Source organism: Saccostrea echinata, unplaced genomic scaffold, assembly GCF_033153115.1.
Source record: "Saccostrea echinata isolate AGI-Se365-2 ecotype Australia unplaced genomic scaffold, CSIRO_AGI_Sech_v1 ptg000143l, whole genome shotgun sequence".
Taxonomy (NCBI): domain Eukaryota; kingdom Metazoa; phylum Mollusca; class Bivalvia; order Ostreida; family Ostreidae; genus Saccostrea; species Saccostrea echinata.
In genome coordinates, this window is record NW_026889892.1 from 204,096 (window position 1) to 276,184 (window position 72,089).

The 72,089-nt window shown below is 33.4% G+C and overlaps 2 long non-coding RNA genes across 3 annotated transcripts; both read right to left on the bottom strand.

Moving 5' to 3' along the window:
- Positions 1–11,480: 11,480 nt before the first annotated feature.
- Positions 11,481–23,660, bottom strand: LOC133177429 (uncharacterized). 2 transcript variants are annotated; one of them, XR_009719684.1, is made up of 4 exons: positions 23,407–23,660; positions 22,800–22,873; positions 17,589–17,984; positions 11,481–12,083 (listed from the first exon to the last, which is right to left on the bottom strand). It is a non-coding gene; the product is annotated as an uncharacterized LOC133177429 (long non-coding RNA). The 2 variants fall into 2 exon arrangements; XR_009719685.1 differs by lacking the exons at positions 22,800–22,873; positions 23,407–23,660 and adding an exon at positions 20,526–20,623.
- Positions 23,661–41,968: 18,308 nt separating this feature from the next.
- Positions 41,969–43,795, bottom strand: LOC133177431 (uncharacterized). Its single transcript, XR_009719686.1, has 3 exons — positions 43,720–43,795; positions 43,348–43,495; positions 41,969–43,063 (listed from the first exon to the last, which is right to left on the bottom strand). It is a non-coding gene; the product is annotated as an uncharacterized LOC133177431 (long non-coding RNA).
- Positions 43,796–72,089: the final 28,294 nt, after the last annotated feature.

Here is a 72,089-nt window from a genome sequence, read left to right on the forward strand (position 1 = left end):
GGGAACACCCCCTCCTCCCCCCCCCCCCCCGAGATTTTCAGTTTTGGGAAAGAAAATTAAGATGTTTAGCTTGTCAACAAGTATCTCAGATGGAATTTTTGTTTACTGATGACCTACCCTCCCCACTCCCTTGAAAAAAAAATCGCGGAACTGCCTGAGCCCAGTAAAAAGTTGTTAACGTTCAAAAGACGAAAAAGATTCCGGTTGATTTCGTAAATATACTTGACTTTTGATGAAACGGGCCCCTAATCAGTAATGGTGTTTCCACTTTCAATTAAATATCATAATGATTGGTTTTTAAAAAAAAAAAACTTTTTAGAAATACTTACATACGTAGTTTCAAGAGAAATGAGCATTATAAATTACAAGTAAAAGACCATATAGCAGTATTCTGTTTTCTGTAGAATGTTTTTGAAACTGGTTATAACCTAGAAGATTTAAAATGGGCCAAGAGAGACCTGTAGCGGCACATATTTTTGCCTTTGAATATATTGTCGCTGGCGACATTATATTAAGAATTGAGCTTTGGCACATATTGTCGCCCACCGGTACAAATTGTCGCCCAGGGATAAAATATACCTGCACACACTGTCGCCGGCGACAAAGTGTGCAGACCCTTGTGACACATATTGCCGTCCTGAACATCAGAGTTTGCATGATGATAATCGCTGATTGCAATTAAAATTATTTTTACTACTTATCAATTAATTGAAAATTCATTGCACACAACGTAGCCTGCTGCGTCATTGTGCAAAATTGTAACTGCTCACGATGTCACTCGTTCAGCAGAAGAAAAATAAGGCATAACTATTATATCAGCACATTATGTCAACGACAATATGTGCCAATGAACGACACTATATGTCACTTTAAAGGATGAACCTTCATAACATTGCGATTTCGCCCGCTTACATTAGATAATAGCTCTAAGCATGGGCTTCTCCATTACGGCTTTGTAGATCATTGTTTTATTTGAATAAGACGGGGCTTAAATTAGTGTATGTTAGAGATGATCTAAGTTTTATTAACGAAATTCAGGTCATAACCTTAAATTCATTTGCAACTTATTGTGTCAAAACCCTGTATTGCAAATGTTTTTTTTTTTCACATGCAACAGTATCTTGTTCGGTCCTAGTGAATCAGCAAAACATATGGTGGAACTCTTTATCAGACTCATTCAATGTTCACCTAGAAGCTGAACTACATGTATTCGGTCTACCAGAAGATGAACATACTTCTTGGACGACCAACACTTATCCTGTCTGAAGGGAAGGAGATTGAGTTTGAAAAATTCAGTGCTCAAATGTTGTCACATCCAGTGCACTCTACAACAAGCTGCAAGCAAGAATTTGTCAACGAAGAGTCCAACCCCCTTGTCTGGCTAACCTTTACTATAAAATCGTGTTCTATAATAAGTGTTATTTTCTGCTTGTTGCATTTTTTGGTATTTTTTCTTTCGTATTTTAATTATTTAAGGGAGCCGACTGGGGTTTATTGTGTGAAAACTACTATAGAGAAACTCTTTAATTTTATTCCATATGTACCTTACATTGACTTAAGTATATATGCCAAGTTTAGTGAAAATCTACTGTCTGGTAATTTTGTAGGGACCATCTCAAAATACAGGTACATTTACTATAGGATTATACATGTATAGGGAAATACCATTTTTTCGCACTTCGGAGCAAATTATACAAATGCTACTATAGACTTTTTGCCAAATTATATTATTTGATGGATAATACTATATTGTACATTTTATGCAAGAAACACAAAATTCTACCTTCTGGTTTTCAGAGGGAACATCTCAAAATGCATGATATATTCCTGTTTTTCTGGAGTACAACAAAACATGACCTGTAGATACCACAGATTTACATAAAAAATGATAAAAATGATTGTGAAATTCTCAATTTACTATGCTTAAAATTTCAAGAGCATCTATTTTATAAGTAAATATGCCTTATTTTACCATGCTGCGCGAAGTATTGCGCAATGAAAACCCCAGTCGGCCCCCTTAAAACGCAGAGGGAGGGGGGGGGGGTGTGTCTCTCTCTTTATAGCGTGATTAATTTATAATTTATTATGGTGCAATTGCCTTGCTAAAAAATCTCTGTTACAGAGAGAATCAAAGATGAATGAAACGAGTTATATTTGAAATGATAAATTTACTGGAAATTTTAAATTAAAATGTACACATTATGAATATAGAATGGAATCTGTAAAAAAAAAAAAAATGTTCTTGGGGAACTGAAATCTTGCTGACTTCGCCTCGGGAAATAGGCTTGCTCTTAGGAGTACATGTATATCTTAATACTATTGTCGTCTTAAATGATTGATTAAAGGGAACATTAAGTATATTCGAATATGATAATGAAAATATCCGCAAATGCTTTTGTTCAACCTCCTCTTTTTCAAGAAGTGTGATTGCACTGGTCTGTAAAATTATTTCAAAGTCCTTGCAAGTAATCTATACTTCTATTTTAATGATGTGCACTGTTTACGCCTCAAAAACACGTGGAATTTATGGAAATGCTGTTTATAATCTTGTAAGTCGTGCCTCAGCGTGTGGACGCTACGTCCGTCCTGCAAAATGTAGGTTTTAGACTTGTAAGACAAACCTTACCGTGTGTACCGGTGTAAAGACGAATAATGACCCCAATAGAATAATGACCGGGGGTCATTTTTCGACGTCGGTCATTATTCGACGTCGAAAAATGACCCCCGGTCATTATTCGACGTCGAAAAATGACCCTTTTGCCCGTAGAAAAAGTGTCATCACCCTAAAAAAATGCATACCCCACATGAAGAAAAAAGGACCCCCGTGGAATAATGACCCCTTGTGAATTAAAGCGGATTAAAGTTGAAACTTTTAGGGGACAAAATAAAAAAAATAAATCAAGAGACCTGTTGGCCAAAATGCTCACTTGAGCTTCAGTGGGAATAAGTCGACGATATATTGATCTCATTACATTATACAATCATTGCTGTTTTTAAGGTCAATTCAATGATTCAGAATCTAGTGGAGTTAAAGATTTATCGAGTCCAAAAGGCGAGGAGAGCATTGTTTTTTGATGGTGGAAAATCACTGATCGTCCTGACAGAAAAAAGCAGCAATAATTGTTTTATTATATGATTCAACGATTAAATTATTACAAACTGATTAAGCAGACATGTCAAGTTTCTTGTTTACATTTGCTCAAGTCCTAACCAAACACAGTGAAAGAATAGGAGTTAACATAACCATAACCAGTATTATTTTTGCATTTGAAATCTAGTTTTGGTGCAATGTATAAAAATAAATGTCAGGAATGGCATCGAAAGGGGAAATAGCGCAATATAAGAGGCAAAGAATACTTTTAGTTAAAAATATCTTTGATGAACCCCTCAAAAAGTTTATTGATGTACGTGGGATTTTCTTTTACTATACTGTATCAAAAAGTTTGGGGCATGCATGCAGGACAACCAGACTTGCAATGACTATTTTCAAGCGAAAAAAAAATACATTCATGGAAATGGAAGGGGGGGGGGGGTGGACACCCCATCCCTGATTCTATGTGCCTGAATGTTAGGTTCATCTTGTTCACTCAAGTAGGAAAGATTTTTTAACTATACTGTATGAGAAATAGGGGGTGGTTACAAGACTTTCAATGAACATTTTCAAATTAGAAATAGCTAAAATTTACATTCAGAAATGGAGGAACAGTACCTCTCTCTTCTCCGATTCTTTGTGCTTGAATATTATGTTCACTTGAGTAGAATTCAGATGCAGGTGAAATAACTTTTCAGAACTGTTTTCATTCTATTTTTAGTTCAATGTAGGAAAAATAAATCCTTATACATGTATTCACCTTGAAGGTCAATAAAATAGTCTGTCTTTAATTATAAATAAAAAACATTAATCTACTTCAATATACACTGTATTGAAAATGTTTCCATATTGATTTGACAAATGTATCACTGTTTTAAAGTGGATTAAAAAATATTCCTCTTGCATGTATGTATCCTATTCTCAGACGACCATGTTAACAGACTTGAATGTACATTATACTGGGATTCTCCTGTATTACTTCTATATACTTGAAAAGAAATTCCAATAGAGTAGACCACTGTTTATAAATAAAATTGAATGCACATTATAAGATTGTACATATTTCAGACATGCAGAAATTTTATGTCCTTCTTATGTTTGTCACGTCTGCTTCATATTTGGACGTTCTACTGATAATAGACGATAAAGACCAACTAACAACTAAATTGTCTGACAAACGGGATGACTTCCGCCTTTTCTATTGTAAATTTTTCTTATTTATGAAGTAATATTCTGCATTCATTCGCATATAATGTTTACGTCTACCAACTTATTCGATACCCAGGAGCACGATTAATTTTTAAATCGAGGCAGGCTACTGACAGATACATGTAAGTTGATGTTACAGGGGTTTCAACAACCTCGTTTAAAGTCACCATTTCGTAGATTCAATGGTCGTATCAATGACCCTGTCAACAAATATAACCTATAATTGGATCAATTGTTTTCATACTAAATTCGACAACGGAAAGTCCCGTTTACCTGATTTATTCATAGCGCTCACGGCGGGTGTGACGGGACAACAGGAGATGCTTACTCTTTTTGGGCACCTGATCCCACCTCTGCAATTTTTGGGAGTCCTTTTTTATGCCTTGTTAACAAAATTATACTGCTTGTGGATATTTTAAAATCATCACTGTTCGTTATCTTCACCATTTTTTCATTAGGAAATAATTATATATATCCACAGTATGTCGTTCGCACGAGCTATTACGTAATTTTCGATACATTCTACCTCATTTGCACGACTTTTTATGTCATTCAAAATATACATATATATTACATTGCATAACTTTCCGTATTTATTTCTGGAACCTTATCTCATTTTTTCCCTTCATTTTTTAAAAAAAGTTGATCCTACTCAAAAGAATGCTGATTACTTTGGGAGACATGTTTACCAACGAAAAGTCAGAAATTCCCGCTTGTCTGTTATTTAGCTAGCTATAAATGTTTATAATCAGTCAAATATCCAAATATGAAACAAATTGACGACAGTCATAAAGGGAAATTACGTTAAGAGTTATAACCAATAGTAGCCATTTTGCGATTTTCAGTTTGTGTTGAGAACACAATAACCTTAAAAGATAGAAATATGCAGGTAAATGTAATGCGGTTTTATTGTATTATAATTGCGCGTTCGTCCAGTGTTGGCCAAAAAGGACATAAAGAAGAATATCAAACATTGAGGTTCAAACCTCGGCATCAATCACCCGTTATAATTTTTGTATCATGCACTCTGTTGGAAAGGGGGTCATTTTTCAACGGAGGTCAATTTTTTTATAGGACGCACACATAAAATAATGACCCCTAGGTCTCTTTTTCTACAAAACATTAATTTTTTCTACGGCTGGGGGGTCATTTTTTGTCGTTGAAATATGACCCCCTGGTCATTATTCTATGGGGGTCATTATTCGTCTTTACACCGGCCCTAACATCGACTGCTACCGACACACGTTCCTGGGATAATTTTTTTTTAAAGAAGACAAATTTGGAGTAATATTAAATTCAAATCCGTAAATAATAACTCCAATCTTTAATTAAAAAGTTTTAAAACTAAAGTTGTTACAAATAAAAACATATCAAAGGGAGGTTGTATTGAAATAGGTCGGCCAAATGGCTGAGGGTGGAGTGGGGGGATGTATATCGAGTCGTATGTTTTGGAGGGTGCGTATCATTACCGCTACATTTTCAAAATTTTCATCACTGCTGCATACTCATTACCACTACAAAAAAGATAACATTACCGCTACATTACCTCTACATTGCCTCGTTCATTAGCCAGCGGTTTTTTATGTACATATTGATTAAAAGTACAACAAACACGTGTATAAGACCTTTTTTTCTGCTCACCACGAGGGAAGTGAATATTAGACTTTGAGCAGATTTTTTTCACTTTTTTATATAAAATCTATTTTATGTAATAAAACATTTTAGAAAATATTAAAACAGAGAAATTGTTCACGGATAAAACACGCGGTCTTCACAGAATTGATAGATCTTTGAAGGCCATTTGCTTGACGTAGGCCTACTGCTGTCTGGAAATCTCGTCATTTTCTTTGAATTTCGTTGATGAAAGGTATTAAATATACATGTATCGAAAATTATTAAAATCAAACAGCAATTCACATAACTTGTCGTGTTGACGTGCTACACGCACTTTTGAAGAACTTCTTGAGACTATTGTTAACAGATACAGTACACTCCGGATACAAAGTAAAACAGGTGCCAGGGACGAACAATTTTGATCCGTCATTATACCGCATAAACGAAAAAAGTGACATCTTTGATTTTAGTATCCATGGACATCATATTATATAAACACTGCATGTATATAGTTATATAAATGTTACCCTCTACTACATGAAGTATTTATTATATCATTCTATATTATATTATTCTGAATGTTTTATACAAATACAAATAAAGATGAAGCGCTCGCGCATAGATTGTGTGTGTGTGTGTGGGGGGGGGGGGGGGGGGAGGGGGTGATATCATCCGTCCTCAAGCAATGTTGATTGTTGTTAAATTCTATCTGGAAGGCGCAGTTTCATCATTCAGAGGATAACGGTGTTTTTTAACAAATGTTTCTCGACGAATCAAATTCCAGTAATTTACATGAAAGTATAATACACCAAAGTAACGATGTTGTATTTCAGGGCCCTCAGATACTCACTCTTGCTAAAATCTATAGTAATTATATAGGACAACGCTACTGGACTAACAAGCTCACTTCATAAGGCCACAGTAAATTAATGCTTTGTTTTACGTCTCCGGGCGAGCATTTTTTTCCTGAATATTAAGATCCAGTAAAACTGAAAACAGAACTTCCCAGAAATACAAATAAATTGAGAAGTAATACTTCCTTTAAAGAGAAGTGACTGATGCTATCAAAACAAAGGATGCATTAATTAGTTTTAAGCTCTACTTTTCGATTTTATGTGATAGAAAGATCTTATGCAATGGTAGTGTCCGTCATTTGTAAGTCTGGACTTTCCACTGTCTGATCTACTTGTATTTTTTCAAATTGCTTCTCCTCTTACAGTTTTGCCCGATTTAAATAAAACTTGGAATACAAGTAGAGTACGCTAAGATACACTCAGTTCTTTGTTTCACTTTTTTATTTCAGTTAATGGTGTTGCCATGGTCACAAAAAAAAAAAAGAATTCCTCTGAAGTTCAAAAATGCAATACGATTGTGATACATATATTATAGGTATAACACCATGATTGCCTGACGTCACGTGCATCAGGCAGTATAAGGATTAATATTTCAGGGATCCGAAACTAAGCGATCATTCTTAATGAACTAGATTTTGTGCAAGCTGATTTACATTGGAATTTGTTACCTGCATTTAAACAAATACAGTTTGCAGGAGAAAGAATCATATACCTGATGCAAAATAATGATGTGTTTAAACCCTTCAGTTTTTTGCATGCACATGTTTATTCTTTGCGTTTCTTTGTACGGACATGTCCGTATAACATTTTTTCTGCGTTTCTAAACTACTGGATCAGTCCGTTTGCCTTCTTCGAAAGTGGTGACACAATCATTTCGCGCCAAAAGTCACGTAAATTATCTTCGCACCTTTTTCTTGGGTTGTTCTATTGAATGGGTGTGATAACTTCTATGGAAATAAGTAAATTATAAATGTTCATTCTTTTAACACGATTCTTAAGCTCCAGATTTTTTATTAACAGTAAATTTTATCTCATTTTTTAAGAGAACACATTGTATATGGACAGGCAACACTAAAGCAAAGGATTTGCTGATTATTCTTACTATTTATCCTATAAGTGGACTAGTCTAATCATAAACAAACTCCCTCCACCTAGTAATGGGACATCCCTTCTTGATTCAGTCTGTTTTCCACCTAGCCTTTCTTTTCAGTATATCATTTATTTATAATGTACGTTACAAGGTTAGGTTTTTAAGAAAGCTTAGAAAGTCAGCGAGTAGCATATTATTTCATGCTTTGTGATGAACAAGGATTTCCTTTTAATACAGTGACAAGAGTGTAGGTCAGTGCCCTTAGAGGAATGGGCTTCACTCCACGACATCATGATCTGCACTGGTTTTCATTTCATAAAAAACAGGTTATTATAATTATGAGAAAGCCTAGGTCCTGAAATCGGTTGAAAAGAAAAACTTAACAATTTCAAAATTGTATATAAAGATGTATTTTAAACTCAATTATTATAATACATGTACACGTATATGGTAAGACCATCACCGCCTGAGTTTTGTCCGGGGGGGGGGGGGGGGGGGGTGTTAGTATCTTGTTTTGTGCTAGCTATAAAGTGTACAGGTCATTTAGTTTGATTTCTAGAGCAGCATTGAAGCATTTTTGTCTCAAGCACTTCAAGACAACTTTCCCAGTTAAAACTGTTCATAATTTACTTCATCGTCGAGTGTACATGAGGCGCGCTCTCTAGTAAGAGAGTACATGTAATATGAATTTCTTAAGAATCATCTATTTTTCTCAGAATTATCAGTGGCGGATCCAGGAATTTCATAACGAGAGGGCGCAGTAGAAGGCAGGGGGTCTGGGGGCTGTATTGAAACCCCAGTGAGTCCAGGGCAAAGCCCTGATGGGGGTTCGGGGGCGAAGCTCCCGGAAGCTGACGAATTCTTACAAATAAGAGGTGTTTTTTCCTTGATTTTAGCATAATGAACACATAAGTTCTACATACAAAAAATTCAAACGGGGGTGGGGGGCGCACGCCAGGCGCGCCGGTGCTGGATCCGCCTTTGATTATAATCTACGCTAATAAATGACCAAATAGTGGCATGTCTTAGATATTCGTTAATCTGTTGTATTTGGTTATGACATTTGAGAAAGTCAATTGTACATCTTGTGTAATGAAGTATCGCAACTATGTCACTCCTTGATGACGGAAAAATCTTGCATATACGTTCCATAGATATTGATTGATTAGTCAGGCAAGCTTTTTGAAAAGCTATTACTTGTACACATTAAAATTGCACTACTCAACGTTGTAGTGGTTATCTACATCGATAAAATTTCTTAGATACCACTGGGTTATGATCTTGATGAATGCATTCTATAGAACACATTGTCAAAGAGGAAGGACAACAATTTAATACCCAGTCTTCAGATAATGCGTTCATTCGTTGAACTTTATGCTTTTTTTTTTTTTGAGGGGGGGGGGGGGGGGCACTGAAACTCGTGCTTAATTATCATTTTTTTTTTAAATTTTCATTTTGAATAAATAATTAATGAATTATTAATAGGGAATAAAATCAAGACACTTCAACTCCTGTAGCATGAAAATTGAATTTAGTGAAAAGAGGTTTTGTGGATTTATGAACTCCGCAATGTGCTCTCCACAGAAGAAAGAAATAATCAAGATAAATTGGTTTCTTAAGTATTTCCAAAATTTCTTTAATGGGGTGTGCTCCAAAGCCCTGATTCAATCACACCTGTATCCAACCTTATTAATAATATATTATTTTTCTTAACCCCTTCCATCAATATCATGCAAAGCGGGAATTATGAGAAAAGGGGAGGATTCTCATATAAGTACCCAAAACGTGGAGCGGGGGAGGGGGTGCATAACATTTTCACCGATTCTTTTGTTGAACGTAGGACGGTAGCAGGGAGAGTGTGGCTAATTTTGGTCAAAATTTGAGGCATGTTACCGGATATTGTTACCGGATATTGCATATGCAAACAATGAATTTTTTAAGCTTGGTTACAAGTTCTAAAAAACTTTTGACCGACACAATCAAACATACATATATATTTGATAAAATGAATACGAATTTACTTAATTAATTCATTTATGTAATGAGAATATTTTAGCACATTAATGAATACGGGCTAGGCTAGTGGACCAAATAATAAAATAATAAAATAGACTGAGATTTGAAATATAAATAGTGAATACAGCCTATCTCTTTACATATTTTCAAATTTGATTTAAAAAAAAAAAAGATGAAAAAGTGATTGCAAAATAAAAAACCACCTGACCAGAAGGCCCACTTTAATCTTAACAAATAATTTCATTAATAAGGCAACTAATTCTGAACAATATTTGCATATATAATATACTGTTACATAGACAGAGATGTGTGTCATGTACAACCAAGTACAAATTCAAATTACTTATTTAATAGGTAAAACCCCTTATAAAAACTTCAAAGGGAAAACTGGACCTTTATGACTATAGGCTTAATTCATCTTTTTCCATTAAAATCATTTATTATTTTAAAAAAATCAAACTCGCTGTGTTTCTTCAGAATAGGGTGTACTTTTATGTTCCTAAAATTATAAGAATGAAATCTAATACACTGAAGATGCCAAAGCCAAAATGCTTGCCTGAGTCATTTTGTGTCTATTGCTCTTAAAGAGATTATTTTTAAAGATTTTTCCCCTCCATATTCCCATGAAAAATGTTGACACCTATATACATGTAAAATTTAACCCCTAATTTTAGTCCTTTTCTAATCCAAATGTCCATAATTTAAACAAAATTAAATACTGACACATAGATACATGCAAAATGAAAACCCCACTTTTAGCCCTTTCCTAACCCCAATGTTTATAATTTGAAAAAACTAAATCTATATGATGTTGTAATGTTGGCATATGAATTTGCTTTATAAATGTCACCCTGCTAATTATCACTTATACATATTCTCAGGCAAAACTTTTAACCCCTCTGCAGCTCTATCCTCGCCTTATGGCCAATGAAAAAAACTTGAATCTATGCTCATTAAGAAAACTCTTGGATAACATTTGTCTTATATGATTAAGTTGTTCTTAATTGTTCTTAAGGTATTCAATGTATAATGACCATATTCTGTACCTAATAAATGAATGGTCCAGTGTTTTTAATCAAATTAGCATTTTGAAGATGTTATCAAATAAAAGTATACCACCAAAGGAATTTACAAAATTTTGATTATTGTCCAATTAATTGCACCTTGAATATTATATTGAAGTCTATGGGCAGCGCATGTTTTGTTTAGATATTCAAAAAGGTAATTTGAACCTCATACAAATCTCTTGTGAAAATATGCATAAACTCTCTCTTTATTGAAATATGAAATAAAATAAGTCATCTACCACAGATATATTGTCAAAATTTAAATTTTCTTCTTTGCATCAAGGGCAGATAACTCTTGAAAATGTTTACGGTGCAAAATGGTCATGCAGTTTCTAATATGTTATCAGTCATGTGAATTTGGTTCATTTTACTTTCATCATTAATATCTAGCAATACATATTTAACTAGTTTAAAATAATTCAAAATTGCTCAATATTCCTTCATTATACATTGAATACCTTAAAATAACAGATTTTTAATGACATTATCCCATTTTTCATATTTCTTCATTATCTCCCCTTGAAAAAAGATGCAGCACCTTTATTTGAATAAGCTTTATTCCTTTTAAGCAGAGATACATTGTACCAAATGTGGTTTACATTGACCAAATGTTAGAAAAAAAAGAAAATGTTAAAAGTTAATGGAGGACAAACAGTCAAAACATAAATGTTGCATTGTTGGATACCAGAAACTTCTTTTTATCAGAATTGTGCAATTGAGCCTTTGGATCAGGTGAGCTAAATTCCATATCCATGTTTAGCTATGGACCTCACTGTTTAAACAGGTGTGCTATATCTTCTTGAAGTAATGTACACCATATACAAATGTTATTTTTAAGGCAACTCACTTCAATTTATTAATACTGGTACAATTTAGAAGATCTGAATTCCACTGGCAACTGTCAAAGGCAATCTAGTCTCACTTATAGATGAATCAGAATGTTTTTAAATGTACTTTTAAAGCTTTAATTCAATTGTCACAGCAGAATTTGTTTAACTTCCAAGAAATATTTTTCGAACTGGCTGGCTCTCTCAGTTGGACATTCAAGCACTCAAAATGGCTGCATGATTATTTTTTCTGATGAACACTAGGAATTTTCTTTTGTCCTGGTTTTCTTCTTTAGCCCACCATCTTGCATGCATCTATATTGAAATTAAATTTAAATGATCATTTAATCATGCATGTTTAAAAAAAACACTTCAAATTATCAAATCCTTCCTGCATATATATATATATATATATATATATATATATATATATATATATAAAACAGTGTATTATTTGAATTTGGAATTATTCGCAAATGTACATGTAATCTGGTTCCCCTTAAAAATTAGAAAGGCTATAATTCTGTCAAAAATCAATAAAGTGGAATGAAATGCAAACTTGATCTGTAACTTAATTATCAAGGTACACACACATGTACTAAAAATCAGCTAAATACACATGTACACTGTATCTGCGGGTGTTTAGTATGCTGGCATATTTCTGCCCTCTACATGCAAGTTAAATTATGTTAACATGAAACATAATTATGTAGACATGCAATTTATCTATGTCAACATGCAAAATAATTATTTTAACATGCGAGATAAATATGTAGACATGCGACTTATTTATGTCAACATGCAAGATACATGTAATTATGTAGATATGCAACTTATTTATCTCAACATGCAAGATAATAATGTTAACATGCAGCTTATATTTTTCAACATGCGACTTATTTATGTCAACATGCGAGTTATATTTTACACGCAAGATGATTATGTTAACATGCAACTTATTTATGTCAACATGTGACTTATTCATGTCAACATGCAACTTATTTATGTCAACATGCGAGTTACATTTAAACAAGCAAAATAATTATGTCAACATATGCATGCAAGATAATAAGTTGCATGTCAACAAACATATCTCACATACTGACATAATAAATTAACCCGCATGTCAACATAATTATCTTGCATGTTGACATAAATAAGTTGCATGTTAACATTAATTATCTTGCATGTTGACATAAATAAGTCGCATGTCTACATAATTATCTTGCATGTTAACATAAATTAGTCGCATGTCAACATAATTCTGTTACATCTTGCTTGTATGATGTCATATAATGGCGTGCATAAGTAAAGTTTAAAATTAGATTCTCTTGAGAAGTTGGAAACTTGCAGGTAACATAATTATTTTGCATGTTGGCATAAATAAGTTGCATATCTACATAATTATGTTGCATGTAAACATAATTTATCTTGCATGTAGGGGGCAGAAATATGCCACCAATGCCCATAGTTTAGAAAAAAAATCCAGAAAACCAAGTGATAAAGACTGACAGACAGACTGAAAGACAGATAAAGGGGAAACCTGTAGTCCCCTTCGGTTTCACTGGTCAAGGGGACTAAAATAATTACATATGGTGTACAAATATTTTGGAGACTCTCTGGAACAGTAGTACATTCATTAATTTTAAAATGAACATCATGAAAATATTGATCTTAGTACATGTACATGATGTGTCATAATAGAACATGCTAACTAAATAAATTAAAAGGAAAATCCCACTTTTCAGAGCACGGTTTTAATAAAACAAAAAGTGTGGAAAACCAAATGGGACAGACTGACAGACAGTCAAGGAGAAAATCTATAGTTCTCTCCAGTTTAAACGACATGGGACTATTAAAATAAGAAGTTTACACCCCCTCAAATGTTAAACATATAAAAAGACCCTTCTTTTTTGGATTGAGATTTTTTTTTTTTTTTTTAAAGTGATATTCTTACATTTGGTGATCCAAACAGAATTATAAAATTTAAAACTAGATTTACATAAAATTTTAATGAATAATGAGTAGAGAAAACATTTTTTAAACATTAGAAATTTTAATCTATCCATTTTAGCTAAATCATCGTATTGACCGAAAAAACAGCAATAATTGTTTTATTATATGATTAAATGACACACACTCATTAAGCAATCCATGCCATCTTACTTGTTCACATCTATTGAAGTACTACCTGAACATAATGAGAGAAACAGGGTTAAAAAACAACCAGTTTTATCACATGTATTTTGGAATTTTTAATTCTAGTTTAGGGTCAATGTAGAGGAAATAAATGTCAGGCACATATATAGGATTGATTTTGAAAATGGGGGCATTAGAAGGGGAAAAAAATGACAACTTACCTGAAAACAAACTTTTGACTAGTGCCCCCCCCCCCCCCCAAAAAAAGGAAAAGAATTCTCCCAACTCAAAATTTTATTTAGTGGGATATAAAGATCCATAAACGAGGGGAGTGGGGCTTTCATTGAAATTTTTTATACTTAAAATTTAAAATAAAACTTTACATTCTCAAAAGGTGGGGAGAGAGCGGCAGTCCTCCTGCAACCCACCACTCCCACCCCTCACCAAAGAATCAATGTGCCTTTAATGTTATGTTCATATGAATGGAAGTCAGGTGCAAGTGAAATAACTTTCCAAAACTATTTGCATCAATTTGGAATTTCCCTATCTATTTTTGGTCAAATGTAGAATAAATAATTCCTTATATTGACCAGAAAGGTCACGTGCAGGTCAATATAACGTAGTATTTTTCTAACATTGTTGGATCTCAGCCAATCAGAGAGATGGGAATTATTCAATCATATAATAAATAAATATATATATATTACCGTATATACTCGCCTATAAGTTGGTTCGCATATAAGTCGGTTGTATTTTTTAAGCTTTTATTAGAGGGATTGACCATGTTGACCGTCTAAAATATCAGTCTTTTATAACTCGCCTATAAGTCGGACAAAGAGTTTTGGTCCAAATTACAACTCCCAAAAAACCGACTTATAGGCGAGTATATACGGTATATATACACTGTACTGTAGAAAGCCTGTCCACTGCTAGAATTCATTCACCATTTTTTAATAAATATGTTGTCAACTTACATGACTTAGTGTCTTCAACTTATCCCTCTTATCTATTCAGTTAAACTTACATAATTAACATGATTAACCATGTTATCTGACACATTTGCTTTCAACAGATTTTATCATAATCTAAAAATATCTCATGATTTTATTGCAATTATAAATTCATAAAATTTATATGTCCTTATTTGTCGCACATAGTCTCTTAATTAGGGGTGTTTGTTATACATGGACCAGTATATATGGAGATAACTTTCAACTGAAGTTGGTTACCAGTTAAAGGCAATCTTAATTATCTTTACTTTTTTGGTTGTCAATTTAAAAATCAGAAAAGAATTCAAGTCATCTTAATTTAAGTACGACTTCACTGTACTTTACAAAATGTAAACTTTTTTTTTTTGAGATATAGAATTTTGGATTACCATGATTACTGATTCTATAAACATGATAAATTATATTTATAAACAAACCTTATCATAATGATTGAAGAACACATTTATTCTTATTAATAACAATTTTACAGTGGAAACTTCAAGGAATTTTTTTTTAATATTCTATAGAACACGTAGAACAAAAGTAAAAAAAATTAAGTGATATGCATCAATATATATCATAAAACACAAGTCAAAATATTGTGACAGTCATGATTAAATTTTTTTGCATTTTGATACTCATCCCTACTTTTAATTAAATGAATATTTACTCTACACTTTGTGTAAGTTTTGAATGAAAAAGCATTTATGAGATTAGACTCAAAGCAAAGTTAGGGGGCTTATGAACAACAAAACAAGAGGCCCATGGGCAACAACACTCACCTATCAGTCACTTTGGCCCTGCTGTTCTGCCACAGATTTTTCCCCCAATATACATGTGTTCCTAATGGCTATGTAAAATTTTGATCGTCTTTTGTGGCCCAACCCTATATATAGGGGCCATCATTTAATAAAAAATGAATCTACGCTACCAGAGGATGCTTCTTACATTATTATGTTTCATCGTGGCTTTAATGTTCTTGAGAAGAATTAAGCATTTTAAAGATTTATCCAATGTAATCCCTATTGTGGCCCCACCCTACCCCCAGGGGCCATGATCTGAACAATTTAAAACCTACACTACCTAAGAAAGCTTTCACCTATTTTCATCTTTTCTAGTCCAGTATTTCTTGAGAAGAAGATATTTAAAATTTTTCCTATATATTTCAATGTAAAGTTTTGATTCCCTATTGTGGCCCTATCCTACCCCCAGGGGACATGTTTTGAACAATTTACAATCTACACTACCTCGATCAGGAAGCTTTCAACTAAATTTCATCTTTACTAGTCCAGTAGTCTTGAGAAGAAGAATTTTAAAGATGTTTTTCCTACAATATTTTCAATGTAAAACATCCATTCCCTATTGTGGCCCCACCCTACTCCCGGGGACCATGATCTGAACAATTTATAATCTAATCTTCCTTAAGAAGCATTTATATGAGTATCAGCGTTTCTGCCACAGTGGTTCTTGAGAAGAAGATATCTGAAGATTTTCCCTATATATTTTATTGTAAAATTTTCATCCCCTAATTTGTGGCCCCATCATGCCCTGTGGGGGCAAGATTTGAATAATTTACAATCTACACTACCTCAGGAAGCTTACATATAAGTTTCAGCTTTTCTGGCTCATTGCTTCTTGAAAGAATATGTTTCAATGGCCCCACCCTATTTTTGCATTTCTTGATTATCTCCCCTTGGAAGGAAACTTGGCCCTTCATTTTAAAATTTAGAATCCCCTTTACCCAGGAATGCTTTGTACCAACTTTGCTTAATATTGGCCCAGTGCTTCTTGAGAAGAAGTTGAAAACATGTGAAAAGTTTACAGATGGACGGACAGACACTGGACAATATGTGATCTAACTTGAACTTTCAGCTCAGGTGAGCTAAAACTGGAAAAAGGGTGGGAAGGGGGGTGTTAAGTCATACATGCACCTTGTCCATTAGCTTTCATGAAAATTAAAAATATATGTACATGTATTTTTAAAAAAATCAATGTGAGAAGCTACATCAGGGTTTGAAATTAACAGTCGCCCAATCGCAATTTGCGACTAATGTTCCATATGGGCGACTTAAAATTACGTTCAAGTTGCCCACATGGCGATTAGAAAATTTACGATAATAAATATTTGTTTTTCAATTTTGTCCGAATGTTTTGTTTTTTTCTCTTGAAAAATTTCATAATCAGTAAAGTGCTTTATGATTACCCGTAAGAAGTACTTATACATAAAGCATCTAAGTGATTGTGTCAGGCACAATGTGACATCGACGGGTCAATAAGCCCAAGAAACCAAAAGTTCTGTTGTTATTTGTGAATGAAAACGTGCCATGTGCTCTATATATGATATTGAATGATCATATCAATCTTCATAAACAGAAGAGTTCCACTTCAAATTTAGATAAGTCGTGCATAATGTTACAACGGATAGAAAAAAAAACACAAAACACATGATAAAAAAGAAAAGAAAAATGGGGTTATTGTTTTTATATTCAATAGAAGGTGTGATAATCTGTGGGTGAATAAATTTTGATGTGGGCCCCAGAATTGAGGTTCAGTAGCCCACATTGCTATCAAAGATTACAAGTTAGTTTAAAACCCTGTACATGTAAAAATTAGTTAAAATTAAATGGTAGTAATTAAAATTGCTAGGTCATTAACAATCAAGATAATTGATATAAATGTTTAATTCACTTACCAACAATGAGATCCAAGTTCAAAGAGCCATATTTCCAATGGTTGATTCTTTGTCATCAAAACTCCTAAAATCCGTCTTAGTCTTAACTCGCACATCTTCCTTAAATTTTTGAGAATCATGATTTTTGTTAATTTTGTCAGTTCAACAGTATTTCCTGACTTAATGGAAGTCTGAAAAAAGTCCTGAGGATAACACTCTACTATTCTTTTTTTTCACACTCCCATGGAATTTATTCTGATTTGTCATATTTGGTTTCTCACAATCCTTAAATCTTTCTATTGTGGCTATACATGCTTCCTTTAAACTTGGTTGATATCATGTGTTCTATGATCCACCACAAGCTGTAGAACAGACGTCCTTCTTCTTACAGGGTTTGTTGATAAGAAATGTTCATAACTAAAAAGATAAAGTGATTCCCATCTATTAGAATGTTGCAGACCTTTAATGAAATATCAAGATTACAAACAGTATTTAAGCTCAAAGGTGCATTGAAACATTACTAATTGTGAGCATTGCAAACATAGATCTCTAAAACATCAGAGGTGGGATGAGTTGTCATGGAGGAATAAGCATCCCCTGTCAACTAGTTACACCTACTGTGAGCTCCTTGTCATAATAGGGTGAAATGGATAAATCTGTAGACAATTCAGTATGAAAATAATGGCATAACAATTTCTGTATGAAAAACATCGATCAGTAAACATTTGACTTATCTGTACAGTAGACTGTATTTGTTAACAAGGTCATTGTATCAAACACAGAATTTGCAAAATGTTCAACCTGTATCATCAACTTATTTGCCAATAGCTTGCCTCATTTTAGTAATTGTTTGTACTAGGTACACATGCTCTTGTCCTTTGAATCAAATGGGAGTCATAAACTCCATATGAAGGTGATAATGCTACATAAGTAAGGGAAGTTAATAATAGAAAAATTAAAGTTATGTGTTTATCATAAAATTTAGTTGTTACTTTGCCATTAATGTCTTTGTCTAGTAAAATATTCAAATATGAAACAGATGTATATGCCTCTGTGGTGTCTTTAATTTTGAGTTCAAAGAGATAATTACATGTGAATGAAAAAAAAAATTAAATATAATGAATAGTGATCAATCTCAAAAAATGTATAAACATTACAAATCTGTGAAGTGCCTTGCAAAAACAAGGACCCCCTGGAAATCCCAGAGGTGGGATCAGGTGTCTAGGAGGAGTAAGCATCCTCTGTTGACCGGTCACACCTGAATAAGTTAATGTAGGAATAAAAATGAATAATTACTGTCCATTGATAAAGCATCATCAATATGTCATTATACATGATATATCTAATCATGTACCATTAGTATATATAGGACAGGAAATACAAAATATAGTTATTTATAAAACAGTGTACAGTGCTACCTCGGTATATTGCCAGCTTTTGTCCAAGGCAGATTTTGGCATTATAGCGAGGGTGGCAATATAACGAATTCTGCCATAAATTACAATTCAGTGGGTAATCAAAGCAAAATAAATAGTTTATGTAATTCATTTCAGTTACAGTCTGTTAATGTCATGCTTGTGCACATACGTATAAGGGAAGCTCTCGTTTCTTTTTGAAAAAGAAGTCATTATTTTTTTAGTTTACAATATTTTTACTGAAAAGAAACAAAATGTCAGAATATTGAACACCTGTCAATTCCCTGCTCTTTCGCCATGCTCTAAGAATTTAATAACCTGATAACAAAGATGTCAGTAGCCGTTATAGCCTCTCGGTATTAAAAAAGTTTTGAGAATTATTATTAATCTCATCTGAATCGAAAGTAGATTTTTTTCACCGTCTCAAGAATTTCTGAATCAGTTAAAAAGTTTGGTTGGTAAAGTGTCATGACGAATGGCAAGTCACGTGTCAGAATACGTCAACCTGTTGTAATAAACATGCATTCTTATGTTTGCTGGTACCTGTGTACTTCTCTTCCGATTCTGTTTTGATATTTATCAATCAACCCAATCTGTGCCCAACAATTTATGAAAAATTCAGGGGTAACAGAATCCTTAATATTTTCACGTGCGGAATTATAGTAGTCTAAAAATAGAGGTGGGATTTCCTTTTGATCGATAGAATGGCTTCTTAATCTAAGAGGACACAAATGAATATTTGCATTTATTATGGTTGGGGGCATTATCCATGATAAGCAATAATCGGCGATTTACAATCAAATAGATCGAACATTGATCAATCAATTTTTTTTTCTCGTAATCCAAATTTGTACGCTTTCTCTTGCCTGACGTTTCCATTACTGTGATGAAATAATTCTTCTTTCTTATAAAAACACGCCAAAGACATTGCTAATTTTGAGTTTTATTCACCAATTATTTTTAATTTAGCTGAATTCCTTGTCCAGCCCATTACGCTTCACCGCAACCACTGTCAAAGCACGGGTGTGTTGTCCAAATTACTGACCCGCTCTAGGTAATTGGCATTGTTCTCGAGGGTTTTCCTTATATAATTTGACCTTTTGTTTCCTAAAACCAGTGGCGGATGGCAATAAGCAGGGGTGGCAATATAACGGGTGTATTAACAAAAGGGGGAAATCCGTTCTTCGAGAATTCTTGGCAATAAGCGAGGGTGGCAATATAACGGAGGGCAATATACCAAGGTAGCACTGTATTTTCAACTTCAGCTAGGTCATCATATTAAAAAAAATCATATATTTCCAAACATTGAGGAGTTTCATTGTATTTAATCTTGTAAATAATGTATCTGACCAGCAACATATGGCATGTGGCTTAATTGTGCTATTACGCATGCATCAAAATTTATTTCTAATTATAGCTTTCCTTAGTGTGCACACGGCCTTAATGCAAAGAAATTTGATGCGCAGTAAATTAATTTGAATTAACTTATTTGCATTAAATTGTCCATGTGAATGTGGTTCAAATTTAATCTGTATTAACTTACGTTTAATTCGAATTAAACCCTCCTTGTGAAGACGACATTAAATGTACATATCTCATACTGTACACCCTCATCAAAACTTCACAACCAGATAATACATATTCTTGTCAGCTGTCAAAATCACATTCGCATGATTAAAATGAAAGTGAACGTGAAGTTGAATACCGATCCCGATTAGAATGAAGACAATTAAAGGACTGTTAAGGACCCTCTATACACTAAATCAAAAATGTTTTTAGTCCAAGATAAATAAATTGAACACTTTATTTGCATGTGTTATCTCACTCAAGTAAACAATGTGTAGAGATTTCTGTTCATCAATACTTTAATGTCTTTGAATATTTTTCTTAGGGTGTAAACATGCCACGTACCCTGTGTTGAACATGTTGAAATTCAAGAAAATGAAGTAGATCTGATAAGCTCATTATTTATACCTTTATACAATATGATTTTTTTATTCAATTGTTAAGAATGCTTGTATTAACTAAAATTCAGTAACAGACTGCTAGGATTTCAATTTATCAAATTTGATTTAGACCCCAGGGCGAATTAGTCTCTATCTCAATAAAAATACCATAAAATCAGAGCTCTTTGGTGTGCAGTATATACTAGAGTGTAATTGATTTGTATGAGAAAACTGAAAATAATCATGGAGGGTAAAAAATTGGGGGGGGGGGGGGGGGGTTTACAATCTTTCAGATTTCTTCTAATTCCATCAAAAAATATATACAGAGAGATTAATTTATGCAATCTAAGTAATTATAATACACAGATGATAACATTTCTTGCTCATTTGAAATTACATATACATTTGTAATATTCTTGGCACACCGACTTGTTCACTATCAACAAAATGTTTTCCTTTTAAATTAAATTTTAATAATCTGGTTAAGTGGTACATTCTAACAGATACTCTTTATCAACAAACTTCTCTTAACATAATTGATCACTCAGGTTTACAGCGCCTGCCAGTCAATCGATATCAAACATTAATTAATAGAGTCCGGCCTCTAAAAGATTATGAGGCCCCTTATATTTTTTGTTGTATTGTCAAAATGTCTTTTATTGTCTTTTTTACTATTTTTAATACACTTACAAACAACTTGTTCCTTAGACACTAAATAATGATTAAATAACTTGAGTTTGGTCTGAATTTACTGTGCTTTTCCAGTCACTGCACTTAAAAATACTATTTTTGCATCTACTGTAAGTTTTACTCGCATTAAGGTGTTGATTATATACATGTACTGTAGAAGGACAAATTTTCGTGGGCATAAAATTTTGTTATTTCTTATGTTATCTGAGAAGGTTTTGTAGGCATTAAATTTCATTGTTATGAATGTAACCCTACTCATTATATTGAAATGTAATATTTCATGTGGGATTAACAACGAACAAATGACAAAATAAAGGAATATTTCTGCTTTAAAAGCATAATATTGTGTGTATATATATACACTGTATAGCCCTGGCCTTGGGGAACTGGAATCTTGCTCCCTCCCTCAATGATATACTTTAACTGTATAATAACATAATTGTATTCTCTGCAGTTGGAAAATCTTTTCATTAATTTTTCTTTTTAAATCCCTCAATAAAAAAAAAAATCTCTTCATTTTGAATTTCAGTGGTTGCATTATACCCCAATAAATACATGTATAGTGTGTACCCCTCCTTCTTTGTTTTTTGGGTTTTTTTTCTGAAAATAGAAGTGTGCACACCATAAAAGAGAATTTATAGTAGTTCGTATTTGTCTAATATATTAACACATTACATATGGAATGCCCCGATGACAACAATGGCCAATGGTGTAGTATTAATTATCTGTCCTGTTTTTTATGGAAAATAGCTTAATAATGAAAATTATCAGTATGACTGTCAGTTGCAAACAACTTTTTTTTTTTTTAATCCCATTTAAATACTTTTATTTTACTTTTTAGCTGGACTACATGTATCATTGGTGAAGTTCTTTGTCTTTTAAACTGAACCTTTAATTTTTTTTTATACTGGCACAATTAGCTGATAACATACAGACTTAATTTTAAATTTATTGATCCTCCCAAATTGGGCCAACAGACTGTCATTAAGGTAAATAAATATGTAAAACACTGATTCATGACTGTAGTATATTGAAATAATGCAGGAAAACATGTACAGATCATGTTGATACACAAACACATCATCATGAACTCCGATCATCAGAACTTCAGGTAGTTTTGTTTTTTTTTCTGACATGTAGGTTTTCACTATTAAATGAATATTATATAATTGCATTCATACCATAAACTTCTCTCTGCTGTGTTCTGAGAATCCATGAACATTGATAATTTCTGATCCGAAACCAATGAATCTACCTGAAATGTATTATAATATTATGCAGTTTTAAAACATAAATTCCATGATAAATAAATAGGAAAATATATTCTTTAATTACTGTAACTTAGTAGAAGTCACATCATTTTCATGAATCATCACAGCTATATATACATATTCTCTCAAAACTGTCCCAATGCAATAATGAGTGCATAACAATAAAATGACAAGTATCAATCTTTAAATTCACATACTTTGAAAACTTTGTACATTAAAATTAGGGCATGGCACTGTCTAAATGCACAGCATGTCTTTGACATTAATATCAACTTATATAGCTGCACTATACCCTCAGGTTGCCAGGGCTAGAAGACCACGTTGAAGCAGGGACCTATACATGCTTAACAATTATATCTATGTCCCTTGGAGAAGTAAACAGCTAACCCCCCCCCCCCCCCCCCCCCGTCATCATTTAAATTATTTCTAATATTTACGCCTCAGTTGTACATGTGTTTTTTTAGTTGACAGCTTAATATGTACACAATATTAACAATGCTTTTAGCAGCCCACGTACCTATATATAACCCAGGCAGACTGAACGTTTCCCCGGCCCATAACACGTTGTGACCGACTCTACTTTCGTTTTTAATATGAAACCTTCGAACTTGACATGACACATAAACAAGACGCGAAACGCAAGAAAACATTTAAAATTTCTAACAATATATTTTGCTACACATTTCAAAAGATCAACGTTGATTCAATAAAAATCGAAATATTAGATGCACGTACATGCAGAAATAGTTTCTCTCCGCGAGTACAACATATGCCAATACGGAATGTGTTTACCTTCCCAGAGACATAGAAGATTTCTTTATGTTTTCACTAACATTAATAATAATAACTTTTAGTTTAATGGTTTTAACCATTTATACTGCAATCATGCAACGATGCACATTGTAAGAATACAGCATATACATGTATACATATCGTAGGAAAATTATTGAGTAAACAATAATGCCGTAGTGTCATAATGGACACATATCTTTACTCATTTATTCATAGGCCATATTTAATACATGTACATAAAATTAATTTATTTATTTACAGATTTTGTACTTACCTTTTACAAAGTTTACTTCGTCCTCATGTACATGACTAAGTGTGAAACGGGTACTGTATTATGATGTCATTTACGACGTCATTTGATGTAACGAGCATGCGCACTCGCAATGTGTGTAAGTCTCGCCGAGAAGAAAAAATGATGGATCGGTGGTCATCTTATACACACTCATTACACAGATCTCATGCATCCGGTCAAATTAACACTTCATTTTTTTGAAATGGGATGCATCCTAGGACATTTTCTAGTTGATTTATGACAAAATCCAACTGAACACCACCATTTCGTGTTCATTTGGATTTTTCCGTGTTCATTTAAACGTGTGCCGTCTAAAGCACGTGTCCAATTGACAGGGTTTACAAACACACACACACACACACACACACACACACAAAAACATCTCTCGAATGTTATCTTATTAAGTACTATATTCTTTATATACTTCTGTTGCGAAGGATTTTTCAACGCACTGAGAGCAATCGTGTTTAAGGGTTACTGTAATTGTGGGATTCTTAGGAGATGCAGAGTCAATCCGATAGTACGAACTTAGACAGAAATATATGTAGCCGATATTTTAGGCTGAAATAAAATAACAAGAGGCCCATGGGCCACATCGCTCACCTGAGTAGCTTTGGCCATGCTGTTCTTTACCAGATTCCCCCCCCCCCCATGTAATACCTATTGTGGCACCGCCCTACCCCCAGGGGTCATGATTTGAACAATTTAGAATCTACACTACCCAAGGATGCTTCCACATAAGTTTCAGCTTTTCTGGTCCAGTGGTTCTTGAGAACAAGATTTTTAAAGATTTTTCATATATATTTTAATGTAAAACTTGGATTCCCTATTGTGGCCCCGCCCTACCCCCAGGGGTCATGATTTGAATAATTTAGAATCTACACTACTTGAGGATGCTTCCATATAAGTTTCAGCTTTTGTGGCCCAGTGGTTCTTGAGAACAAGATTTTCAAAGATTTTTCTAATATATTTCAAAATAAAACTTGGATTCCCTATCTTGACCCCCCCCCTCCCCCCCGGGGGTCCTGATTTTAACAATGTAGAATCTACACTACCAAGGATGCTTCCATATAAGTTTCAGCTTTTCTGGCCTAGTGGTTCTTCAGAAGAAGATTTTTAAAGATTTTTCTTATATATATATCAATGTTAAACTTGGATTCCCTATTGTTGCCCCGCCCTACCCCTGGAGGTCATGATTTGAACAATTTAGAATCTTTACTACCCCAGGATGTTGCCACATGTTTCAGCTTTTCTGGCTCAGTGGTTCTTGAGGAAAAGATTTTTAAAGATATTTCCAATGTATTTCAATGCAAAACTTGGATTCCCTACTGTGGCCCCGCTCTACCCCCGGGTGTCATGATTTTAACAGTTTAGAATCTACACTACCCAAGGATGCTTCAATGTAAGTTTCAGCTTTACTAGCCCAGTGGTTCTTGAGAAGAAGATTTTTAAAGATTTTTCCTATATATTTCAATGTAAAAACTTGGATTCCCTACTGTGGCCCCACCCTACTCCCAGGGGTCATGATTTTAACAATTTAGAATCTACACTCTCCCAGGATGCTTCCATATAAGTTTCAACACATTTTTGGCCCTGTGGTTCTTGAGAAGAAGATTTTTTTATGACTCCCCCCTATTTTTGTCTTTTCGTCATTATCTCCCCTTGTAAGAGGACTTGGCCCTTTATTTTAACAATTTAAACTCCCCTTGACCTAAGAATACTTTGTACCAAGTTTGGCTAAAATTGGCCCAATGTGTTCTTGAGAAGAAGTTGAACATGTGAAAAGTTTACAGAGTTTACAAAGTTTACAGACGGACGGACGGACAGCTGGACAGACGGACGACGGACAACGGGTGATCAGAAAAGCTCACTTGAGCTTTCAGCTCAGGTGAGCTAAAAACGTTTTTTAACCCAGAGAGACCAGCGGGGGTACAATGTAAACAAACTGGAGTGGCATAACTTTCTCTCTTATAATGTAAAGTTGGGTATTTTATGTATGGAATTATTATTTTGCGGAAACATTGTTATCAAGTATACTGCATCTGGACTTACATGAAATTACTTGAAATTAATTGCGACTTGACAACTCGACAGAGTGTGAGGTGATTCCTTATTCGCTATGCACGAAAGGGTTGTGCTTGTGATATTTCTGACATTTTCTATTTTCAAATAAAATGCTATATCGTGACATTTTAATGTACAATGTGTAAAAAATAAAAAAATGAATTTAATACTTTATTTACTTCTATAGCTTTCATCTACTCTATTTCTGTCGCTCTGAACTCTCGGAAACCAAGACATATTGAAAATTGCATCAGAATCCTTTGTTCTTTTTTTTTTATTCCAGAAATCAATCCCGAATAAAAATATTTTTTATTCATGTACATAATAGTTTAAAGGAGAAATAATTACAGAAAAAAATTGCAAACTGAAATGTCAGTTTGAAAACGGACATGTGAAAATGTAAACCACCCTCTCCGTCACAAGAAAAAAATAAAGGCGATGTAAATTAGAAAAAAATGTCTTGGTTTACACTCAGCTGACAAACCTTATACGTTACCGCTGACCTTATTATATAACATACTTTCACATGTAAAAAAAAAAAAAAAAAAATTAAAAAAAGAAATATAAAGTTTGTCAAATTTTCGCACAGCATTTTCAGTTTAATACACGTAATTAAAAATAAATCTGGCTATATGTCGGAATTTATATTTATTTAAATCATTTTTTCTATTTCATTGGCTTTATTCACTGAGGTCTGCAGGTAAAAAATTTTTTATGCTACCTGGAATGAATACTTAAAGTCCAGTTTAATCTTTTATAAAAACAAAATGCTTAGACCTTGTATCTAAAGGGGGGAGGGGTAGTAACACCTTGAATGGACAGATTATTTTCAACATTTTCAAGGACATACATGCATTATTTCGAAAATCTGTCTTATATTTGCAGTCTAATATATACATTCATATACATTGCAAATAGAATTGTGATTGCCTTAACCGTTTTCTTGATTTAAACTTCCATTTATAATGCTTTTTTACACTTCTTCCGTTTATATTGCTTTTTTACACATTGATGAAAAATCAATATATAGAAAAAGAAAACAATTCCGCGCAGAGAAAAGAAACTAATAGTTTACACTAACTATGTGCACTTCTACCGATTACTTTTGAATGTATATCTTGCTACCGCATCAAACACCTAAAGGATCAATAATTTTTTTTATTCAAATATAATTGATCACAAATAAAATTAAACCGACTTATTTTTTCATTATTTGTTTGATAATTCAGTCAAGAAAAAAATTATGTTAATTTTTTTATATGAAGCAGCAATAACAAGAAAATAAAAAGAATGGTAAAAGAAATAAAAGCATGGGGATTTACAAAATTAAACTTATTCATTTACAAATGTTATAAATGAACATGTAAAATAATGATTGTATTCGATTAGGAAAAAAAGAACCTACTTTCTTATATATATATATATATATATATATATATATTGAAAAGCAATACATAAAGGCTCATATGCTGACTGCAACCAAAATATTTTTTTTTCATCCTTGTTATACAGTGTTTATTGATTTGTTCGATTCATTTCAAAAATATTGAACTATAAGGATATGGTATATGAAAATAAAATAATCAATAAAGAGACAAATAAAACAACATAAAAAAAATAGAAACTAGCTCATACAGAACATAATTTAAAAAACAAAGAGAAGAAGACTGGTACATGCAAAAACGAAAATACAGCTGTAAAAAGTTAATATTTATGACAGCTTTATCTTAAAAACAACTTGTTAAAAAAAATGCTTGCAAGTTGTATAAAAAAATGCTTGCTACACCGTCCTTTCATTTACATAAAATAAAGAGATTAATAAATAAAGTAATAAAAGACTTTATTACATACCCAATCATATACTAAAGCGTACAGGCTCCACCCACTTAATTTACATACCGTTCACCAAAGCGTACCATTCACAAAACGAAACGTGCACAAAACGAAACGTACCGTTCATAAAACGAACCGAACCGTTCACAAAACAAACCGTAACGTGCAAGAAGCGAAATATACCGAGAAAGAAACGAAACGAACCGTTCAAGTGGTGTAGTAGCACGTTTTAGGGTCTGTATTTTAATTAGAAATTTGCTATAAATTGCAATTAAGAGAAAGGCCAGTCACTCTGCCCAATTTCAAAGAGATATTATAATATATAATACATTCTTGATCAGAGATGAGCTGACAGAAATGATCAAGACAGCTTGCCTTCCTACAATAAACTAATTAATTAATTTTTAACTGGATGCATGTCCACTTATTATTCCTAAGGAATGAATGGATTAACAGTATCTGTCGTGTACTGCACTGACAAGTCTGCATTTTGAAGTACAATATAATTGCTTATTTATGTCCCTATTGTTGAAAATATATTTTTTTTCTAAAATTTGTCAAAAATATGTTTAAATGGGGAAAAAAAGTAATCTTGATGAAACATTTTTTTAAAACAAAGGTTACTGCATATAACTCTTACATTTGTATGGACTAATCTATGTTGACATTTTTTAATACTTGGTTGGTTTTTAAAAGTGTTAATGACTTGGTTTTAAGCTGCAATTCACATTTTTCTACGGATAAACCAACTGGCAATTTCTTGATCGTAAGTCTCAAGTCTACATGAACTCAAAATGACCAAGTCTATACAAAAAAAAAAAAAAAAAAAAAAAAATGTAAAATGACGAAAAATTACCCAATCAAGATGACAATATCAGGTACACATCTTTATATGGTGAATAATGAGTGTACAAATTGTCAGACAAATCCAGCAACGGTCTCCAAGAAAATGGAGAAAATAAAAATTACCAATCACAGTCTTGCAGTTTTTGAGTTTTTTCACTAAACATTCCCCTATAAATCTTTGATCCCTTATTGTGGCCCCATTTTACCCCCATAGCCATGTTGTGGACAACTTAGAATCTTCTCTATTTCAAGGAGCTTTCACATAAGTCATATCTTTTCTTGTTCAATGGTTCTTAAGACGATTTTTTAAAGATATTTTCCTATATATTCACATAAAGAAGATGGGTGAATAAGGCGTGCAGAATGCCTATAGCTTCAGATATTAATAAAATCATATTCAATTTGTGAATTAAGTATTATTTAAATGAAGTTCTCATTATTGAAATTTATGAAGTTATGATCAACAAAACTTTTCTGAGAAAAAAGATCTCGGAAAAAATTATTCTTTTATTAAAAAAATAAAATGGTATTCGTGGGATTCGAACCTATCAATAAACATCCGGAGTATCATATTGTTTTGAGACTAACACGCTAACCACTACGCCACGCAGCTCCTGACGAATAGTGGCATTTAAATCATGTTTGTGATATGACCCTTGACTTAATGGACTTCAAGTATTTCTCGGAAAGATGCGAATGCTTTGTCATAAAAGTGTACTTTTAAGGTATAGTGGGTCTTTGCTCCATGTTTTTGTAAACCAAAAAATGTATATTTTTATGCAAACTTTTAGGATCAACTTTCAAAAAAATGGAGCGAAGACCCACTCATATCGAAAAATTTTGTTAAAGTATGAGGAAATGATCCTTTTTGTCCTCTTTAGTGTGTGTATGCTATTTCGAAGGCAAATAATTTCAGTCTTTGTGAGACTTTTGTAAATTGTAGAGATTTAGCATAAAATATACTTTAATGTTAGATGAAATATCAAAGAAAATTTTTATATAATTGAGATTTTATTTTTCACTTCATGTTTGTCGCACTATAGGCACTTCGCCCGCCTTGTTCACCCATCTTCTTTTTTGATCCCCTATTGTGGCCTCGCCCTCTCCCCAGTGGCCATGAGGAACAGTTAAGAATCTTAACTTTGTCAATAACTAGACATAAGTTCCACCTTTTTTGACCCAGTGGTTCTGGACATTTATTCATATATATTCCCTATAAAACTTTGATCCTCTTTTGTGGTCACTCCATATTCTCAGGGGCCATGGTTTAAACACTCATAATCTTCAATTGATCAAGAAGTTTTCACAAAAGTTTTAGCTTTTGTGGCCCAGCTGTTCTGGAGAAGATTGTTAAAGATATGTTCCTATATATTCATATGTAAAGCTTTGATCTATTGTGATGATCCCAACCTACCCCTAGGAGCCAGGATTTGAACAATTTAGAATCTACACTATGTCAAGAAGCTACTTAAGTTTTGTCTTTCCTCATGTTTCTGGCCTAGAGAGGATTTTAATAGATATTTTCCTATATATTCACATATATAACTTTGATTCACTTTTGTGGCCCCACCCTTGAGGGCCATGATTTGAACAAATTATAATTTACACTATGTCAAGAAGCAATCACGGTATTTTGATCTTTTCTGGTCGAGTGGTTCTCTTGGCAGCAATTCAGATAAAACGTAGTTTTAAATTTTATTTGTTCCATATCATCTATGTCAAATGATATAATTCAAATATGGTAAGGTTTGCAATCACGGGGAGATAGCTCTTGCGAATCACTTTCGCATTTGGAACCAGCGAAATTCAAACCAGCGATACTAAGCATGCAATCGCTAATGAATTTCGTCTGTCAAAACCATGAACATGGTGATAGGAACAAACAATGGACATCTCTAGTAGAAAATCATATAACATTTTAAAGTGCTGAAACTATTCTTGAGAAAAACAATTTTCCCCCTATTCATTCGTATGGTGAACTTTGATACATTTAAACCACTGTAGCCCTGTTGTGGCCCCAACCTAGCCCCTTGGGTCTTGATTTGAAAAAAAAAACGAATCTTAACTATGTAATGAAGCTTTCGCGTATTTTTCATCTTTTCTGGCTCAGTGGTTCTTGAGAAGATTTTGTTTTAAAGATGCCATTAATTTTCATTAATTTTTCATTTTCTCCCCTTAAAAAAGGGCATGGCCTTGTATGAAGCTTGGATCCCCTTCATCCAAGGATGCTTTGTGGCAAGTTTGGTTGCACCTGGATCAGTGTTCTTGAGAAGAGGTTGAAAATGTGAAAAGTTTATAGACAGACTGATGCTGGACATCCTTTGATCAGAAAAGCTCAGTTGAGCCTTTGGCTCAGTTGAGCTTTAAAAAAAACCTTTTTTTTCACTTCAGATGCTGAAATGAATGCCAGTACTCTAAAAATTGAACCATTTGTTTTGGATATTTTTCAATTACTTTAAATGTTCTTAATTCCACAGGGTCTTACTTCCTTAGAATCACAATTCTTGTTCAATCCCCTGGTAGAAACTTACACAGTCTAATCAAAATTAGATGTCGATTCTCAAACATCTAACAACATACCATAGAGAGTCACGTCAGCGTGACCTTTCAATTATGAATAAACATGAATATTTTGGCCATTCAGATTCAAGATTTAGTATACAATGTTATTGGTTATAATTTTCATTCATATAGTGTAAGAAAAAAGACGACTGCCCTAAAAAATAACTTCAAATTGTATAAAATTCCCCAATTTATACGACATAAAGTAAATTTTTTTATCCAATCAAATAACGCGTTACAACCAAATTAAAATTATTCCTATGTAAAACTTTCATCTGCAATTTAGCCCAACCTACCCTCAGGGATCATGATTTGAGCAAACTTGAATTTACACTATCTGAGCATGCTTCCATATAAATATGACTAAATATGCCTTTGCTGTTCTTGGAAGAAAATTTTTAAAGTTTTTAGCTCACCTGAGCTGAAGGATCAAGTGAGCTTTTCTTATCAAAATTTTCCATTGTCTCTCGTCCTCAGTGTTTTTGTCGTCGTCGTTGAAAACTTTTCACAATTTCATCTTCTCCAGAACCACTGGCCCAATTTCATCCAAACTTGGCATAGAGTATCCTTGGGTTAAGGGATACACGTTTTTTTTTTTTTTCAAATGAAGGGTCACACTTTCTTCCAAAGGGAGATAATTCAGAACAAGTGGCCCATGGGCCATAATCTCACTTGAGTCAATTTGGCCTTGCTCTTCTTCATCAGCAGATTTTTTTTATATAATATATTCCTATTTAAGGTAAGTCACTCGTGAAATAAGTTATATCAAGCATTTTTTGAGAAGTATATTTTAGATAATACTCATATAGCACGACTCAAAATCGCAAAGAAAATTCGGGGTTAGAGTGCATCTTACTGAGCAACGGTACAATTAACGTGAACTTTTTGCTCTTAAATTGTAACTCTTAGGTTAATCACTTTTATCTTTATCATATTTTATCACATCTAATCATGGCAATAAATATAATCTTATTTTACGTGAAATAATTTGAATAATATTTATCATTGAACATGTAAAAAAAACATTGATACACCATTGTCGCCCCATCTTACCCCCGGGGGTTCATGATTTAAACAAACATCAACCTATACTACTAGAGGATGCTTCCATATAATATGACAAATCATGGCGTTTCTGTTTTTTTTAGAAGATTTCTAGAGATTTTTTCATATATATTGCTATGTAAAACTTTGATCGCCCATTGTGGCACCACCATACCCCCGGGGGTTATGTTTTGAACAAACTTGAATCTACACTACCAGAGGATGCTTCCGTATTAGTGACTTAACATGGTTTTGATGTTCTTGACAAAAAGAAATTAAAAAAATTCTTCCTATATATTCCTATGTAAAACTTTGATCCCCCCCAGACCAACCGACCCAAACATGCCAAATTTACAAGCTTTGGGGAAAAAAATCTGATTTTATTTTCAACGATAAAAATTAAGACTTGTCTATTTATTTTTTAAATTTGTTTTTAGATTTGATACATGTAATTCTAGCTTTTAAAAGCTTTTAGCTTTATAAGCTTTTAATATATATCTTATACATAGAGATACCTTAAAAATGGATGTTAAAGGCATTGGTAAACTATCTATATACCTCTTACTGGTATGCAATTTTAATGGGGGGTAGGGGTTAGAGGTAAAAAGAGTTATAAGTAATTTTTAATTTTATTTTTTTTACCGACCTACAAACCCAAATTTTGGGGGAAAAGTCTTGAAAAACAACTAATTAAAAAAGTGGCCTTTGTTTTAACATACAGAATATATCTTCTTGAGCAAATACAAATAAATAATCACCAACTAGATTGTTATATCAAATATAAATTATCTAAAATTAAAAACTATTCTTTTTTACAGAGACTTTGAACAAAATGAGAATTATGTCAAGAAGGCACGAATGCCCCACCCAGGGTTCATTAGTAATGCAACATGAAAATTTGCATTAGTGCATGTAGTTGGCGGAAAACATCTTGAAAAATTTCTTTAAAACTGATTTTTAAACACAATAAATAAAGTCAAAGGTCATTGAAAGGGTCAAGATAAAAGAAAATTTGGACAAAAAGTGATGTCAAGGTCAAAAGGAAGGTCAAGTTAAAAAAATATTGATGCAGGTCATAAGAACTCACCAGAGAATATCAGTATATGAATTTTGATAAAAATATCTTGATTCGTTTCTTTAGAACAATTTTGGAAAAATTTCTTTGAAACTGAGCTAAACAGAATTTTTTTGAAATTGAAAATTGAGGTCAGGGTCAAAATAAAGGTCAAGGTCAAAATATGTTGATGCTGTTAAATAGCTCTTATCATGCTTATCAATATGTATCAGCATATCAGCATATGACGTTTGATAAGATATCTTGAATAGTTTCTTTAAAACTAAGCTAAATGCAAAGTTTTGAAAAATGAAGTCAAAGAAAAGGTCAAGGTCAACAAATTTTGATGCAGTTGAGTAGCTCTAACCAAAATGTTTGTTGATACACTGTGTAGTCTCAGTTATGACTAAGCTCCGACCATTAAATTATTAACCCCGCCCATTGGGATTGCTGGGACTGCTATCTTGGACTGCTGGGACTACCTTCTGGGACTGCTTTCTGGGACTGCTCTGGGACCACTCTGGGACTGCTTTAGCAGTCACAGAGCAGTCCCAGAAAGCAGTCTCCGGGACTGCTCTGGGACTGCTATCTGTCAGGTTTGGTCTGGTTGGTACTGCATTTTTAAATCAGCCCAAAACTGTACGAGGAGTAGCATTTTGAAAATATTTCACAGAAATTTCTATTTTTAGTAACCATTCAGTAAAATCAGAAACTGATACACAGAATTATGTATTTTAGTGTAGTCTAACTGTGTGCCAAGTTATATTGAAATCAGCCCAAAACTGTAGGAGAAGTAACATTTTGAAGATTTATCACAGAAATTTCTATTTTTAGTAACCATGGCAACACCGTTCATTGAAATCAAAAACTAATAAACATAATTATGTATCTTTTTCTAGTCTACTTGTGTGCCAAATTATTTTTTAATCTGAACAATACTGTAGGAAGAGTAGCATTTTGAAAGTATTTCACAGAAATTTCTATTTTTATAACCATGGCAACACTGTTCATTGAAATCAAAAACCGATATAAGTAATTATGTTCTTAGTGTAGTCTACTTGTGTGCCAAGTTACATTGAAATCAGACCAAAACTGTAGGAGGAGTAGCATTTTGAAAAATTGTTTACAGACAGACAAATGGGCAGACAAACAAACGGACGGACGACGGACACCTTACTATCGCATAAGCTCTTCTGGACTCTGACTAGAAGAGTTAAAAAAATGGACTGGTCATTTGGATCGACATCGATGGCGTTTTTACCGGTATGCATTTTTAATCGGTTTTGCCAGCATGACCAACAGTTTTCCACAACTCTGGAATAATGTAAATATGACGAAAAAACTAGAAATATGTCCATACTACATGAATGCCCTGCCGAGGGCATATTAGTAATGCAACATGTAAATTTGTATTAATGTATGAAATTTGATGAGAGTATTTTGAATAGTTTCTATAAAATTGAAATTGAAATCTAAAAAGTTGGATATAGATGATAATTTCTCACCCAATTATGTAGAAGTGCATAAGCTTACATAAATATATCTTAAATGGTTTCTTTAAATTTAAGCAAAATTCAAATTGAAGAAAAGTGAGGTCAAGGTCACAGGAAAGTTCAAGGTCAAACGTTTTGATGCAGTTGAATAGCTCTCACTAATACGTTTCAGCATATTAAATTTGATAAAAATATTTTGAATGGTTTCTTTAAAACCGAGTTAAACACAAATTGAGAAAAGTGAGATCGAGGTCAAAGATAAGTTCAAGGTAAAAAAAAAATTGATGCAGTTGAATAGCTTACATCATTATGTATCAGCATATATTTACATTCACTGTAATTTTTATTTATGAAATCCATTACTGTAGAAATCTACGACGTTCAAATCTCTATAACACACGCGAATTGTCACCGCGTGGTAGAATACACAGTAGGAACTATATGCATTTTCATTATCTAGGGACACCAAAATGTAAATTGTTTTGACTCAATTTAATAAAAAAACAACTACCCTGTTAAATCAATGTAAAATACAACAACTGTGCTTTTAAAATAAATTAGTCTTTTTTTCTCGCAATGTTCATTTGCGTTATTTAACTTTCCAACGTCACAAACGGCTATTACATCTATTAAGCACACCAATTCTGAAAGGCGTTAAATTCATAATAAAAATTAACGAAATAAACAATTATGAAGAGAGAAAATTAGAGAATGTAAATATAAGCATTGAATTCTTATTTTTGGATGTTATCTGTCCTATAACACACCTGGCCATGCTGACAAATTATCATATCGCGCTAACGCGCGGTATTCAATTTGTCGGCAGGGCCAGGTGTGTTACATGTATAGAACCGACGACATCCAAAAATAAGAATTCAATGCTGAAATGAAGTTTGACACTAATTTAAGAAAAGTGAGGTCAAGGTCAAAGGAAAGGTCAAGGTCAAAAAATGTTAATGCAGTTGAATAGCTCTCATCGGTATGTATCAGCATATGAAGTTTGACAACACTATATTGAATGGTATCTTTAAAACTGAACTAAACACTAATTTAAGAAAAGTGACAGAAAGGTCAAGGTAAAAAAATGTTGATGCGGTTGAATAGCTTACATCAGTATGTATCAGCATATGAAGTTTGACACTAATTTAAGAAAAGTGAGATCAAGGTCAAAGAAAAGGTCAAGGTAAATAATGTTGATGCAGTTGAAAAACTCTCATCAGTATGTATCAGCATATGAAGTTTGATTACACTATATTGAAAGGTATCTTTAAAACTGAGCTAAACACTAATTTAAGTGAGGTCAAGGTCAAAGGTCAAGGTCAAAAAATGTTGATGCAGTTGAATAGTTTACATCAGTATGTATCAACATACGAAGTTTCATTACACTATCTTGAATGGTATCTTTAAAACTGAGATAAACACGAATTTAAGAAAAGTGAGGTCAAAGGAAAGGTTAAGGTCAAAAAATGTTGATGCAGTTGCATAGCTCTCATCAATATCTATCAGCCTATGAAGTTTGATAAAAGTATCTTGCATAGTTTTTGTGAAACTGGGCTTTGAACAGAGCTAAATACAAAGCATGACGGAAAGACAGACAGAAGGACGGAAGGATGGAAGGACAGAAGACGGACATGACAAACACTATATGCCCCGGCCATATTCATGGCGGGGCATAAAAATCTCTGCAGAATTCATGGTGTTACAGTATTAAGGTTTGGGTCAATCATCACAGGATATTATTAACAGATGAGCAATATAAAGACTAGGTTACAGACAGTGCTAGATAGTGAATTTAAATGCGCTTGGACACAGATTTGAAGTTAACATTTTCTCAAATTTTCTGTATAATTTCATGACTTATATGTTGCTATAGCATTTCATACTAAAATATAATAAAAACCTTATTTCATCTCAAAGTTATTGAAACTTCAAATTTCTGGATGCGTTTGATTGACGCATCCTTGCACTTTCACAAATTTTAATTTTATTCTTGATACTTAAGAAAAGTGGTAATTTTGTTGTGTATCAACATTTCGCACATTTCTACTCTGAATTTTCTGGATTATAGATATAATATTTTTCATTAATACACAACAAAATCGCCTCTTTTCTTAAATATTAAGGATAAAGAAAAAATTTGTGAAAGTGCAAGGATGTGTTAATCAAACACGTCCAGGAATTCATAGTTCCAATAATTTCCAGATAAAATAAGTTTTTAATTATATTTTCATGTGAAATGCTATTGCAATGTATAAGTCGTGATATTATACAGAAAATTTGAGAAAATATTAACTTCAAATCTGTGTCTAAGCACCTTTAAGATCAGCAATGTTTTATTTTTAAGATAAAAGAAAATTTGTAAGTCAAAATTAAACATACTACAGTAACTTCATTCTTGAATAAAATGTTCTACTCTTGAAATAAAATTCTACAATTTTTTAAAATATCTTTTTAGAATGGGACAAGTAAACAATAAATTCGGACAAGTAACATTGTTAGCAACTTGTCCGACGGACAAGTGAGTATTTTAGTTAATGTTGAGCCCTGATGCAGTTGAATAGCTTTCATTATGTATCAGCATATGAAGTTTGATAAAAATATCTTGAATAATTTCTTTGAAACTGAGCTAAACTAAAGTGTGACACAAGGTCAAATATTGCTGTGCATAAAAATAGGTGTCACTGTATTCTATGTACATGTGTATCACAAGAACTTCTTTATCAAGGTTAATCTACAAGGGGTGTGATATATATCCATCTCAGCCCTGCAGATCCAAATAAGCCATGCTGAAAACGTGTAAGCCCTGGAATCTGATAAGGCTATTGTAATATCAAGCATATGCAAAAAACCTGTATTTATTAATAAGTATGTAATAAATATCAGTATCTTTGCGGCCTTTGTTTGAATCCCTATCATTGCTAAAGCAATTATTCAGCACAAAATAATTAAACGGGAACCATAACCCGGAAGTGCAACCTTCAGGAGGTAAATCTGTATTTTGAAACTAAAGCCTTATGGACTTCACAGTAAACAGCTTTGATGTTGAGTTGAAACTGCCCTGTTTTGAAGAAGCCCAGAATGTTCAAAAGTTTACAAAGTACACTTGACCACCTACTGACTGGCACAACAAGCAAAAGGCAATCTAAGTCAATAAGAAAAGTTTAAAATTAAGGACAGATGATACAAACAAAACTTTAATCAAAAATTTTGAAAATAATAACTTAAGTCATTTTTATATAAGTAAAAAGAAATAAGTTTATAACTGCATACGAGGAGTGATCAAAAACTATCTCTATATTTTCAAAACCACAATTCAGATCAGAATGAAATTTGGCATATATATAGTCATACATGTGTTCTATATATAGCAGTTTTATGTAATGTTTTGATCCATGTTTGTGACGTCACAATGTGAAAATGACGTCATTAGGTAGGTTACTTGTGACAAAAAATGATTGACTCAATCGTACTCGAGCAACGAACTGCCGTAAAGTTTAATGTGTATCTTGGAAATTCCTTTGCAGTAGCATATACTACTTTGTACAAAGTTTAAGAAGACAAAAGACTTGCCAGGAGTTCAATCATTAATTGGATTGATTGTTTTAGTGAAAGAAGGGAGATGGTTAAAATTTATGTTTGTTCTCTTGCCCAGTGAAAGCAAGCTGGGGAAGAGATGTGTCCACAATTGAGCAATCTGATATGAAAGACCGCCAAGTTACAGTTAGAAAAATAGTTGAATATCTTCACAATAATACAGTTATTAAATCCCTAAAATATCGTTTACTTTAGAATTTAATCATATCAGATATGATAAAAAGAAGGCGCCATGCCTTATATCCACATTGGATAAACGTCGCTCCCAAGACGGAAAACTCGGGTTGCAATGGTCACCATGCTCATTCCGGGAAAGGATATCCTTATCCACCCCTCCTATTGTCGAGATTTGGCCATTTTTGACAAGTTGACTGTTCTTGTTATAAAAAATAACTTGCATGGTAAGAAATATAAGACTCGAAAAAATCTTTTACAACCTGTGAACGGAACGCTTCGGAGCATGTCACGTGACCGCCTGTATCATGTGATTTGCGCATGGGCAGAACTGTGGCAGATGTGCATTTAAATCGGAGAGGACTACTTTAAAAAACAAGAGGTCCATGGGCCACAACGCTCACCTGAGTAACTTTGGCCTTGCTGTTTTTCACCCGATTTCCCCCTTGTAATACCTATTGTGGCCCCGCCCTACCCCAGGGGTCATGATTTGAACAATTTAGAATCTACACTACCCCAGGATGCTTCCACATAAGTTTCAGCTTTTCTGGCCCAGTGGTTCTTGAGAAGAAGATTTTTAAAGATATTTTTACATATTTCAATGTAAAACTTGGATTCCCTATTGTGGCCCCGCCCTACCCCTGGCGGTCATGGTTTTTACAATTTAGAATCTACACTACCCCAGGATGCTTCCACATAAGTTTCAGCTTTTCTGGCCCAGTGGTTCTTGAGAACAAGATTTTTAAAGATTTTTTCTACATATTTCAATGTAAAACTTGGATTCCCTATTGTGGCCCCGCCCTACCCCTGGCGGTCATGGTTTTTACAATTTAGAATCTACACTACCCCAGGATGCTTCCACATAAGTTTCAGCTTTTCTGGCCCAGTGGTTCTTGAGAACAAGATTTTTAAAGATTTTTTCTACATATTTCAATGTAAAACTTGGATTCCCTATTGTGGCCCCGCCCTACCCCAGGGGTCATGATTTGAACAATTTAGAATCTACACTACCCAAGGATGCTTCCACATAAGTTTCAGCTTTTCTGGCCCAGTGGTTCTTGAGAAGAAGATTTTTAAAGATATTTTCTACATATTTCAATGTAAAACTTGGATTCCCTATTGTGGCCCCACCCTACCCCTGGGGGTCATGGTTTTTACAATTTAGAATCTACACTACCCCAGGATGCTTCCACATAAGTTCTAGCTTTTCTGGCCCAGTGGTTCTTGAGAAGAAAATTTTTAAAGATTTTTTCTACATATTTCAATGTAAAACTTGGATTCCCTGTTGTGGCCCCGCCCTACCCCCGGGGGTCATGATTTGAACAATTTAGAATCTACACTACCCCAGGATGCTTCCACATAAGTTTCAGCTTTTCTGGCCCAGTGGTTCTTGAGAACAAGATTTTTAAAGATTTTTTCTACATATTTCAATGTAAAACTTGGATTCCCTATTGTGGCCCCGCCCTACCCCAGGGGTCATGATTTGAACAATTTAGAATCTACACTACCCAAGGATGCTTCCACATAAGTTTCAGCTTTTCTGGCCCAGTGGTTCTTGAGAAGAAGATTTTTTAATGACCCCACCCTATTTTTGTCTTTTCTTGATTATCTCCCCTTGGAAGGGGGCTTGGCCCTTCATTTTAACAATTTAAACTCCCCTTCACCCAAGGATGCTTTGTACCAAGTTTGGTTAAAATTGGCCCAGTGGTTCTTGAGAAGAAGTTGAAAATGTGAAAAGTTTACAGACGGACGGACGGACGGACAGACAGACGGACGGACGGACGGACGGACGACGGGTGATCAGAAAAGCTCACTTGAGCTTTCACCTCAGGTGAGCTAATAATGAACACTAAAACCTTATTTCATTTCTTTTATGGAAGTTATTCAATTAGTTCGCGAACTTTTTGATCACCCCTCGTAAGTTTCACAATAATGGGATTTAAAATGACAAATAATTGTATATTTTAATAGGGATAGTTGCAGAAAGGTAGAATTTTGAACATCGTAGAAAGTTAACAATTTCTTAATATTTTAGAAATTTATTATTCACATCATTTACAACCAAAATAGGTCCAAATATATACATACCAATCCAAGCATCCATTTTTTTTTTTTTTTGTATCATCTGTCTTTAAACCTGTCTTACATCAAAGAAAAAGCTAATTACCATAACCTTCCTCTTCTGATGACCTTTTGATGGTTGTTGGTCTGTTGGCTTGTGGTTTCTCATTACTTTCTTGATTTGATGAACTTGCCATAGGGCATGCTGATGCTGGATATAAAATAATAAAAGGCTTGAGAAGCAATGCTCTCTCTCCTAAACTAATATGCAAACATCTTTTATCTTTTGGACACACTACTCTCTGTTATATGCAGTTGCAATTTTACACTGCCTTGTGCAATTAAGTTGACAAATTTAAGCATTTTTGCTATTTAAGAAGTCAACATGCTTCTTCCATGTTCACACCTTGAATCACTGACTTTCACACATATTTTCATATCTTCCCCTTTTTTGCTTTTCAAATACTAAGAAAAATTATACATAACGTAACCAAACTTATTGGGTTAAATCTTCCAAAATCTGGGATATTTGACTGCATTTATTAGGAACACTGCTTGAAAAAACACCTTTACAAAACTTTACTTGCAAAGTAAATCTCATTAAAGGTGATCCAAAAAGCAAGGTCATCTTTGTATTAACTTTACAAAAAGTAAAGGTGAAAAGGTAACCTTTACTTGCACGAAAAGGTAAATAAATTTAACCTTTCACCTTTAATGCTGCATTAAAGTTTATATATATATATATATATATATATATATATATATATATATATATATATAATGAAACTTTTTAAAATCCTTACTTGAATACTGACTTTTGTTTAATACACTCGTACTTAAGATTTCAACAAATGGTTTTTGACTTTTAATAAATAGGTATCTGATGTGTCTATTGTGTTACCCCCCTCCCCCCCCCCCCCCCCCCCCCATTTTGTTAAAATCGATCTTACTAAAAATACACAAATTTTCAAGCGTTATATCAATTTCCAGTTGTATTTAGTATTAGAGATTGTCATCTACAAAATGTAAAAATTTATACTATTTTTGTATACTGTAGACGGACAATCAAAAATGTAAAAATGGTATCAGATATCAGAATATAGATATAATAAACTTTCAAATTTCCTATGACTTAACCTTTAAGTTATCTGATTTGCTGGTATCTGATAGATGGAGAGCTCTTTTTTATTTGCTTTTAGTTTAGATATATTGGAACCTTTTCTGTTATAATTTCTGCTTTATAAATATCTACCAAAAACGGTTACAAACATTACAAGATTACATCTTTTACTAGAACAGGCAATAAAATGACAAAGAATAAAATAAAAAAGGTTAAAATACAATACAATATTATTCATCCTTTATGGTGCATGTACATGTGTCAAAACTTCGCAGTTTAAATGGAACTAAAAATGCCTTACTCAGTTATTACTCAAGATCACTGATGAGAAACTACGCAACATAAATATGGCAAAGTACTAGTATTTCCAATTTAAACTATTAAAGGCTATCTAATGAGTATTTATGTACAGGTTAATAATGTTGACATCTTGTAAGCATAATGGTGTAATTTACATATTCACAAAATAAAGAAACAAAATTGCTTAAACATCTATTAGAATATAGCTTCAGAGGTAGTTTTGCAAGATGCATAAGTAAATGCATGTGTCCAGCTTCACGCAGTGAGCCGGTTTGAGCTTGACTTTATACTTTGGATTAAATGTTATATGTGCATTGTGTCTGTGGTAGGAGATTGTGTTTGCATTGTGTCCATCTTCACACGCCTTGGAAAATATGTAATTGGTTGTGGTGGTTGCTTGTGTGTTTGCATATGTGTCCAGCTTCACACATTTTCATGTATGTGCTCGACTTCACACGCCTTGGAAAATATGTAACTGGTGTTGTGGTAGATGTTGTGTGTGCTCGACTTCACATGCCCTGGAAAATATGTAACATTGGTTGTGGTTAATGCTGGAGTGTATGCATATGTGTCTTGCTTCACACAGAGAGAAAAGTTTTGCGTGCTCTTTTCTACAAGATAATGATTATTTAAATATACTCCGAATACATCCTCTAAAGAAATGGATAATCATAATGAGTTACATACTAAGTTCCTCTGTGCACAATATACACAATTTTACTGAAATTAAACTTGTGCAAAAACTCTCTTGCTGAATAACTTTCATTATTATAAATGCTTGAATGTTCGTCTATAAATTTTCAGATATTTTCTAGTCAGTGTGTATATTCTTGATCACGATGGCATCCATATTTGATTCCCCTCTCTGTCATCTTTTCTTGGTCACCAGTTAATTCAACAGTAGGATGGATACTCAGATCTCTCGGGTGTTGGACAAAAGGAGTGCTAATAATAAACATAATCTTCGAAATTAGAGATAATAATATCCATTTCTTTTCCAGCTTTGCATAAATTAGTTATCTTTTTAAATTAAAGCACATCTGCAATATCCCTGAAAACTTGCCAAGATACTTAATATGTTTGTAGCATGCTTTAACTACTTTAATTTTATTTTTTGGAATTTTAGAATAATAGAAAAGCAAGTTCATATATAAAAATGAAATGTAAAAGATCTTAATAATGAAGATTCATTTACACAATGTGATAACACATTGAAGTCAATTCCTCACCTGACTTGCTCGTAATTTATCTTCATAATGGAGTTGATTCTGTGATGATCACTTTCAATCATTTAAAAAAACTTCTTTATCTCAAACTATCTGAAGGTCATCCATCTTCCCAACTGCCACTCACCCAAAGTGTACCGAAACTTCTGACCTGTATAATATCCAAATTCAAGATTAAAATAAAAAAAAATCTCTTTACAATATTGGTCTCTTTAAAAAATGTGAGAAAATAATTTTAAATACTTTTCTAAAGATGGAATAATGTGGTGAGTACCTAACAATGTTTAAAAATATTTTGATCTCTGTACAGTGATAACATATGAAAAAGTCATGTCCCTTGTAATTGAAAAAAACTTCCATTCTTAAGGACATTACCCAACATAGAAATAATGTACATTTGTCTCTGGCACAACCAATCCACAAGAGACCTTTCCATACTTCGCACCATGCATTAGCTCTCCACTCTTTGTTTCTACAAAAGATAAATTATGAAAAGGTAATTTTTTGACTGTTAAATCAGATTAATTATTTTCCAACCAGTGATGAATAGAATATTTGATTTCCTTAATAATCAGGGACATATTATTCATGTTTATCTCAAATGAACAAAGTTTGATCCCCCCCCCCCCTATCTCCACTACAAAAGGAAATAAACTGACTCAGAAACTCTTAATTCAGTGAGGTAAAGGAAATAATGGCATCAGACAAGGAAAGATTATTAATCATTTTTTCAGTTGAGATGAGATTATATCTTTTAAACATTTTTGAGGTTAATATATTTTTAACACCCCCCCCCCCCCCCCCCCCGCATCAAACAAAAAAAAGTCGCCCCTTTATTTAGCTGTCCTAAATCTATATAAAAAAAAAAATTAATGATTTTTTTCATTTTAATTTATTATATCTTGACACTATACACAGTGGTAGTAGATGCAATAAATTAAGAGGTAACCCCCCCCCCCCCCAGATGTTACGTCTGAAATGTTAAACGACTGTTGTTCAATATCTTGAAAGACAGAAAACAGTTATACACAACAATTAAGCACATTTTCATTACCTTGCAGTCAGTGTCGAGTGACACACGTAAACAACATCCCACAATTTCTTTGTTTATTCTTGGCGGAATTTTGTGGCCTTGTAGACTGGTTCCCATACATTGCAAGTGCCCTGAATAAGTCATACGCTTATTGGTTTTGTTTATAAGAGGTAATATCAGTAATATGTCCCGTTCATTTGACAAACTTTACTTTAAAATACTGAAATATATATTATCATATTATACCGATGTTTTCCACCTCAGTATTGTGTAATCCTCTTCATTCAAGTCTTCTCGAATACAAAACGAACGATTTACTTTTAACAGTAACCCAAATATGGCACTGTGTATTCGGTTGAATAGCCAATCATTTCAAATCAAGTTGAGCGGGTCTCATCGAATTTTCTGGTATTTTTGACGAAAATATGCAACCAGTGATCAGTTGATTTAATACCTTTTCATCTACCGGTAGATTTAAGGAGGTTATTGCTTGGAAAACAGCTCGAGCTCCCGGGCTGGCAATTGGCATGCACTGCAGTGCAGGTTTGTTTACGTTTTCCATCTGTTTTCAGCATACATTGTGGAACATTGAAACTGACGAAAGTCAGGAAAAACTACGCTAAATATGTATTTTAGATAAGTAACTTGATAAATTGGGGATAATGTTCCATTTTTTTCTGTAAAGGATCATGGGTTAAACAAGACCAAGAAAAAACAATTCTAGGTCACAGTTTTAGAATGTTTATCTGTTTACATTAATGCTAGAAAAAAAAAATAGAAGCCAGGGTAGGGGCAATGTTCTTAATAGAGGGCAAGTTAGGTTATATTTTATAGATATTATTTTGTATTCTAAACCATGTCCATTTTTCAAAAACAGGTTCTAGTGAAATCAATTATGCAGTTTCTTGAAGGAAAAAAGTCATGGATGACAACAATGTATGATTTACCAGACCAAGGGATACTAATGTTTTTTGACGGTACTTGTACGTATTAGTTTTAAAAAAATCAATAAATGGTATCATTAAAATGTTACTTAAACAATTATTTACATTATCAATTGCTTGACTTGTTCGGGAGTCAGTATAATTATACATTTCTGTTTTCAAAAAATGTGTTACTACTTTTTCCAGGCTCCACCTACTCAGCTTACTGTGAGAGAGTTAACACCTTATTGACAGATCTTTCAAGAAGAAGAAACACTTGAGAAGGGTTCAATAGTTTAATTTTATAGATGGCAAGTATTGCTTAGACCTAAAGTATTCTTTAATTGTGAAGAAAACAAACATAAGGGTGTTTGGCAATTCATAATTATTAACTGTGATTGCATTGTGTATTTTTAAAATCATTCTTTGGTATGCTTCAAACTCCAAAGTATTTATGAAAACATTGACTATATTTATCCAGATGTATGAAATGTTTATCAAAGTATGAATTCCATTTTAGCATGTTATCTTCAAAATGAGGGACCTGTCAACTTTTACAATTCCAAGATCAGGAAATAATTCATGAGCAGCAACATGCTACTTGGAGAAAGGTACATATATCCTAAACCATAACTAGAGTATCATACTATAGCTCGATAAGCAGCAACTATTGGTCCTTTTGTAACCTGATTACTAAGAAGGAAAATGGAGTTAATTATATGTGTTCAGTAATTATCCATAGATACTGATGTCAGTACTTTTTCACAAATTATCTTGCAAGTAAGACAAACATTTTCCAATTCTGCAAAAGTATCTTAGCTACAGAAGGTCACAAGAAATCTTATACATGTATTACTCCTACATTAGTATATTTTGTAAATAATCCTTTCAAAAGAAATATTAGGTAATGATAAACAAAGAAATTACAGAGTTATTAAATTTTAATCTTAGGGGTAAGATAAAGGCTAGTGGCCCAGTCCATTTATATTATAAAATAAGTTAACAACAACATGTTCATCTGTTTGTATCTGTCTTATTTAATAAGATTAGCATCGTTTTTTGGTAAAAATAAAGGCTGACATTAATGGTTCAAAATATTTTCTTTTTGAGGTTAAAGGTCATGTATGAAATTTTTATTTATTAATATGGTTGCATCTTGTTTCAATTTTCATTAGTCATGATACTGTGAATACTGATATCACAGTTTATTTGAATTTATAACACATATGCCTATGAAAATATTCATATTCATGTCACTCATAATATATATATATATATATATATATATATATTTTTTTTTCTTTGAAGGAAAACAATAGAAGACTGCCTGCATGAGAATAAAAGTTTTGGACTCTGAAAAGGAAGGTGTGACACAATATATATCTGGACAGTTGTTGATTTCCACAGAAATGCATGTTCAGTAACAAGAAAGCAGAGCACAGTTTCATGTCAATTCAAATCTTTAAATTCAAGGATGAACAATTGGTTCTTTATACGAAACAAAATGACATGTTTGAAAAGGATTTTGGTGAAATGTACTCTGTCCTGGATAATTATTATTTGTGTATTGGATTTGCAGGATAGACTATGAACAACAGATACTGTCAAGAAATTTGATGTTTTTGATTATATGTTTGTATAAAAATGTTTGGTATAGTAATAAAGAAAGTTTAAGTCAATCTGTTGTTACTTTGTATATTAAGTATGATGTCCAGACTTCTTTTGCAGTTTCAATTTGGAAGGAAAAGCTTATTTATTATATGCACAAGCTTTATTCAGAAGAATGGAAAAAGTAATTATTAACTTTTGTGGCTATTAAAGATGGTATTTAATTAAATTTAAGATTTGTAATTATCAGCTTTAATGAACCCCAAATACTGTGTTTAATGTTTGTAAATATTAACTTTACTTTTTTGTAAAGTCAAGAAAAAGTGGGACATTACATCATATTTAAGTGCATGTAAAGTTAATGTAAAGGTTACCTTTTCCAACTTTGACTTTTTTCAGAAAAGCCAATTAAAGGCATTGTAAATAATAAATTTACATTATCTTTACTTGTTTTGTAAAACCAAATTTTCATGCAGTGGAAAGAGAATATTTTGGCTGTCATTTTGTGTGTGAAAGGCCCTTTTGCCTTAATGAAGTAAGGTGTAAGATTTAACAAACTTAAACCTGTACTATTTACCTGACAAAGAACAGTCTTGACAACTTAATTTTCCTTTCAAACCGGCCAGTTCAAATTTTTAACATAATAAATATATTTTTTATTTAACACTATGACCACATTTTGTGGTACATCCTTAGTCCTAATTGGCTGTAATTTGAGCAAAGTTTCATCTTAACTTCATGGTGATGATTATACAGGATGTCTTGTCTAATCTGAGATGCTGTGAGAACTGAATTTTGTATATTAGAATAAAAAAAGGTGTCAATAAAACTATTGTCATGTAAAATACTTTCTATGAAATGACTATTGAATATCAGATTTAAGGAGGAGAAGGACCTTGAACTGAAAAAATACTTGTCATTCAATTTTTTTCATATTTTGTATATTTCTAATTAAGTATGTCCCACATATCTTAAAGCAGTTAAATCATTAGGTTTCTTACCTTATTTTGGAGATATTGATTGACAAATACTATGCCCTACAGTATCTAAGTGGAGTTTTAATTCTCCATGTTTCCGGGTGCATTACTCTGTCCATAATGGGTTTTTTTAAGCATACATAAAAAATATCGAAGTGGACATGTACCTTTTAAAATATTTCAGAGTACAACTAGGATTTAAAATTCGAAAAAGCAAGTTTTGTCTATCACACTGCATCTGGATAGGGAAAATAACGCACTTTTTAAGACAACAATAAAAAAACGTAATTTACAAAAAATTTTATCATTCAATATTTTTTAATTTACGTTGAAATGCAAATCCTTCAAATTATTGATTAACTGTAAAAGATTCGAATGATGAAGCTGACCTCATTATTTCACAGGACATCGTTAAAGAGGATATAAGCATAACAAAAAACGTGTCATGTTACATTTCTCGAGTACGGGATAAACCAACTATGACATCACACGTAAGCTAAATAAGCGAAATAAGATATACCTACATAAGATTTCCGTCATCAGCCATGCAAAAATAATTTTTGTGTTCCCCGTTTCTCAAAATATTTCATCATATACTGATTATGACCTGTTTTTACATAATAATACCGCCCCTGTGTTCACCGAGTATGATCTTGCTGCACTAACAAATCATGTATGACGTCACCGACTTGTTGGACGTGCAGTTTAGGGAAACAGAGGAGTGGATCAATCTTTTTCATAATTTGTTAATGTTTACAAGAATGTTAAAACTTTTTAATTTTTTTATATAAGATGGTAATTAAAGTTAAAAAATTGTCAAAAAATTATACAAGAACTGATGCTTTACACGTTTTGCGCTTATATAAACGGAGACTATGACGTAGTTAAACAGACTCATGTGACCATGTGTCCTTCATCCCCTTAAGTATACACTTTCAGTAAATATCTTGTATTCTCTCGATGCTTTGTAATTCGGAGTTATCTTATAAGAACAGAACATGGATTGCATAGACAAAAGCATCCACAGATGAACCAAACCATTCATGATCCAGTTTGTAATGCAAGGCACATGTGATTTTAAAGTAGGAATGAACTTAAATTCTGTCAAATAAATTCTGACCCCCAAAGAATAAGATGCATCAATGTTAACATGACAAGGTTTGATAACACTAGGCCCCACAGCTAATAGAAAGACAAAAGCCTATACCCTAATATGCCCCATCATATAGAATATGGCCTCAAATATAGAACTTCTTTAATTACCTGTAACTGCATAAAACGCAGAATTCAAAGCATTGCTTACCATTGAGTAACAATGTTTACCATTGATACTCATTGAGAAAAGGTGGCAAGAGACCTAAATATTTAGCTTGATAATGCATGCATTTACACAGTTACACATATGTAAACAGACAAACAAGAGAATTTCGACTAGTTTTTGTCTTCATGTTCTTTAAAACATTATTACAAGGGGTATAATAGGGTTGCATATATATATATATATATATATATATATATATATATATATATATATATATATATGCTGCAAAATGCTTGGGGAGGAGGATATAACATTTTACAGTTGAAATTACAACCTCCTGATGTGTTGCATGGTTTCTTTTTCCTTTCATACCAAGTCTTCAATTTCTTAATCTTTTGCTTAAAAGACTCTGTCAGTTCTGTTTCTTTGAACACCTTTTCAATCCGAACAGACAAAATATCTGAAAAGTAAAACAAACAAAACATTCACGACAATTGATTTTTTAGTTACCTTGAGAAGAGATGAGACACATGTACAATTTTGGTAGCTGACTAGCTGGTTATTATCAAAATCCTGGGGGGTGGCTACAATTTTGGTACCGGCTTTACAGTTCTTGATGATTTCCATTATAGAGGTCAAAAATGATTAAAATTGAATAAATTGCTGTAAATACAAAAAGTAAACAAGGTGCATACTCCCTGACAAATCATAAAATGGCATTTAGACAAACCCATTAGAAAATAAATAAAACATTGTTTTAAAAATTTAGCTCTGAATAGTTTATCACATGTTTATGCCTTTATACAGTGAATATAGCTCACAGGATATCGTTTTCATATCCACAATTATGACGTCACAATGGTTTTTGCGTGAATTTGATCAGGTCAAATATTGTGGATTTACATATAAAAACAACTGTAACACATGAAATAGCTATGTGTAAAAACATGCGATAAAAAGAATCTCCCATGGTTTGTGGTTGGATATGATTTTTTGTCCAACTCATTGTGTGTTTTTATCCCCTATCCAAGGCTCAGGGATAAAAACGCACAACTTGTTGGATAAAAAATCATATCGAACCACAAACCATGGGAGATCCTATATTTAATAAATTTTTGTAAACTTCATGTACATCTGGAAATTTTACAGCATATATATTACAATTCTACCATGAATAAACATGACTTCAAAGTCTACAATAAATTCTAATTACATGAGATTGAAATCTGACACTATGAGGTTGGTATTAAATTTCATATAAATGCAACAGAATTTCTTGTTAAAGAGCCTGACATTTAGCACCGGGGATATGACAATAATGTGCACCACCTCAGCACATGATATGCCCATCAAATATTAATTGTTTAATGAGGCTAGCCATCAAGAAAAATTTGACAGATACTATCAATTTGCATTAAGAGACTATGCTGGATCCTCTGCCCATTCCGGAAAGATGTAGATATCACCTGCTTGATCTGAGATGATTAGGATAGTCTTCTTACACTAAACTCATTAATTCATCTTTAACTTGAGAGACTTATCAAAATGCCCTTTGCATGCTACTCCCAGATGACAAGTGGAACTCTCTCTTGTTATTGTTAGAAACATAAGAAATATTATAGTAGTTTTTTAAAGTGGTACAGTATATCATTGAAAATGTGTATTTTCTTGAAGTAAAATAATAATAAGGTTACTGTAAAAATCTTGCATCAGTAGCCTAAGGGATTATCTCCATTAAAACATAATTCTTTTAAAATATCACCCTAATAAAAGGTCACATTCATCTTTATGTAGGGTGCGACACACCTTCTGCTAAAAGATGTATTGACTAACTTTGGTGATTCTAGGTCTAAAAATTTTCCAGTTATGAGCTGGACATGGTTTTGCCATGTTTTGCCATATCAAGAGTGACCTAGTTTTAATGTGCGACATATCTTCTTTCCAAGATGTATTGGCTGAAAAAGTTTACATGTATTCTAGGCCTCATAGTATTTAAATTATGAGCTGGACACAAAAAACCTAAGATGGACACAGAGAGACAGATGGAGGGACATGAACACCATACCAAATATGTCCCATCCAAAGACAGGTGTATAATAATAATAGTCATTTTTCTAATCTGTGAAAGTAAATCAGTCGATTCTGGTATGTGTGCCATGATAATAAAAAGCATTCATATTCATTCCATGATCTTCACTTTCCTTTTGCCCATAAATTGAAATTATTTTGACAGAAAGATATTCTTACCTAAATGATATTTCCTTTATATGAGTATTAAAGTGTTACTTTTTCCTGACATGAAAATGTCAAGTTTGTTCAAGATTTCATGGTACATGTAAATATCTGTAGGGATACTGTAAACATACTTTTTCCACAGGGTCATAATACCACGGAATTACAATTTCTGTCCAATATATGTGTAGAAAATTTTGGGGATTTCTTGGATTGCCACTGTGTGTCTCAACTGCTCTCAAGTACCCTGTGACATATTTCCACAGAAAATTTATGACCACGTACATAGTGTTAATAAATACCATGCAGAAAAAGTATGTTTAGAGTATATCCCTATAATATCAAATCATGCTGTCAGATTCTTCCAAACTGTTTCAAAAGACTTTGTGTCGAAAAACTCCTTCTGAAGAAAATGCAGAAGCACATAACTTCTTATCGTTTCTGTTACATCCATTTGTGGATGAAGAATATGCTGTTTTTTGATTGGTCAGAAAAATATTTATGCATGTTTGTGAAATATATTTATAGCAACTTCCAGTTATTGTTCTTGACTTCCATTTACCGAAACTGTCCAGACCTGGTTAAGTACGAGGGTTGTCAAAAAAGTTCGTGGACAATGGCGTTTTTGTCAAAATGAATGGTTCAAGATATGCTTATCGTATACCAAAATATTAATTATGAAAATTCAAGTCGGAATAGTTTGGTTTTTATTGTTTGAACTTAATATTTTTGTAAAAATTTCAGTCATTAAAGGTCGCCGATAGTGCACACGGACCAGGGTTAAAATGCCATGAACTTTTAAATAAAGTGATCTGATTGAAATGATTATTTTCTTTTTAAAACGAGTCAAAGTTGAATAAAAATTTAATATATCACAAATAAAGCGGTTATCGCCATTTTCTGATACCTTTAGTATCGCTAACAAAATAGACAATGAAAATATTGAGTGAAAACCGCAAGAAGTATTTTTCAAAAATTGACAGAAAAAGCGACATCGGCCATCCGAACAGGACAGCATCAAATCATACAATTATGGTAATATGGTTGAAACGTCGTCAAAAACAAAATATTTATTCAAACAACTTTAATTTATTGGAAAATATTTAGTCTAATGATTTGTAATTGGTGTATTCGATTTTTCAACGGTGTGTAAAATTTCAAAGGCACTACAAGAAGTGGAAAACCACTGTTATTTGATGAAAATAGGATATATTCCTATTCATGACGTTGTTATAAATATAGTGCCGTTGGGCTGGGCTGTGCATCCTGTGTTTACGAAGTGTTAATATTGATGACGCTCGTAAATTATTGTGCATTGTTTTGAATTTTAAAATTTAAATACATAAATATTATTGCACACATTTGGTATTGTGGCATATTAAAGAAAAAAGCGTGCGGCTACGAAAATGCGATAAAAATTCAAAATTCGTATTTCTGACTTTATCATGAAATAAGCGTTACATCAGACTGGCCCGTGCGACTTGCATATACAAAGTATTTACACCTATAATGTTCAGTAAATAGTGTGCATTGTTTTAATTTTTTGTACATTTACTCAGTCATTATCTATATTAAGATATTATCATACATGTTTGCCATTGCGGACTTTATAAAGAAAATTAAACATTTGTCCACGAACTTTTTAGACAACCCTCATATTAATTGTAATCATGCAAATCAGTCCCTTAAAATCAGATGTTCCAAATTTATCTTCCCCAAGTTCTCAAGCATCCAACACCGTACAGAATTACATCAGAATCACCTTTTCATTAGCCAGTAAATTCACCATGAACACCACTGCCAAAATCTCTTAGGTTTCATAGTGTCCAAATTATGCATCATAAACAGTTTGAAAACAGCTAGCTGCGAATTTCAAAAAGTAGTCACTGTGACCTACTTTTGGATCAAACATATCCCAAGGTCTTAAGATGCATAAACTGACAAAATTTGATGATCATGGCCCTAAAAGTGGTCAAAATATCAAAGTTTTAACAAAATACCATTTTTGGTCAGTTTTTAGGTGACCTTGAGACCACATGCTTTGCCCTAGGGTGATTTCTTGAACACTTGTTTAATATTTCCTTAATTTTCTCCTCTTCTTTAAGGGTCAGATCTCCATTTTTTGTGAAAATGAAGGATACTATTTCATGAATTAATTAAAAAATGGACTTACCTCCCGTAATAAGTCCCAAATTCCAAAAATTGCATGCGTAGAACACTATTGCTACAGAATTAGCTCTTTGAGCCTTTGGCTCAAAAGAGTTAAAAACGCAAATATTGCAGTTCAAGTTTTACTTGAAGAAGGCAAATAAACTGCAAGAGCAGATATTTACAAAATTTAACATACTTGTTTGGTGTAATTTCTTCCAGTAGCATCCTTGAGCAGCTATGATCATGCCTTCTATCCAGTCAAAATCTTCAAACTGAATAATTTGATTCAAATATTAAACATTGAAAATAGTCCATGGCACAATGCAGTCATTTGTGTAAGTCTGTTTCATTTAAAAATTTATTTTTTCCCAACAGATTTTCTATACACATTTTTTTCCTCAAACAAAAATTGCTAGAAATAATGGAAAATGACAAGGTAAATTCAAATGTGTGTATATATATATAAAACAAGGAATTATTTCATCTTGGAAGAATTATTTGACATGGAATTCATTTAAATTTTTATTTTTGCTGTAGTTGCAATGTTTAGTGATATTTTTTCATAAAAAAAAATGTTTTTGTTGTAGAGACTGTATAAATGGTAATATTTTATTCTCTGTCATCTAAAGTTATGATTCTATGCATGTTTTCATGTTATTTATGTTGTTTGTTTATTAATTTTGTTGCTTATTGTTTATTAGGTCTTTCCACCTTTCTGTGGAAAGACCTATTGATTTTCTTCTGTTTATTATTATTATGAGGTCTTTCCACCTTTCTGTGGAAAGCCCTCTTGAAATGCTTATGTTTATTAGGTCTTTCCACCTTTCAATGGAAAGACCTATTGAAATGCTTATGTTTATTATTATCATTTTTCCATTACCGCCTTTTGAACCAAAAGACTTTTTGAAGAACTTTATAGTTCATGATACTCGACATCAAAAGTTATTTCAAAAAACTACCCAACGAGTATGACCTATGACCCCTTTCGGAGTTCTTGCCCTTTGAATGAAAAACCTTGTTATTGCTACTCCTTCGAAATCATAAACCGCAGAGGTACAAAACCATTACCAATGTTTTCGACTACCTGAGAGGACTTTTCAATCTTTTTGTTGCGAAATGATTTGTCGAGCCCTTTAATAAGTTATCGCCCCTGAGAATTTTTGACGTTTACGAATAATGAAAATTTTTCTGAACATATAGTGCAGTTCTGTACTACTGATTCTAGGTCTTATTTTACCTTGTGGTAAAGGTTTTCTACCTAACTTAAACCAGTTTTCTGCACTATAATCTTGATAAGTTCTTTAGGCAAGATGAATTGGTATCAACATTACATCCAGTTATTAAACCAATTGTTAATTATAATGCATCTTTAAGGAATGTACTTAGTGTATGTTGTTAACTTGTGAATTTATGTGCCAGCCGGATTAACTCCTTAAACTGCTGGAGAACAGAACAGTACCTAAGTACATAAATTATTGATCTTTTGTTTTTCAAAATTACTATCTTTAGGGTTGTTGTTTAAGTTGTAGGATATGGTGTCACCTGCATAAGGTTAATTTTTCCTGTTGTGTATTTGATTGTGATTGTACAATTTTTCCATTTATTGGTGAGTATTACAGCAATTTGGAATCTTCAACAATTTGATGCTGCCTTTCAACTTTAGAAACCAAGTTCAACTTTATGATTGCTTCAGATCATATGCCATTCAACCAGCCTTTTAGTCCATCAACTCACTGATGCAAGATTGTGTTCTGATCTACACCCTGGACCAACATTACCAACCAAGCAAACAAAGAAGTGTCTATCAAATACAACATAAATCCTTAAAGTCAAGGGATCACCCGATATCTATGTGTACCTGCCGAAGTCATCTAAACAAATACAACATGTTGAGGCAATATGTGAAATATTAAAGTGAATTAGAAGAATCTTCAATGTTGAATGGAAATGTTCAGTGTGTGGTTCCCGATTCCAACAAGAATCCAAATCTTCAGCTGAGCATATGACATTGACATGATCTTTTAGTGAAAGACAGTTCCCATGACGTTTTTAAAGTGTCTTACGATGTCCAAGGACAACAGCGCAAATAGGAAGTCAGAAACTTTCAAATGAAAACTGTGACTTCTAAGTGTACTTTCTTTCAAGTTCATCTCCTTGTTAGAATGTATATAATGTATTTTTCAAGGGTTTGCTATGCTGCATAGTTCATATTTACAAATGTATATACTTGATCCTACAGTTCTCATTGTCTCCACCCATTTATGAAAAAGTTTACAGGAGTAAAATTAGGTGGGCAAGGGGGATGTATAGCCACTAACCAAAAGGTTAGGGGTCATACAATACCTAAATTTAGGATATTACTTTATTTCCCTTAAGTTACAATATCTGTTGATGTCAAAGTTAAACAATTGATTCAGTATTTTGCTAATATCACATTGTTATTAATCCCTTTGAAGTATAATTAGTTAATCACTCAAGTCAATTAAGTTGCCTTATTCTTATATATATATATATATATATATATATATATATATATATATATATATACGCACACACACACAATATGAATACAGTTTATTTCTTTACTTCTTCATATTTTAGTTAACAACTTCAGGGTCTAATATATCAAAGTCAATTTTAAATAGGCTGGTGATATTTAAAAAAAAAATGATTTAAAGCTAGGTTTTAAGGTTAAAAATGCTATCCTGAGTCAATAGAGATAAATGTTTTTGATTTAGCCAAATACAAAGATCAAAGTCAATAAGTTCAACTCTTATTTACAATGTTTTCATTACTCCTCATTCAAAAATTTTAGGCACACACATTTTAACAAACTCCAGTATTAAGTGAAAGTTTAAGACTTTCAAAGGCTTGTATTAACCACATCACTGATTTTACAGATGCACAAATGAAAAGAATGTACATTTGATTCATTTTTTATGCCAAAATAAACCTTCATTTATTATTTTAAATTTTAACCTCGGAGTCCCCTTAAAATCTGCATCATAAAATCCAATAGAATAAAAACCCATGGTCCACTTATGTTATCTGATATAATATGCAGAAATATTAATCCATCATAAATTACGTTAATGTATCGAGTAGTTAAAAAAAAAATATTTTCAAGTTTTCATAAGTTGGAAAAATATGAGTTACATTAATAAAATATTTGTAATCTAAAATACATATTCAGTCTTATTTCATTTCGAACATGTACATTCCTAAATATTTTTATCCATTTTGTGTGAAGAATTGTGCGTTTTCGTAAAACTCATGATTGTTCTTGTAGAATCGTTTGCATGATGGATGGTTTGTGTATACAGTTTAATAGTGTGTAATAGTGCAGAATAGTTCATGTAACATGATCATTCGTGTATGTTGTCAACAATTACGTTGCAGTCACTGTAAATGGATTAGATGAAGGATATCTATGTCTAATGCAGTCAAACAGCTTTTATTTTCTAATTGGTTGGGAATCTTAAAGCAAAAATTGGGGAAAACACCTGCTTTTTACCTTTAAACATAGGTAATCAGAGATTACAGAGCTCACCTCAACGAATGTTGTCTTTAAGTAAGGCAAAGTCCCACACTTAACTAATAATCTAGGAGTGTGCATCCCTATATGCAACATTTATGCAATTTTGGTCTGATAGGGCTTGGGAATAGACTTATCTGAAAACTTAAAACTAGTCACTCATCCAGAAAATGTAAGTCAAATCCAGCATCCGAAGCAAGTTTTGAGATTGTTCGTCCCTTGATGCATCATCCATGCAAATTTGGTTCAGATAGGCCTTATAGTTACTTGGAAATGAGATCTGCTCCAAAAACTTCAACCTGGTTACTCATCCGGAAAATGTAGGTCAGATCCAGCATCCGAAGCAAGTCCAGTAGTGTGAATCCGTAGATGTATCATCCATGCAAGTTTGGTCAAAATAGAGTTTATAGTTACTTGGAAATGACATCTGCTCAAAAAATTTTAACCTGGTTACTCATCCAGAAAATTCAAATCCAGCATCCGAAGCAAGTCCAGTAGTGTGCATCCTTAGATGTATCATCCATGCAAGTTTAGTCAATATAGGGCTTATACATGTAGTTACTTGGAAATGACATCTGCTCCAAAAATTTAACCTGGTCACTCATCCCAAAAATTTAGGTCAGATCCAACATCTGAAGCAAGTCCAGTAGTGTGCATCCTTCGATGTATCATCCATGCAAGTTTAGTCAATATAGGGCTTATAGTTACTTGGAAATGAGATCTGCTCCAAAAACTTTAACCTGGTTACTCATCCAGAAAATATAGGTCAGATTCAGCATCAGAAGCAAGTCCAGTAGTGTACATCCTTAGATGTATCATCCATGCAAGTTTGGTCAATATAGGGCTTATAGTTACTTGGAAACGAGATCTGCTCCAAAAACCTTAACCTGTTCACTCATCTGGAAAATATAGGTCAGATCCAGCATCTGAAGCAAGTCCAGTAGTGTGCATCCTTAGATGTATCATCCATGCAAGTTTGGTCAATATAGGGCTTATAGTTACTTGGAAACGAGATCTGCTCCAAAAACTTTAACCTGGTCACTCATCTGGAAAATATAGGTCAGATCCAGCATCCGAAGCAAGTCCAGTAGTGTGCATCCTTAGATGTATCATCCATGCAAGTTTGATCAATATAGGGCTTATAGTTATCTACTTCAAAAACTTTAACCCAGTCACTCATCCAGAAAATATAGGTCAGATCCAGCATCCGACGCAAGTCCAGTAGTGTGCATCCTTAGATGTATCATCCATGCAAGTTTGGTCAATATAGGGCTTATAGTTACTTGGAAATGAGACCTGCTCCAAAAACTTTAACCTGCTCCAAAAACATTAACCTGGTCATTCTTTAGCTGAAATTGCAGCATCTGAAACCTTGACTGGTACAATAAAACACACTAGAAGCATCCTTCATGCATCTCTAACTAATATAGGACATCGAAGTACTTGAAAAGAAAATTGCTCCAAAAACCTTAACCTGGGATGCCGACGCCGAGGATATTACATAAGCTCCCCAACTTCGTTGAGGTGAGCTAAAAATGGGACCTTAAAAATTCCTGCAGGTCCATTGCACTTTATTGATTTCAACTTTGCTGACCCCAAACCAATTTTCTTGCCTCAGGCCTCGTATCTGTGGGTTTTGGTAAAGACTGCTATCGGCAAATGGCCCATGGCAATTTAAATAAAACATTTTCAAAGGCTTAAACAATGAGTGATGTTATTCATGATAATATTGTCTCTTACTTTTTCCTTTAGGTCAGATGTCACACTCAGATTGACTCCCTCTGTCTCATCAAGGATAGACACTTCTTTCACAAAAAATGGCTCACTACTCTTCTTGTTAAACTTCTTCTCTACCTCTGGTGTTTTTGTAACAATTCCTAGAATATCTATGTATAAAGAAAAACATTTCAACTTCAGTATTGAATAATTGCTTATTATTTTTCTTGATTTCCCTCACCATGCTCATAAACCGTTTTGTCTGTTTAACTAGAAGTATCTGATGAGACAGCTCTACTGGTTTGAACTTATAACAAAGGAAGAGAAAAGTAATGATCCTTGGTTTAGTCTCTTTTTGTGGCAAGATATATTGCAATCAGAATAAAACTGTAGGAGGAGTAGCCTTTAAAGAGAATTTTACAGAAATTTTGATTTTAGTAAAGATGGCATCACCATTCATCAAAATAAACAAGAGGCCCAAGGGCCTTGAATCGCTCTTCTGATAAACTGTACAACCTAACACTTCTATTTGAAGCCTCTAAGTATCCTGATAGATAACGCCTTGAAATTCCAAAGGTAGGTCATCATGACCTACATTTTAGATAAAACACTCCGAGAACCCAGGGTGATTCTAAGCCAATTAGTACCTGAGAGTAGGTCATGGTGACCTACTTATCACTTGTCATTCTCTGAGGACCCAAGATGCATCAATGAAGTTTGATCATTCTTAGCCAATTAATACCTAAAATATTTTTAAAATTATAACCATAAAATTTCAAAAGTAGGTCACAGTGACCTACTTTTCAGATTACATACTTTGAGGACCCAAGATGGGTCAACTGACAAAGTTAGATGATTCTAAGCCAATAAGTACCTGATATATTTAACCCATTTCCTACTGCAGCCAATTCAGCTGGGCTTATCAGTAATACGAAGGATAACAGAGCTGCTGCTGAGAATGCTCGGTCAATTAGCACCTTGTTTACATTCTGCCTGATAATTAGGTAATTACTGTCTAGAGACATATAAAAGTATATATTTTCTAAAAGCTCTTAAAACTCTGCTTCTCATGGTATGATTTTCAGAATGCAGTAGCAATATTATCCTCAAATTACTTTGAGTAAATAAAAGAAAATTTGTCAACACAATTTTTTTTTCAATTCTTTTTATTCACATGCATTTTACTCAAATAAAGTGAATGTGAACAGCATAATTTTTTTGGCATAAAATCATAAAACAACCATTTCTGCTTCAAATACATTTCACAGAATAAAAATATCTTGAAAAATAAAAAAAAGTTATTGCACTTCTTGTACATGGAGTATTTCTTGAAATGAATATCATCAATTTACTTTGCTTCAAATTTACAACCACCATCCAAAAATGACTTTAACAACAAATCTTAGCTATATATCTGTTATTTAAAGTGTTATATGTTGTCAGATAATGAAAGAATAACATCTTTTAAAAAATTCCCAACTTAAATGTACTTACATAAAATTTATGGGGAAAAAACAAGTCCTTGGAAAATATCCAAATGAACACACAATCAGATTTCTAAGCATTGATTTACTTTTTCAACATCCTCATAATGTGCTTAGAACTGCACTCTAAGTGCACTGCAATGTTACATTGTTGACATCCAAATTTTGTCACACCTTTCCTCTGTCCCTATGGTCCAGAAAGCGAACACTCACGGCACACTTTGTTCTTTGGAAACAGTTTCAGGATGTCATGAGCAGTAGCCCTGCCCCAACAGTCAACCTTTGGTGGTTCCCTTCTGGCCCTGGTGTCACCAATAAGATCCTCTACCAGTTCCTCTATAAAATCCTGAAAACCAGGCCATCTTTCCCTTGCTGCATGAGTGTGTATGTCCTTGGCAACAATGTACACATTGTGGGCCGATGCCATCATCAAATAAAAAAAAAATGCGGCGCCACCATTTCTTTGATCTGTGGTTCAGCTGGTAATACCCCACCATTTGATCACAGAGATCCACCCCTTTCATATTATTTTGGTAATCGGCCAGCATGAGTGGAACCTGCACCACCCGATTCTCGGCAGCTCTTCTGGAAACTTGACCACGGTGGGCTGCATCGTGGAAGTTTGAAAGCACGGTTACTGGTTTTGTGTCTTGCCATACACAGTAAGTCAGGGTGTCTTTCTGAGCAACTTGGAACTCATGTTTTTGAAGGCTTACTTTGCTAGGCAGAAGGTGTTTCGGAATTCCTTTTCTGTTCACACGCACCGTTCCCCAAGCCACGATTCCTCTGATGTGGAGATCGTTAAGAAGTTCTGGACTTGTGTAAAAATTGTCCATGTACACACACAGGTTGGATCCAAAATAATGATGGCACAGATGTATTTTTCGTAATTTTTATATTCAGGCCCGTAGCACTGGTTTCAAAAGGGGGGGGGGGGGGGGCAACTTCCCAAAAATAATCTGACAAGCCAAAAAAAAAAAAAAAAAAAAAATTTACTGTCTGCAAGTGCTCGACCTTACAACATCAAAGAGTGTGGGGAGGGGGCAACCAGCATCTAAAGGAAATTTTACTGTAGCAAAATACAGTCAAACCTGTATTAAGCAGTCACCTGCAGGAACCATTAAAAGTGACCTTTATAGAGAGGTGACCTTTGAAAAGAGGTTCATCTTTCTTTCAAGAAAAATTCCTTTCCAAGTTATGTTAGTTCTGTGTTCTAAAAATACTACATCATAGAATATTAAAGAAAGATGTGTTTTGGACATCAATGGTCTCAGTTAGATTTTTATAAAATTTTAGACAGTCTCAAGATTAAGTTCAAGATAAATTTGATGACTCCAACAAAAAATATATTGAGTCTAATAAGGGCATTGCATTATCCTCCCTCCAAAGAAACAACAAAACTTTCTTTTATTATAAAATTACATTATCATGTTGTGCCATGAATAAAATAAATTGTATTTTTTTATCTAAACTGCCTCTAAAAAATCAAGTTTAGTTAGTCCTGATAATTGTATGTTTAATAATACATAAATTGTAGCGTAATAAACAGACAAGTCAAAATATTCTCAGTTTATCAATTGAAAGCAGTGCATAATACAAATTGATATATGAAATTCACAGGTGTTGTGAGCAATGAAGCGTGACTAATCCTAACGGTCGTCTGATCTAGTTGAAAATCACGAGATAATCAGAACACATTGTGTAAACAAACACAGTTAATTAGGATTTCTATAAATACATTTCCTATGTGTTAAAAACAGCCTGTCATGCGTTTACACAATTACACCTATCAGAGTTGGGCATGCCAAACGTGAACTAACAATTAGGAAACCATTAATTAATAGATAAGTAAGGGTGCCTTGTGTATCACTCAGAATTTTTTAAACCAATTCAATAACATTAAGATTCTCGTAAGTCCGTTTTCCTGATAACCTTTTCGGTCACTAGCACCCTTGTTTTGTCTTGTTAAAAAAATAAATAAATTATTCAATATTTTAAATGGTTTTAATAAGGCCAATTATATTTTCCATGATCTCGCTACACAAGACCAATTATTTACATTAGTGACAAAATTGGGAGTCACCTGACTTTAGGTCTGGTCACGTGACCGGACAAAATGGCCGCTATATATGAGGTAAAACAGCGATTTTACATGAAATTTGACGACCGCTGACCGCGTTACGCAGGTGACCGCTTAATAGAGTTACATTATATAGGAAAATTCATTGGGAGGAAATAAATGACCACTTAGGACAGGTGATCGCTGGATAAAGGTGACTGCTATGACAAGTTTGACTGTACTACACTCGGGAAAAAAGAGGGGCCGTGTTCTATGGACCTGATTTTTTTTCGCAATATTTATGTACATTTTTTTCCCTTCTAAATGTTATATTATTTTTCCAATCCAATACTTCACTTGAGTTGCCCTTTTCATTCAAATTTTAAAAAAATACACGTAACAACATACAGTAGACTACATCTTCAATCCAATACATATCTGATTTCTTTGTCAAATCCAGAAAGAAGATTATAGTCTCCTTATGTTCATGCAATGGAGATATGGATTGCTGTGCCTTTATTTACAGGGAAAAATCTCTTAATTAAAAATTATAGGGAACCATTTATGAGGCATACAGCAAAGACTATGTTCTATAATCTCATATTTTAATTTACCCACCATTCTAATGCATATGCTTGTGTATTGTACCAGTGCATGCTCAGATCAAAAAAAAAAAAAAAAAAATCCGGGGGGAGGGGGGGTTCCAAATCAAATCACACTAATTTCGGAGTCGGAAAATTTTTGACAAGGAAAAAAAATAAAGAAATAATTACTGAAATTAAAACTTGCTTATATGAAGCTGACAAACCTACATGTATTCCATGGAGGATGCCACTCTCTTTAGTCAACTTTCTACAGATACGTAAATTTATCTACCAATTTACAAGGGGTCTGTGTTTCCTAGTGGGGGGGGGGGGGTAATTTTTATTTTTTCCTTAGAAATTTAACTACAGGTACTGTGAGCACTTATCTTAGAAAATGATTTTCTCGTCCTTAAATGAGTATAATGGCAAAGTACATTTCTTGGCAGTAGTAAATGAGATTTTGTTAAAAGTTTCATTGGCTACCCCACATGTAACAGGCGGAAGTACGGAAGTGTAACGGACAGACACCTCCATCATTACATGTATCCTTACTTTTCAAGCAGAGGTTTAATACTTCTGAAAATCCCAGGGGTGTCCGAACCCACCCCACCCCCTTCTAGATACTGTGAAGTCTTGTGTTATAGGATGTTACTAGTGTAATCATAATTATTTTTTATAACTTGTTACATGTAATTGATATTGGTGAATTACTGCATGATGAAATTAATGGAAGAGCATTATATGACGACAAATGCAGCAATCGACATTTTCCTAAAATGCAAAATTATATAATCATTTTTTATAGTCATAAAACTTGAAAAGAAGGTAATGGTGACCTACTTTTCAGTCGACCTATCTCCGAGGGCCAAAGATACATCAACTGACAAATTTTGATGATTCTAAGCCAAAAAGTGCCCGAAAAATATTTAATATATAGCCATAAAATTTCAAAAGTAGGTCAAGACAACCTACTTTTCTGTTGTCGTACTCCAAGGACCCAAGATGCATCAACTGACAAATTTTGATGATTCTAAGCCAATAAGTACCTGAAATATTTAATTAAAGCCATAAATTTTCAAAAGTAGGTCACGGTGACCTACTTTTCAGTCGACTTACTCCGAAGACCTAAGATGCATCAACTGACAAAGTTTGATGATTCTATGCCAATTATTATCTGAAATATTTAATTATAGTCATATAAATTGAAAAGTAGGTCACGGTGACTACTTTTTAGTCAACCTACTCTGAGGACCCTAGATACATCAACTGACAAATTTTGATGATTCTATGCCAAAAAGTGCCCGAAAAATATTAAAAACAGCCATAAAATTTCAAAAGTAGGTCAAGGTGACCTACTTTTCAATTGACGTTTTTCGTGGACCCAAGTTGCATCAACTTACAAAGTTTTATGATCATAGGCCTTAAAATGTCCAAATTATGCCTCTAAAATGCTTTGAAATTGAATGCCTGCAAAGTTCAAAAAGTAGGTCACTGTCACCTACTTTTTAGACGGTGGCTATTTATAGCCAAAGTCTATGGCTGCCGCTTTTGGACTATAAATAGTGAAAATCACGGGGACCCTAGCGGCGATTTTTGCAGACTGAGAGTCAAAATAATGAAAATAGGGTTGATTTGATGTTGAAAATAAAATGCATATGGTTAACAAATACTCTCAAGTTATTTCAAAGACATTTTGTTGATGGGCACAAAGCTTAATTCCTGATATTTGCCGTTATCAATATTTCTCGCTTCATGAATATTCATTTAATTACACCGTAATACTAATTCGTACACAAACCGACTCCTATATTTGTATATGCAAACTACAAAAGTTAATTCATGCACATTTTTTTTCATTTTTATGAACATGACACAAATGTGAAAAGTCAATTCGTACACACAGCTTTTTTTAACGTTGTGTTAATGTAAAATTTCAATAATATTTATTAATAGTCAGAATATTTGAGGGAAAGAATATTTGAGGATAATGGTTTCACATTTTAACTCCGAAATCAATTAACTATAATTGCTAAACACACGCACGGCGGTTTCTTAGCTACATGTATGCGACAAACACTAATTACGAGACATTCCCAATTTGATACTCCCTAATTATGAGATATTCCATGCTAGGAAAGCATCGATCTCCAAATTTCTCCAATTCCAAACTATGGTTCGAGGACTGCACATTCCTTGTTCCGGAATTGCATGTTTTATAAATGTTTTATTTGAGATGTTTTGTGGAATTTTTATACAATAAAACTTTAAAAGTTAATTGTAATTTTATGATGTCTTTTGATTGTTTGAATTTCTATTTTCTGTTGATGATACTATATTAGAAAGATATATATTTTAGGAAAGAAAAAAAAAAGATCACGACACCTTAATCAGTTAATAAAAGAGTTGTTGGAGACAGATACGATGCCATACAATTTGCAAAGTTTATTACAATTCTATCATAATCTATAAAAAAGTAAGCCATTGCCTAATTATCTCAAATACAAAAACTACTGAACAAATGCTAATTTATCAAAGCTAAAATTAAAAAGACTGTGACAGACAAAAGTTACCCATACATTTCATTCGTATTTGAAAATTCTATGGTGCCTCGATTAAAATTTACCCTTTAAAAAGTGTCAGAAAAAAGGTACTCAAAAACATTGCCTGAAATATTAGGATTTTCTTGCGAATTCAGTGGGCTTAATGTAGGTCAGCCTTCTCCTGCATGTGTTCACAAATAAAATTTCGTATTGCGCAATGACTAGCAGGGCCATTGCATATTAAGATTACATATGAGAAATAGCATCATCGCAAACCTCAGCCAAAATGTACGATTTCCCATTCTGGAGAGAGCTAGGCGGACTCCGATCCATGGTTTGAGACGACGGATAAATAGAGGCTCATGCCTGACAAATTTTTTGTTATTCTGTTCTTTTTATATTCTTTTCGAACAGAATATATCAAACAAAAAAGTAAGACTTCTGTACTATGTCACAGAGTCTGCAGTACATGGCCAGAAGTGATTCATCATTTCCCTCTTTACCATATATACTTATGAAAAGTAAGTTTTTGTTAAAAGATATTGTGGGTTCAATTCCACTCAAAATTTCAAAAACTTTTCGATAAGTTATGAAAAAAAATTGTTCGTATTTCCTTGGGGGGGGGGAGGGATTTGATTATTTATCATAGAGATTTGAAATTATAAAGTCAAAATTTCTAACTTCATGCATCTTAGAATAAAAATGTTCAGTCACTACATGAATATATTAGGAACCTTGATTCCCTTATGATTTAACATTTAGGGTAAACTGGTTTTGACATGTTTTAAGCAATAATTTATGGGGGAAAATACTAAAACATGAGGATCCCAAAATCCATTATTTGAATATATAATTTCGATCTGTCCATCATCCTTAAATATGTTTTCATTTTAAATTTGCAATTATATATACCACAATAGTACATATAGAAAAAAAAACTGAAATGATTGAACTTTCGTTTCTGGCATTTCAGCATAGTTTATTTTTTCTTCAAACCTTATTTTACAATAAACCTAATGTAGAAAATTTCATGCAATAAATTGTTTAACAACTTCGAAATTTACGTACTCATCATACTACAGAAATATAAATTTACTTATTAAAAGACCTGTATCGTGAAAAATTGCAATTAACTTTCATAATTTCCATCATATCATTTTTACAGATTCTTACAACATTCTATCTCATTCAATGCCAGTATCTGTGTAGTGGTTAGAGCGTTTGCTCTAGAGTCACGGACTTGAAGGAGTCGACCCTTATGTAGCGGGTTTGAATCCCACTGTGGGACGTGGAAACAGTTAAATCGAGGTCCCGTGTTGCAGTGAGTGCTGGTCAGAAAAAGATCCCTCACTACCCAATGGCCCGGAGCGCTGAATATAGATCTAAATCTGCAGCCCACCAGCGGCAATGGTGATGTCTCAATATGAGTGAAAAATTATTGAGAGGGACGTTAAACAAACAAAATCATTCATGCCACCGTCTATCAGTACTCACAGTACTTTGATTAATAAATATGTTTTATGGCATCAAGATGCATCATCATACAAGATTTATTGATTCTGAACCTCTCAGTATTCAAATTAATGACCTTAATTGTTTTGAAAAAGATTAGCGGCTAGCCATAAAATTCAAAACATAGGTAATCAAAAATTACAAAGCTCACCTCGACGAATGTTATCTATAAGTAAGGCAAATTTCACATAAATTTTTTTTTCTAGTTAGGGTACATCCCAAGATCAATATCCATGCAAGTTTGGTTTAAGTAGGACTTATAGTTACTTGGAAATAGACCTGCTCAAAGAACTTTTAAGCTGTTAAGTAATCAAGAAAATTGTGGTGAGTCCCAACATACAAAGCAAGTCTGGAAGTTTTCATCCTTAGATGCAATATCTATGCAAGTTAAATCATAAAAGGCCATAATATTATAAAGCTTCTCTAAAAAATTACCCTGGTCACTTATCTGGAAAATGTAGGTCAGATTCAGAATCCAAAGCAAGTCTGGAAGTGTCCATCCCTAGATACATCATCCATGTTAATTTGGTTAAAATATAGCAAAAATTTGCTCATGTGGAAAATCTAGGTCAGATCCAGCATCCGAAGCAGGTTGGTTAGTGTCCATCCCTAGATGCATCATCTATGAAAGTTTGGTCCAGGTAGGGCTTTATAGTTACTTGGGAACAGGACTGCTCCAAAATCTAAACCTGGTCTTACATGTGGAAAATCTAGCTCGGATCCAGCATCCGACGCAAGTGCGGTAATGTCCATCCCTGGATGCATCATCCATGCAAGCTTGGTCAAGGTAGGGCTTATAGTTACTTGGGAATGGACCTGCTCTAAAAAACTTTAACCTAGTCAATCATCTAGAAAATCTAGGTCAAATCCAGCATCTGAAGCAAGTGTGGTAGTGTCCATCCCTACATGCATCATGCATGCAAGTTTGGTCTAGGTAGGGCTAATCATTACTTGGGAATGGACCTGCTCCAAAATTTTTAACCTGGTCACTCATCTGGAAAATCTAGGTCCGATCCAGCATCTGAAGCAAGTGTGGTAGTGTCAATCCCTACATGCATCATGCATGCAAGTCTGGTCCAGGTAGGGCTAACCATTACTTGGGAATGGACCTGCTCCAAAAACTTTTACCTAGTCACTCATCTGAAAAATCTAGGTCAGATCCAGCATTCGAAGCAAGAGTGGTGGTGTCCATCCCTAGACGCATCATCCATGCAAGTTTGGTCCAGGTGGGGCTTATAGTTACTTGGGAATGGACCTGTTCTACAAAACTTTAACTTGGTCACTCATCTGGAAAATCTAGGTCAGATCCAGCATCCGAAACAAGTGTGGTAATGTCCATTCCCTAGATGCATTATCCATGCAAGTTTGGTCCAGGTAGGGCTTATAGTTACTTGGGAATGGGACTTGCTCCTAAAACTTTAACCGGGACGCCGATGCTTACGCCGACACGGACGCCGGGGGTTTAGCATAAGCTCATCTCTACTTCGTCGAGGTGAGCTAAAAATAGGTCAAGGTGGCCTACTTTTTAGTTGACATACTCCGAGGACCCAAGATACTTCAACTGACAAAGTTTAATGATCGTAGGCCTTAAATTGTTCAAAATATGCTTCTAAATCATTTTGAAAAAGAATGGCCACAAAATTTAAAAAGTAGGTCACTGTGACCTACTTTTGAGTCAACGATATGAGGTCCTTAGATGCATCAACTCACAAGATTTGATGATCCTAGTCCTTACAGTAAGCAAAACATCAACATTTTAATAAAATGTAATTTTTGGTCAACTTTGAAGTGACCTTGAGACCACGTCCTTTGCCCCAGGATGATTCCCCGTGCAAGTTTTAATCTACAACATATCCTCATCCTTTTGTGTAAGTTTGGTGATAATCTGCCCTGTGCTTCTTGAGGTTTTTTTAGCATGCAGGTATGTTAAGGCAGTACCCAGATCATATTTCGGCGAATTTAGACTTTTTTCGTAAAAAGTAACATTGATAAATCGGAAAAGTCATAGATAAAACATTTACTATTATTATCCCTCGTATAGACGTCATTGAGTCTTAGGCTAAAAGAAGCACTCCACTACGACGTCATCACGTGATGTCTATAAATAGAAAAATTGCCTTAATGAAAAAGTGAAAAGTTCAACACTACCCCGGAGCTAATTCATTTCTTTTAGTAAAAATAATTATGTAAAAACATCACTGGGCCATGAAAAGTGCTGCTAGAATCCTACTCTCCCGACACAGAAAAAAATATTCCAAAGTTTCACATAAAACCTTACCAAAATTTTTACATTTTATACATACAATCAAGGAATTGTTATCAATTCATGTTAACCACACGATTCTAGCATCACTTTCCAAGTACTATAGAATACAAGCTTTCGATACAAACAAAAAAATTGTTTCAAAGTAGGTGGCGTAGTGTTGAACTTTTGCATCTTTGTTGTTATAGAACGACAGAGGAAAGGCTGATCGGGCTTTCAAAGCACTGCCTGTGTTCATTATAAGAAAACATGATAAGAATATATCAGCGAACCTGATTCTTAATCTTTAATTCCTTATGAATCACACATAACATTCATGGTATATGCTTTAAAACTCCCATTTCATCTATTTGTTTACATGAATTCTCGTCACGTTTAACTTCACTCGGCAAATATTTGATCAATAGTTATGACGTCATGGGTTTGGTATTTAACCCCCGTGCTAAATACTTAGCTATTTATATCACCCAAAAACGACAAGATTTTGTATATATTATGTTTTGAATGATTCCATTCATTTCTTTGACCTGAAATTAAACTTTAAATATAGATATTAAGGAATCATTATTTCTAAAGTTCACGTCATACAGCTTACTATGACGTCACATTATAAAGGCAAGTAGGATATCTCTGGGTGTAGCCTTAACATACCTGCGCAACCAGTACTTTTGTTTCTATTTTCCTAATTATCTGCCCTTGTTTAAGGGTCACAACCCTAGTTTTAGTAAAAACAGGAGCCCTTGGGCCAAGGATACCCTGTGACAAATTTCACAATAATTGGCCAAGGGGTTCCTGAGTTATGTCCCATATTCTAAAATGTTTACGCACACCGAACAAATGGCCATAGCATTGGCTCTTTGAGCCTTTGGCTCAGAAGAGCTAAAAAGGCAAAAAACTATGTTTATGCTCCCTAATTAAAGTTATTTTTTCGATCTCCAGGCAACCTTCAGCGCCTTTTGCGCTGAAAAGATATAGATGCAAAATGGCACTTCTACAATCCATCCTCTACCTACACTGAAAATGCTAACTTAATATCTCAAGCCATTTAGGAGGAGTTTCCAGGGCAAGTCAACCCTCTTAAAATCAGTAAATCGTCCATATCTCACGACCAGAAGTGATGTCATCAAAAAGCATTAAGGACATACGCAACGTAGTTTGAACTTTATTGTCTTTTTCCCTGGAGTTGAAGAGTTCCAAAACTTAAAGGAAATGTGTGCTACATTTTAATGTCTATATATGCTATTGTACACTTCTAAAAGAAGTTTTAATAAACAAAACATCTAGAATATATGTTAAGTAATTTTTGTATATTTTTCTTTGAATTATAAGGAAATTTTCATCAATTGATATCTTTTCAAAACCCCTGGTAATGCCTGCTGATTTTTTGTTTACGAACATCTGATGGCACTATAATCTTTAATTAAGAATATCTTGAAAAATTATCAGTAAGTAAGGTACGTTGCGTATGTCCTTAAAAAAAAACTATCAAGATCAATGGAATATATTTTACATCTGAAAGTCTGACGTAAATCGTCCCAGCCATTTCTGAGATATCACATGCACAAAATCGGTTGGAAGAAAATTATAATAACTAGAAACTCATTGCAAGCAATGAGAGGTCTTCCGTCTGATTCTGAAAATAAAAACGAAAATTCAAGCTGAAAAAGTGATAAAAGATATTCAGACTCTCTGGAGGTTTAACCCTGGTCATCAGCGTGAAAATCCAATGTGCTAACCATTAACCATTCACTTTTTTGCATCACTTCCTGTCACGACCGGAAGAAACGGCGACACACGATTTTCATACGATGCAAATAAACTGATGACGGACGATCATCCTGAAAGTTTCAGACTTCAGTCGTTTATTGTTGCCGAACAATTATGAGAACAAATTCTAATTGTAAGGACAGGAAAACGCGCGACCGGGAGTGAATTTTATAAAAAAAACTCTGGAGTGTCTCTAGACATTTGCAGTATCTACAAAATGTATTAAAACACTTGAATACTTTTTTCTATAAGCGATATTTATAAGAAAATTATACATCGAAATAACATATTTAACTTCTAAAACCGGAAGTTGACGTTTTTGTTTCCAGTGGAGTCTAACATATTTCAAAACAGTGAAGGAGATGCAATAAGGTAATTTAAAAAAGAAAAGTCAAAATTTTTTATTTCTTTGATCACTTCCTGTGACGACCGGAAGTGACGGCTGACAGTTTAACCCGAATGGTTTTGCCTACTCTTCAAGGTCTATTACTCATATAAGTTTGGTGTCTTTATCTCTTACCATTTCTGAGATCTCGATCAGATATTTTCTCATTTTGAGGACAGGAAAACATGCGACCGTAAGTGAATTTTGCAAAGATATTTGATGTTACTCTAGACATTTGCAGTCTGAATAACATATCTAAAAATCATTTCCAATACTTTATCTATAAAATATTTTTTTGGGAAAGTAAAATACCCAAATTATGTAGTTTTCTCCTATAACTGGAAGTTGTAGTTTTTGTTTCCGATGGGAACAACATATTTCCAAACTGCGAAAGAGTTGCAATAATGTGACACAAGATTTGATTAAAAAAAAGAAAAGTTGAAATTTTTGATTTTTTTTAACACTTCCGGTGACGACCAGAAGTACTGATGACTCATAAAATAATCGTTCCACAAATCTACAACTCATGCTCTTTTATCTTTGAAAGCCCCCCAGTTCCTCTCTTTAGCCACTCTTGAGAAAATTCGTGGACATTATTTCATTTTAAAATCAGGAAAATGCCCATAACTTGGAACCAGAAAATAATTTTCCAAATTTTCTTGGCCATGCCACAAGAACATATCATTGCTCACAAACACTGAAGGTTTCACAGAAA